Source organism: Carya illinoinensis, chromosome 10, assembly GCF_018687715.1.
Source record: "Carya illinoinensis cultivar Pawnee chromosome 10, C.illinoinensisPawnee_v1, whole genome shotgun sequence".
Taxonomy (NCBI): domain Eukaryota; kingdom Viridiplantae; phylum Streptophyta; class Magnoliopsida; order Fagales; family Juglandaceae; genus Carya; species Carya illinoinensis.
In genome coordinates, this window is record NC_056761.1 from 28,891,910 (window position 1) to 28,963,998 (window position 72,089).

Here is a 72,089-nt window from a genome sequence, read left to right on the forward strand (position 1 = left end):
AGTGTTGTAAAAATAATTTCTCAAAATATTTTAGTTGCAAACTTAGTCCTAGTAAATTATTTGAGTTTGATTCGAAATTGGAATAAAAAGTACTCAAGTCATGTATGTTTGATAGAGTAACCATGCAACTGCCCCCAACTGATAAATAGTTTGTCTTCTAATATAATTTTTTTCTTGTATTTAACAGTTACAACTATAATTTCATTCATGAATGAAATGAAGTCTATTTTTTATGAAAGAAAAAAGGCAAAAAAAATCCTTACATTGCTTATCTTTGTTTGAAAAAAAAATGGAAACAGTCCTTAGAACGGCACATACCTTTGATTTAATTTAGAAATATGAAAAAAAGAGTAATGTTATATGTATATAAAATATTATACTTATATAAAATATTATACATAATAAGTGACAATCCCGTTTTATCAATATTCTTTTAATAAAATTTTAAAATTTTCATTATTTTCAAAAACCGACACATGATCAGTATATATGTAAATAAAATTATAAATAGCATTTTAAAATTAAAAATCTTAAAGCCGTTAATTAAGGCCAAAACGCGGTTCTTCTGACTTTTCCACCCGTAACAAACTACCCATTCGTTTAAGGACCATGCTGGGGTGCACGACCCACCATCTCAAATACGTACGACGGTATAAATAATTTTTTTAAATATATTTAATTATTAAAAAATAAAATATAAAAATTTATTAATAGCAAGTCTCACTTCTTTAACTATTAATAAAAAATTAAAAATATTAAAATATATGAATGATTATATTTTATAGGCACGTTTAACAGTCACAATAACATTTTCTTTATTTGAAGATTTTTCTGTACACCATGTGGTTTCAGGTTTTGGACGTTCCGACAGGAGACTTGGATCTCGCCATTATGACATGCACGAATGTGTCCTTTGAACGTCCTTAAAATTACCGTACGTACGTGTTCTTTTAAACTTCATAATATTTTATTTTTGGTCATGTATTGATGTTAGATTTGCTGTAAATAATGCATTCAGATGTGTACCTCCTCATTTTCAAGTTTAATTTCTAAAGAAGTCATATTTTATGCATCATCTCTAAATAAAAGATTATTAGTTTGGAATTAATATTCTTCATTTTTATTACAAATTAAATAAAATGAAAAAAAATGATCGAGTTTTCAAATAAATATAATAATAAAGAATGTAAGAGTTTAATAGCTTGATGACATATGATCTGATTATTTAAATAGAAAACTTAAATTTGAAACCTCCACTCCATTATGAAAAACATATATATATATATATATATATATAATAACAGAGAAACCATAGAAGATGGAGATATGAATATTTTAAATTCAAATGATACATTTATTTGACTTTAATTCAACTCAGCTTGAGCAATCATAAAGTATCACAATTTTCATGCCAATATTCATAGTAATTAACACACAGTACAGAAACTCCTGCTTTATTATTCGAAGTGAAAAGCCTTCCCAAAAGAACCCAACCCCCATCACTTTGTATTCAATACCTCTAGTCTCTCTCCCCCTTATTAAATGTATTTTCCAACAGAAATCCACACACAAAATTTCCCAATATTTTATTTCTTTTGTTGGGAGTGCCTTGGACGCTGAAGTACCCTTGCATCAAACTTGCTGGCAAGTGGTACCCATCTCAAGACACTCACTAAAATCTCAAAAAAATAGTAATCATCATCACAAGGTGAAAATTAGAGTGATACGCGCCCTTTGCATAATAAGAATGGACATGGCGATAATTCCAGGTTTTACTTTCAACCCCAGCACTCAGGTGTTAGGGAATGGTCTCTCTTGGGGTCCCTGCAATAGTCATACACCAAATGGTGGCTTTGAACCCATCTCATGGCCCAGTTTTGTTGTCTGGTCAGTCTTCCGGAGAGGAATGGAGAGGCGGAGACCGGGCGGCACCAAGTGGGAGCGTAGGCGGAGCAACCGCTGGCCTTGAAATTGGTGTACTGTGCCATGAATGGCTGGTACCTATAGTCAGCTTTATATTTGCCATCTTCAGTGGCCCATGAGGAAGCATCCCATATAGAACCATAAACCCACATTGGCCTCAGTGGAAAGGTTGCAGCACTCTTCCTCGGGTACCTTCTGATGGGAACGTCATCCACAAGGAATCTAAAAAAGGGAATAACAACAAGACAATTAACCTAACAATACCTTTCAAAAAAAAAAAAAAACCTAACAATACCAAATAGAATGCTTTGATATTTCAAGATATGAGGATATTTGTGCAATATACAATAAACTATTCAGCAGCCAAATAACTTGTGTCCACCCATCTGATCTAGATACTATTTCTTACTTTCCCTGTCAAATCACTTGGCTTTTCCTTGATTTTAGAGAGAGATGGAAATATTTCATTTTCTTACCTCTTTTGCACAGTGGTTTATATAATAATTCACTCCTGAAAATACCAATAGACCCAACATTTTGCAGCTCAAATGTCGCCCATAAAAGTTTGAGAAGCACTTTAATTAATACCTATCAAGTAGTAATGTCGATATGATTTTCAGGGGTTTGCTTTATCTTTATTGTGGTTCCATTACTTAACCCAAACACTTAACTCTTCCTTAAAACTCAGTTCACAGAATGTAATTTAATCAAATAAATTAAATTTCTATCTACTTACATGAGCTCTTTAGGACTCCACAAAATAGCATAGTGATGAAAATTCTTGGTGGGATCAAACCATAAGTGAAACTTCATCTCTCTGCCAATAATCCTCCCATCCCCACTCCCTCTGATGTAAACATTGGTCTGCAAGGTGTAAGGTTTCCCAAATGTCGTCCCCAGGAACTCAATGTCCACTTCATCGTGGAAACCTGGATGAGCTTCATTGTTGGAGAGCTGCCATCGACCAATTCAACAAAAGATACTGTTAAAAATGGTATTTTTCTTCTGAAGTAGTAAAATTAATAGAGGTATTTTGGGTCCAAACTCTCACATAGAAAGCAGTTATGACACCTGCAGTGTAACCAGGTTGAAGCTTAATGGAGGCACCAAAGTACCCAGATCGAAATGCACGAACAGACTTGAACCCACTTCCTGCAATGGGAAACCAAGAAATAATGTGTAGAAAAATCAGGATTTCCTCGGAGGAATTTAAGAGCTAATTTAAATGTATGCAGTACAAAAAAGTGAACTGAGTGAGACCTGAAGTATGATCGAGCCAGATTGTCAATGCATTTTGGTCAAATCTTTGGTGCGTAGGACCCCAGAGGTTTCTATATCCATCATAAAAGGTCATGGACCTGAACTTAGAGCTTGGCCAGTAGCCAGGAGAAGGTGGCCACTGAGCATTGCTTGAAGTTAAAGGGACCATAAGGATTAGAAGTAGGAATGGAAAGAAATCCATAAAAATGGAAGAAGATGGATGATCAAGAGAGCTAGCTGTATGGAGAAAGAATAATGATTGCTTGTGTATAAATGCAGGCTGAGAGAGTGAGTCAGAGTGCTGAAGACAGGCATATATGAAAGAAGAGTGTGGCTGTACTGTTTAAGAAGATTAGTGGGTCCCCCAATAGAGTGTTTTTTTTTCCTCCTCTCCTCTCCATTGGAGGGATTAGGGGGCAAAAGACTCAAAACCAAACAAATAGCTGACAAATCTTAAGCCTAAAAGTGGTTTGAAAAGGTTGAAGGGACAGTAATAGACTAGCAATTGTTATGTATGAAGTTTTTGTAACTTTTTATTACCCAGTACGACTGCTTTCTTCCCCCACTATGATGAAAATCCTGATAGATTGGGTTGCATGGCTGGAAAGTGAAGAAAAGAAAGATGGATTGCAGGAAGGGTAGATGGTATCTCTTAAATGTGCTTTCCCAATGTGTGGCTTTGTGAATTCACAGGAAGTTGGACTCGTGCAGAGAGTTATTTATCCTAATTGAAAGCTACATGCATTTCTGTCTGGCCTTTAAAGCAAGCAAGCAACATCGTTGGATCGAATTTAATTTGTGTGTTTTTTACCACGCCTTTCCGTGTGTGTGATTTCCAGGCAATGAAGGGGGAAAATGTGGGTCAGATTCAGATCGAGTCAATCTTATGAATCAAAATGTTGCTACCGGTGTGTTTGAACCTGTGAAGTTCATCAATGGAGTAGGACACGGGCTATCCAAACGGGGCCCAAGTTTGATTTCATTTTAATAAAAGTAATTCTAGATTTTATTAAAAGTAATGAAATCTACTGTTAAAAAAATAACTTTTTACTTGGATCTTATATTTATTCACTTCTTGCAATAGACGTGCACGATACTCATACGCTCTAAGGCTATAGTATTGACTTAGACTATAGTATCTATGTCAATACTATTACATATGACAAGAAAAACTAATATTTTTATTAATCAATGCAACTCTTTTATCCTAGATAGAATCATTCTCATTACACCCGTGTTTGAGGGATGTATGCATACTTCTTCCCCTAACTTACCCATCATTGTATGTCACTGATTGTAGGATTAAGAAAAGTTGAAGAGACCTAAAGCTCCATTGTTTGAACTTTTAACATTGATTGCACATTGTCTGCATGCGGTTGTATCTTCACAAATATAAATCCTCTGCTTCTGATCTGACCTATTTGGGAAATGAGAAACATTAATGCTCCTCACTGAGAAATGCAACGATTTGAGTACAAAAATTTAAACATAGTTAATGAGTTTGGATGTTGGAGGGTTTAAACTTTAAACAAATTCTGGCTTTCCCTGACATGAATGCAAGACTAGTCACTCACTCACTCACTCACTCATCAGTTTAATGAATTATAAGGGTTTCCTTTTATGAGGATCTTTTGAACGTATCATTGAAAAGTTTGGTTTTCTTGGACCATGCTTCATGAGCGTAAAGCAATATCCCTCACGCAATCATCTACAGAGGATTGCATGTTCCCTAGATCCCAGCCACAGTGTAATAATTTGGATACAGCCCCCCAACTCTAAAACCTCTATAAATTAACCAACCGACCAGAAATAGAAGAAGAGAAAGATAGACAATTTACAGATGATAATTGTTGATTTCTCGAATCTGTTCTTTTGAAGTTATCTGCGGTGCATGGTTGCCATCCATTGTTAAGAGCTTCATTTTGTAGAACGGAAAGTGGCAAATACGTATGGACGTTGAAGAGTCGCAGCACTGTAACACTGTTGTGTCGGTCGGATAGTGAGAGGAGATGGCAGTGGGGTCCAGCTTGGCCGACAAAACATAGAAGCTCACTGGACGTTTCCGTGCATCAGTATCTCATTTTCATGGACTTTTGCTGCTCTCCTGTAAAGGTAAATCCCTATGTTTTTAAGCCAACGGAGGAATCCGACCATGGATCTCACCTTTGTCATACGTGATCGGTGGTGTCCTTTTCACTAACGTTATTCGTAGGTAACTCCTTATAACTCTTATCATTGTGGATAAACGCAGGAAAACGATAAATATATAATTTTTTAAATAGATTTTTACGATCATCTTTTAATTAGATGAGTTTTATAATATAGAATTGTAATGGAATCATTAATTTACAAAATATCTTCTATTTAGAAAAAAAAAAAAAGAAATCACAAAAAATTGTAAAATTTTTATTATTTATGTCATAACTCAAAAGAAAAATATTCTAAATACCAAAAAATTATACAAAAATAATTTCATAAACTGATGTAGTTTGTCAAATTATAAATTAAGTTATTTTTATTATAAAATAAATCTAACAACTCAAATAAAATTATTTCAATTCTTTCGATGAAATTCATTTGTAGATGTAAACCCACAACTCAATAATGAAAAAATAATAGTACACAACAACTAACTTTTTTGTTTTTATTAGGCATGGTTAGACATTAGTTTCGACTTTTGAGTGCAATATTACTCTTTATTCCGCACTTTGGCATTCTAAATCGCATCGATTGATTGATATAGTATGTTTTTAATTTTATACTGTTAGTAATGGATACTACAAGACCCATGTAGCTAGTGTCTATATGGGGGAGGAATTGACACATTAATTGATACGATTTGGAATTGACGAAACTCAACATTATGAACAATAATTTGTTTGGATTCACGAAAGATATCTACATTTATTTTTACGTGAAAACCTTCCAATCGGAATTAATTGTTGATAAACTCTTGGTAATGAGTGATTTTGTGATCTATTAGTATGAAAAAGCATTAAATGCATGTTTTCTAAGGGAGAAAGAAAAGGGCATCGAGATAAAAACATTGAAACCAATTTTGATGTTACAAGACAGAAGAAGAGGCAACGTCATAGGTTTAGGGTTTGGCTTGCATCCGGTGCGAAAATAACAGGGCATTTCCTGTTAAAGAATTAACGATTATTTGTTAGTAATCCAGTTATTTAATAACTTTTATCTCTTATATGTCCAACATATTTAATCATTTCTAAATATTTATTCATTAAATATTCATTAAACATATTTATTCATATTTATTCATTAGGAGGCAAGCCAGACCTAAATATAATAACTTGTAACAAATATATTTATATCTTTTACTTTTATAATATTTATATATTTTGATTTTATAATATTTATAATAAATAATATATTATATACCAGCACGTAATAAATAACCTAACAAATACAAGTGCATTCTCATTGATATCTTTAAACTTATTTTTAAGAAACTTTTGACAAAACATTTATATGAGTAATGTTAGGTATATTTTAGAGTGCATGTATAAATTTTACATATTTTTTTTTTAAAAAGTGAGTTTTAAAATTAAAAATATAAATTTTTAAATAAATCTCAAATGAGAGTAATATAATTTGTTTTTACACGTCCCAAAATTAAAATCGTAAATATTATTTTTAAAGTTAGAGGGGAATGAAATATGTTGGGCACTTCATATATGAAAATTATTAAGTGACAATATGGAAGATTTTGAATGGACCGAAATGAGCGCAAGTGTAGATGGAGAGAGAAGAAAATAAGAAAGAATTTGAATGGTAGGATTGCTTGTTAGTAGCCGATCATGGCCGTTAATTCTTTTAACAGGAGATTTCCTATTATTTTAGCACAGGAGGCAAGCCAAACCCATAGGTTTATACAAGAAGGTTTTTATTGTTTCAAGAGAAACTATTTAATTCACAACTATACAAGGCCAATATGGGACCCAGGAAGGGGGAAAACAAATATTTAAGATGTGACCCATTGAGAAATAAAATCATACATATGATGACGTGCATTTGATATTGTTGATAATAGTGCTACATGTACATGTCATAACATTGGATGCATTTCCTAATGTTATGTCTTAATATATCGAGTGTTTCACCACTTTGTGGAGTAGTAGATTAATAATGAAATTTGATGAAGTAACAAAAGTTCGGTCTCAATTACTGGAAAAATATCTACATCTTTCTCTTGCTTTACAAAGGCTCATGAAGAGCTTCTAGCAAAGGACATTGGACTTGATACAAATGAAGTCCATGTTGATAGTGCTGGCTTTAATAACCAAGTATGATCAAGCATATTCACATGGCAAGATCTCCCTCGGATTCCTACTAAAGGAAGACAGTAGTCAATCTTTGAACAAACAAATATAAAGGAAATTCATGTGGGAAAGGAGAAATTATAGCTATTGCAACAGAGGTCTTGTGAAAACCACTTGTCGGCCATCTTACATGTGATTGGATTGAAATATGATATTTACTTATAGTGTATATTTTCTTGGTGCAATGTTTTTAGACTCGCGCGGTTACTGTTTGTACGGTGCATGCTATGCCGATCGAGTTCCATGTCTCAAGATTATGTCTATTTTTCAACACCTGTGGAGCCATAAGTGCGACTATTATTCTTTTGTGATGATACCATATTTTTATTTTATAGTTTGTGGTTAATTTATGTGTGATGATGGTCTATTTTCCATGTCTGGTACATGTTCTGTCTTGAAAAAAAAGAAAAAGAAAAAAGAACAAACCAGAGTGTGAAAATGAGAAAAGCTGGGAGCTACAAGCAAGCATGTTATGACAGCTATAAAATTTCAATTGCATGATAAATGGTTACAATTTTTCATTATTTGAGTAAGTTCTATATATATATTTTCCCAGTGATTTTAAGCACTCAATTAAGCTACTAGGTCTGGTAATTAAATGTTGCTGAAAGGAAGACATACTCCAGCCAATACGATACAGGAAGATTAATTAAATGTTGGAAAAAAAAAATTAGATATTAATGTTGTAAAGGCTAACTGGGATGTTGCTTTAGATCCAAAGAAAAAGAGGACGGGGTTGGGAATTATCATAGGAGTTGCTGACAGGGAGATAGTGGCTTTTGTGTATCCTAATAGCTAGAAGGTATATTGATCAGCCAGCCTTTGCAGAGAGTTTTGCACTTGGGAGGGCCCTTGAAGTGTGTAATGATCAAGCATTCGGAAATGTGAGATTGGAAGGGGATCGATTAACTAGCAATCATCATGAATATGTACTATTTTTTTTCCGTTTTAGTTCAATATATTTTTCAATTGTGAAAAATTGTTCCATTATATATTTGTCATTTGTCAAATGATAGACTAATTATTTCGACTTTAGTACCTTCACTATAAGAAAAATTGATTTTTACGATTAAAATTTTGCAATCAAAATGACTATTTTCGATGTAAGCGAATACGTTTTTTTGTAGAAATAATCCTTTTGGTTGCAAAATTTTAGTCGTAAAAATTCATTTTTCTTATAATGATACAATCAAAATCTAAAAAAGATGGAGAAAAAGAAAAAAGTTATCTAGCATTATGTTTGATTAAGTGTTTTAAACTGTATATTCTCTCCCCTCTTATCACTCCCTTTCATATAAGGAGTAAAAACTGTCCATGTACAGTTGGAGTCCCGTTGAGATTATTAAAAGAGTAAAAACTTCTATCCTAAGTAATGGGGGATGTATATTGTATACCCCACTTACGTCCATTAGCCAGTATGAGGGATCATTGCTCCTCCATCTTGTCCTATTCTTCTCGTTATTGAGTGATATTGGTCGACTCGTGAGGAATGACAACCATTCTAAGGAGTGGAACTTTGTTGGACATTAGCTTCATCTCATTGTCTGAGAAAAAACTGCTCCATTTGAAATCGTTAAAGCCTAATCTACTAAAAAAGACCCTAAAAAGGCCTAAGCTACTAAAGAAAACCCTAAGGAACATTAGCCCCATCTCTCCTATATATTGCATACGCCCTCTTAGGCCATTTTGAAGAATATATATAAGTAGAAACACTTTTAGGCACTCATTCCATTCCAACCTCTCATCTCATTCTAATCTAATCCTAACTAGGCTCATCTCCCTCTTACTCTCGATCTCTTCTTTATCGAAACTCAACACCTAGCCCACCTCGAGAGCGAGGGGAATATGGCCACACCAATCAGGCTGGGATGAGGGTCTAGAAGGGCAGCTACCCACCCATTTAAGGTTTATATATAGTATGAAAAATTCTAAACATAAGCTCATACACTACATACCATCTATTTATTTAATTTATTTAATTTTTTTTTTTTTATCAAATGTTTGATATATGAATAATGAATAAAAAAATTGAATTAGTTAAAAAGAATAAATTTAAAAAAAATAAAAAAATTGAAGTGTGTGGTGTACCAAGTTTATGAGTAGCAATGCTCCTATAGTATACCTAATCATGAAGAGGAAAAGCAGGCCGCTAGTTTTGACATGATGTTTTAAATATGATTTTGTGATGTTTTATGTTTACCCTATACTACACCAAAAAGGCTAAGTTCTGGAAAATTTTAACATTGTAGTTTTTGGAGTACTTCAGAAAAAATTGATGGTTCCAAACTTTCAAACCAACATGAAAATTTTTATAATTGTCGCATATGTAAAAAGAAAGGACGAAGGTACCTTTTTAAAATGCTGATACAGCATCTGCAGATGTGGAATCCACCATGTCACCGATATGCCCCTGGGCTTCCGCACTTGGGTTTATATATAGAAGAACACAGGCACTTTTTTGAAAGATAAAAAAATTGAACTATTTGGATGTCAAAGAAATAAATAAGATTACAACAATTATTCCATCAAATCTTTTAATATTGGTCGTGGAGGGGATGTTACCTCCCCTATCGGGTTAGGCCAGACATATATTTACATCTCTCGTGCCAGGCCAAGTTTATCCTGAAGCCCCAATGTTTAATAGTGCAGTCGGCCCATGGACTGCTATAGGAGAAGAGGGCACACGGCCTTGGCAGAAAGCTGATTAACGTAAAAGGGTAGGACACCATCTACCCTCACACTGCTCTGCAGAAGCACGTCGTCCTATAGCCACGCCGTATTTAAGAATGGGATACAAAACATGGACGAAGATGACAGCAAAATCTCATGTCATTAACAGAAGGCATGGAAGGTGGCCAAACCGACCCACCTGCCACCAATGCATAGCTTGGGGAGGCCATTCTGCATTAAAGATGAAGGCATGGTATCATGTATGGGATACCAAGTCATACAAGCCAGGTACTAAATTAGAATTCGAGACTGATGCTTCATTGCTTACAAAACTCTCCAATAAACAAAAATCTAACTTCGGCACGGACGTGACCTATCAACTCCGAGCTCCTTATCTTCTCTGTGTCACTGGTGATTTGAGTTTGGTACCTTGCATGCGAAACACGTCGTTAATAGCTCGCATCTACTGTACAAAAAGAACAAACATTTATCTCTAATAGAGTTTTCACGTAATTTAAAAAAAAAAAAACAATAGCCTAATCTAACTTGTGGTTGCTACCTGAGAATTGCTCCTGCCTTTGAATCACTATATAACTAAAAAAGTAAATAAATAAATATTTTATAAATTTTTAATTAGTTAAAAAGGTGCGTGGAAGGAAGAGTCTCCCATTTCAGAAAGAGTTATCCTTACACAACATACATACTCAAAGAAGAAAAAATAAAAATAAGTGTGTGATATAAAGATAATGCATATAATTTTTCTCTCATAAAATCCCACCTCCTCTCTTTAAGGGGTGGCTTGAGGAGGGTGTCTCTTGCACCCATGCTCACCCAATTAGGATGGGTGGAGTTGCCTCTCAAAGATCTCTGTATTGGTTACAAGATTTCACAAACCTTGATGAAGTGCTTTTTCTTTTTCTTTTTTTGTTTATAATTATTATTAATAAGGAGGGTGAGGTCCATCTAGAGAACCAGATTATATGTCATCAAACTATTAGCTTAACTTAAGACGTAGTGTATTTTTTCTATTTTTATATGAACATGCTACATAACATGATTTATCTAGTTTGATGTATAATTTATATTATACTTAACGCTTGCAGTTGATCAAAAAAGATTTTACACTAAAAAATTACATATTTAGTTTGTGGGAACAAAAAATCTTAATTTTAAGAGTTTTGATACATATAAGTAGAGTTGCATACTAATCTGAATACCAATATTGATTCATTTATATTCAAAATTTAAATTAGTACAATTTTCAATAAAATCTACTTTTTAACTAATCATATTACATTAGTGTATATATTAGTACACAATTATACTTACAATTATATTTTTCTTAATTTTAATAAATCCTCCATAATTGAGCTCATGACTTAGAGCTTGCAGGAACCCCCATCGCTCCTTGTCTTGCATATATGGTATCAAAAGAACCAAGGCTTGTGAGCTGACGGTTTCCTAGCTATAATCTCTCTCAAAGCAACCATCTCCATAGGAAAATAGCATTTTATAGCCAAAACTCCTATAGAAGTGCATATATAGATCTAGTTCAAAAGGAATTATTTTTGTCTAATCTCATAAGTACCCTTTTAATTACTATTAGCCATAAATCTTACTGCTTCGATACAAAACTAATTAATATTTGGATCATCATTAACTTTCTTTGATACCAATCTAACCATGTCCACGTGTACAAAATCAAGGTGCTCGTAGAGCATTCACATTGATTTACCTAAATATAAATGTAAATTAAAATTTGACTAACAAGTCTTTAAAATGGTCTACATTGGAAGATGTAAAAGATAAATATTTTGCTTATTAGCTACAATAACTCTCTATATTTGTATAGTTACTATTCACCCTCCTTTATAATTTATATTAATTTCATTTTCTTATTTTATTGTTACATAATAGTTGCACACAAATTATTATATATATATATATATATAGGTGGTTGGATAACTTGGATTCATACAATTCACAATGGATTTAAATAGTAAAATATGAAAAAAAATAAATTAGATAAAAGAAACTATAAAAATACTAAATTAATAATATTTTATTTTTATTATAATTAATAAATGAATTCAATACAAGTAATGCTATTCATTATTTTATTATTATTTTATTATGTAACATTAAATTATTAAATATTATTTATTATATTTTATTTATAAATTTATAATTTAATATAACATTATAAGATGATGAAATAATGATAAATATATTTTTTTAAACAAAATAAAGGAAAGTCTAATATATTTGGCCATTCCAAAATTTTAATCTCGGTTACGCAAATGAAATGAGATAAAATGGAATATAAAAATTAAATAAAATCTTGTTAAAATCTTATTTTTTAATAATATTTTTATTTTAAAATTTGAAAATATTAAATTAATTATTAAATTTTGTATAAGAATTTAAAAAAATTATAATATTTATATGATATGAAATAAGATTGTTTGGACGGAAAGAAAGCAAATTCTCGGTTTCCCAGTAGAAAACAGAATATAAAGTACCTCTTCCCATTTGCAAAATTCTCGAATCTTCGAAAGGATCTGTTTTTCATCTTCTCTTCAAGTTCCACCCTAAACAGTTTATTCAGAGTCACCGCATTTTAGACTTGAGCACAGAAAGGTATGCCCTCCTTCCCATGCTTCTCTTTCGCGGCCCTTGAGACTCTTACACTTCTGATTTTATTTCCTGGGTTTTTAAGTTTCTTTAGATTATGTTTTGGATAATTTGACGCGGGTTTATATCATCAATGGAGATTTCAATTTTTTTTATTATTTAATTTTCAATTGCATTGGTAAGTTGTTGATGCTGCGAAGGTTAGTGGATTTCTTTCGTTTTTGCTTGTACTAATTTCCTTATAACTTGTAAGTTTGCTTATCGAAGCTATACTTGTTGCTACCTTCGTTTAATAGTGATAGTAAGGCACGTATATCTTTGCAGTAGCAGTCTAATGGTTGAATAATCTAATAATCGGCAGGAAGAATGCTATGATAAAATTGTTGAGCCTTTTTTCTCTTTTGAAGTTTGAGTGGGTTGCTGGAAGAATAGAAGTTATGGCTTTCCACTTTGTATACGGGTCTTGTAATTAGTGTTAGTGGTGGTGAAGTTTGTCTCCTTAATTTTCTAGTGACTGGAGAACGAGATGTATGGATAAAGAAAAAGTAGGTCAGCCAGGATTATTTTAAAGATCCAACCATTAATCCAAAAGCTTTAGGACTGTTGGATGGTAATTTGGTTAAACCTTTAACCTTCAAGATTATAACATTCCACCATGCTTCCGAATCTGTCGTCCACAGCAGTCCACTCTATCGAAACTGACTTGGTAGTAGCCATTTCCCTTTTCGCAGCTGCACTCATCTATCAGTATTCAATGACTTAACACTATGTCCATACAAAGTACCAAGACATTTTAATCTAGCATATAGGTCGCCCCCTCCGTGACTTGAACCCGTGATGTGGTCTATGCTCTAATACCAATTGTTAAAGATCCAACCATTGATCCAAAAGCCCTATGACTATTGAATATTAATTCGGTTAAACCTTTAACCTTCAGGATCATAACAGATCAACATGTATTTTCTACTTGGTGATAACTTGTAAGCAACCCTTCCGGTGATAATGAGAAATACAGTTCAAAAAAATATTTAGAGTAAACAAAAGAAGGAAATGGAAAATGTAAGGTCATAAGCTTGGGATTGATTCGAGGCAATACAACCTCTAGAGATTCAAAGTTCTACAAGATAATTTTTCCTGATCTGTTTTTCCCCGTTTCCAGTTCTTATACTTGGAACAAAACAATTCCCTCCAAGATAATAACAGATATGGTGTACTTGGAACAAGAGGAATGTTTGTTGGAAGATGGTGCCTCTATGTTTAATGTGATGTACTTGGACCAAGAGGAATGGTTGCTCATTGGGAGGGTTTAGGGACTTTTTCTTTCATACATTGTTGCTTTGGACTTCAGCTATTGTATTGAATGGGACGATTTTTAATGACTTTCATGCTGTTTTTCACAGTGCTTAGCTTGTAATTAGGTTCATCTCCTATTTACTTCCTGTGTACTTGGGCCTTGTCTAATTACGTGGTTTAATAAATTCTTTTTACTTATCCAAAAAAGAAAATAACAGATGGAACTAACAGGAATCATAATAACCAAAAGGAGAAATAATTGGAAATCATGTCAGGCGACTGCCCAATACTTTTGGAGTCTGGCGTAACAAACTGCTACTTCTAGAATTCACTTCAAAACAGCCGTGTCTCGAGCCACCCATAAGCGCCGTTTATTCCTTCTATCGTGCTTCTGAAATGCTGCGTTGCGTACTAAGAATTATAATGCCCTGCACCAAACGACACCGTCTTGCACCAAGTTCATAATAATCAACTTCCCTTAAACAACCTTGCCCACAAGGTGTGGGTAAAGTTCTCTCATCTTCCAGAGAGTTTCCCAAGTGTTGATGTCCGAGGATGTCCCTGCCCATTTGATCAAATCTTCTGTTACCGGTCGATTCCCATGGCACATGAGACGTCTGTCAACAATGAGTTCTGGTTCAGGCTGTATTTTCCCATTTTTGTCCACTGGTGGCAGCGTAGGGATTGGCTGGATTTGGCTTCCAAGTTTTTTCTTGAGATTAGACATGGAACACTGGATGAATCCTGGCTGTGGAGGGTAAATCAAGGGGTTGGGCAACAAATCTGAGCTTCTAAAGGACCTGGCTGTGAAAGGTCCATAAAAGTGCGGGGAGAGTTTCAGTTGCAGCAGAGGGGCCATTGAGTTCTTCCTATAAGGTTGCAATCGTAAGTACACCTAGTTCCCCATGGTAAAGTGGCGCTCAAGTCTCCTCTTATTAGTGTAAGTCTTCATCCTCTCCTGAGCTACTTGAAAATTCTCTTTCAGTATTCCTTTGATCTGTTCCCTGGTCCTTAGGAATTGGTCTATGGCTTCATTAGGAGAGGTGGCCGATACATAACTTAGTAACTTTGGGGACGGATATCCATATAAGGCCTCAAAAGGTGAGATTTTGGTTGCTGTATGGAAGGAGCTATTATATGACCATTCTGCCATTATGAGCCACTGACTCCATTCTTTTTGTTTTCTTTCAGTATAGCAATGCAAATACCCCTCTAAGCACCTATCTAGAGCTTCGGTTTGACCATCTGACTGTGGGTGGTAAGCCAAGCTGAAGTTCAAGCTGGATCCTTGCGGAGAATAGGGACTGCCAGAAAGTTAGGGGTGTAACCGGTCCGGTTTGGTCCGGTTTTGGACAAAATCTAGGACCGAACCGGTAGGTACCGGTTTTGTATTTTTCAAAACCGATTACGCACCTATTTTTCTTATAAACCGGTATTCCGGTTTTTACCGGTTTTCGGTCCGGTTTGGTCCGGTTTTAATAAAATATAAATTTGTAAAATAATAGACCAAGCAATCACACATTTTATAAAATAATAGACCAAGCAATTTATAATATGCACACTTTATAAAAAATGATCAAAACCATTTTATACAAACACAATCAAGCGGCCAGTTAAGAGGAAGAAGAAGCATCAGTTAAGTTTCTGATATAAATCCATTTTTCATAAATAAGTATGCTCCAGAAGTTACAAACTAACAAAAATTGCTGCAGAATCACGGGAAAGAAAACCTACTTCATGGGCGTCTCTAGTTATAGAATTTCAATAAGAGGATTATAGAACGCCCAAAGATTGCAATTTATCCCAGGAAATTCATAATAACCAAATGAAGCACCAAATTGCATAGAACAAAATTTGCAAAAGCACGCTTCGGAAAGGTGCAGGATGGGGCAAAGACCAAAGAGGGATGGGATGAAAGAGAAACATCCTAAAAATTACCATGGGTCCGTGAGAGGGGCTGCGTGAGGGGAGGTTCACGGCGTCGACGAGGGCTGTGCATGGAAGACCCACCGAGATGCACCAGGGCAGTGAGGCACGACAGTGACTGTGAGGAAGAAACCGAAGTCTGAAGAGTGAAGATTCAAGAAGAAGAATGGAAGAAGAAGAATGATGGGAACCAAGACAGGCCTACTCTTAAAGATCCTTTGCAAGTTCCAGATGGGCCAATTACAAGATCGAGAGCCAAGAAGATCAAGGAAGCAATGCAAGGATTAGTACAAACCACTTGGGAAGAAGCTAGCAAGAGCCCAACACTCAAGATGGGCTTGAAAGAAGAAAAACCAGTTTTGATCCACTTGATCCAAGCTGTGGAAGACTTGACTTAGAAATATGGCCTTTAGATATTAAGGCTTTCAATTTGTTTAAAGGATTTTTATTATTAGTTTTGAATAAGTGAGCTTGAGGATGCTTAACCCACATATGTCTTACTTATTTGAACTAGGGTTTAGAAGTACTGTAGCATGACACTGTTCACGCTACAGTACACGCGGCTACTGTTCACAAAGGGCATTTTTGAGAGAAAGGGTCTCAAATTTTAGTCTAGGGTTTTATCATGTTTTGGGGAGGGTATTTAAAGGATGTAATCAGCCATTTCAAGGCAGACATTATTTTATTTCGAATTTTAATTGTGAGTTTTCTCCTCTTGTTCTTAATTGAACTGTTGAACTTATCAAAGGTAAATCACAACCTTTGTGGCGTTCCTCCTCGTAATTTGGGTTCTTGAGACGGGATTTCAACGGGTCTAGATTTTGATATAATCTAGGTTCTTGAAACGAGTTCTCAACGGGTCTAAATTCTCCATCCATAGACTTGAGTTTGGCGTTCTTGGGTTTGTTTTTCCAATATTGTTGTTGGGTCTCAAAGCGAGTCGATTGGGGTTCACATCATTTGGTATTCAGAGCCAGGTTTCCAATCAGGTATGATTCTATCTTTTATTTATTGCATCGTAAATTCTAGGGCTTTAATGTTCTAAGGTTCCCAAAAAAAAAAAAAAAGGTGCAGAAATTCGTTTTTCCTTAGGCTGCCAAAATTTCCACCATCTAGGGTTTGAAATTTGTAGGGTTTCATTGATTCCTTTCTATTTCCTTATCAATTTTTATATGTTTGAATTCAATTGTTTGATTATCCCAATTGAATATTTCTGTTTGTGGATGAATTGTTGAGAAAAGAAAAGAAAAGAAAAAAAAGGAAAAGAAAAAAAAAATTCGTCCAAAAAAAAAAAAAAAAGAGGTGTAGAAAAATCTCCAAAATTTTTTTTCTTGAGCCTTTCATCATAGGGGTTGTGCATCCTTCATTATAGTTGGTATCTTGTGTTACAGTCACTCTTCCATTCGTATAATTTCTGTGATTCTCGTGTCGTTTCTTTCCTTCCGTGTTTCTCTTGTTCTTGTTTCTTGGATCTAATTGCTAGTTGGGATCAAACAAGGTTGCTTTGTCTTGATTGAGTTCAATTAGTTCTGAAAGAACTTGAGTGGGAAAACTCGAGGTAAAAGGCAAGAGAGTGTGAGATTATTATCGAAAAAAAAAAGCCAATTCAGAGTGAAACACGAGTGGAGTGCCATCATTTGAGTGTAAACACGTAAGGGAGCGTGTGAGGTCCTTTTCTTCTGCTAACATTTTCTTTTTGCTGCACATTACAATGTCTCACCGCAGTGGCTCATCACCCAAGGGGATAGCAGATAACTCATTTGTGTTGCAAGCCATGCAACAACAGTTTGAGCGGATGAACATGCTATTGGGACAAATGGAGGATATGATGAATCAACAACAAGCAGAGATTAGAAATTTGCAAGGTGGGAGAAATCGGAGGCGACGTGAGCCTAGGGTTGAAAATGCATATGAAAATGAAGGAGATGATGAGGATGAGGAAGACCTAACATCTGAAATTGGGTTGGGTAGACATAGAGGAGTTAGGCGTGAAAGAGGATTTGAGGGGAACCTAGGGGGTCGAGATGGTGTCGATAGAGACTTGGGGAGCATCAAAATGACAATACCATCTTTCCAAGGTAGAACTGACCCAGAGGTTTATCTAGAGTGGGAGAAAAAAATAGATTTGGTATTTGATTGTCATAATTACTCTGAGGAGAAGAAAGTAAAGTTGGCAGTAATTGAATTCACTGATTATGCTATTATTTGGTGGGATGAATTAGTGACCACTAGGAGGAGGAATCATGAGAGGCCTATAGAGACATGGGGAGAGTTGAAAGCTCTCATGAGGCGGAGATTTGTACCTAGTCACTACTATAGGGACCTTTATCAAAAGCTCCAAAATCTTACACAGGGGTCTAGGAGTGTGGAGGATTACCATAAGGAGATGGAGGTGGCTATGATTCGGGCAAATGTAGAGGAGGACCGGGAGGCCACCATGGCTAGATTTTTGAGTGGTTTGAATAGAGATATAGCCAATGTGGTTGAATTGCAACATTATGTGGAGATAGAGGACATGGTGCACATGGCTATGAAGGTGGAGAGGCAATTAAAGAGAAAAGGGACAGCAAGGTACACTTCGGTTCCTAACACTACTTGGAAAACAAAGTGGGATAGGAATGATCCTACTGAAGCAAAGAGAAAGATCGAACCACCTAAGGGCAAAGATGAGGGACCTAGCAGCAAAGCCAAGGTAGAATCTCAACCTTCAAGGAATAGAGATATTAAATGTTTTAAGTGTTTGGATTCAGGACACATTGCTTCTCAATGTCCAAATAGGCGAGTGATGATTATGCGTGACAATGGGGAGGTGATGACTGAGAGTGAGGATGATCGTGATGGAGTGCCCGAGTTGGTTGATGCTAGTGATGACGAAGGAGTGATATATGCTGTGAGTGAGTCTCTTGTTGCTAGGCGTGCTCTCAACACACACATTAAGGTGGATGATGCCGAGCAACAGAGAGAGAACATTTTCCATACTAGATGTCATGTCAACAGCAAAGTATGTAGTATGATTATTGATGGAGGGAGTTGTACTAATGTGGCTAGCACTACTTTGGTTGAGAAATTGAATTTACCAACCTTAAAACACTCTAGACCATACAAATTGCAGTGGTTGAATGATTGTGGGGAAGTTAGGGTGGATAGACAAGTGTTAGTTCCTTTTTCAATTGGAAGGTATCAGGATGAGGTGCTTTGTGATGTTGTGCCTATGCATGCTGGCCATATTTTGTTGGGGAGGCTGTGGCAATATGATAGGAGGGTGACACATGATGGGTTCAAAAACATGTACAGCTTTGTAAAGGAAGGCAAAACAATCAAGCTTGCTCCTTTAATTCCAAGCTAGGTCTATGAAGACCAATTGAAACTGAAAAGTGAGGTTGCTCAGAAAAGAAAGAGTGAAAATGAGAGTGATAAAAAAAGAAAGAGTGAAAATGAGAGTGATCAAAAAAGAATAAGTGAAAAAGAGATTAAGCAGAAAAGAAAGAGTGATAGTGAAAATGAGCACAACAAAAAGAGTGAAAAAGAAAGTAGAGATGTGGCTGAGAGTAGAGAAAAAAGAGTAGAGCCACGAGAGAAAAAAGAAAGAAAGTCTGCAGAGAGAAAAGGAAAGACAAAAGTGAGTTTCTATGCCAGAGAGAGTGAGGTTAAGAGGGCTTTCTTCGCAGATAGCCCTATGATTTTTCTTGTCTATAAAGAGTCTTATCTTACTCTTGATGACACTCACCAGTCTCTTCCTAGTTTGGCTATTTCCTTGTTGCAAGAGTTTGATGATGTATTCCCAGAGGAGATGCCTAATGAGTTGCCACCCATTAGAGGCATTGAGCATCAGATTGATTTTGTACCTGGAGCTGCTATTCCAAACCGACCAGCCTATAGGAGTAATCCAGAGGAGACAAAGGAGCTTCAGAGGCAAGTTGAGGACTTGATGAGCAAGGGCTACGTGAGGGAGAGCATGAGCCCATGTGCAGTACCAGTGCTATTAGTGCCAAAGAAGGATGGGACGTGGAGAATGTGTGTTGATTGCAGGGCGGTCAACAATATTACGGTAAAGTATCGGTATCCCATTCCTAGATTAGATGATATGCTTGATGAATTGCATGGCTCTTGTATTTTTAGTAAAATTGATCTTAAAAGAGGGTACCATCAAATTAGAATGAAAGAGGGTGATGAATGGAAAACTGCTTTTAAGACTAAGTATGGCCTTTATGAATGGTTGGTTATGCCATTTGGACTTACAAATGCGCCCAGTACTTTCATGAGATTGATGAACCATGTCCTACGTGCATTCATTGGCAAGTTTGTGGTTGTGTATTTTGATGATATCCTAGTGTACAGCAAGGACTTAAATGAGCATATTGAGCATTTGAGATATGTGTTTGATGTGTTGAGATATAAAAAGTTGTATGCTAATTTCAAGAAATGTACCTTTTGCATGGAAAGAGTTGTTTTTCTTGGATATGTTGTTAGTACAAAGGGTATTAAAGTGGATGAAGAGAAAGTCAAGGCCATCAAGGAGTGACCAACGCCAAAGAGTATCACTGAGGTAAGAAGCTTTCATGGTTTAGCTAGCTTTTATCGGCGTTTTGTTAAAGATTTTAGCACCATTGCTGCATCACTCACTGAAGTCATTAAAAAGAATGTTGGGTTTCATTGGGGTGCTACTCAAGAGAATACTTTTGCCACCATTAAAGAAAGGTTGTGCTCTGCACCTGTGCTAGCATTACCTGATTTTAACAAAGCTTTTGAGATTGAATGTGATGCCTCAGGTATAGGGATTGGAGCTGTTTTGATGCAGGATAGGCGGCCCATAGCTTTCTTCAGTGAAAAGTTAAGTGGGGCCTCACTCAAGTACCCTACTTATGACAAAGAGCTTTATGCTCTTATTCGTGCATTGGAGACTTGGCAACACTACCTATGGCCTAGGGAATTTGTGATCCACACCGATCATGAATCATTAAAGCATCTCAAGGGTCAAGGTAAGTTGAATAAAAGACATGCTCGTTGGATGGAATACATTGAGATATTTCCATATGTCATCTGTTACAAGCAAGGTAAGGAGAACATTGTTACTGATGCTTTATCTCGAAGGAGTAGCTTGGATGGACAAAAGAAGGCGGAGTTGGTGAAGTCACTCCATGAGAGGGTACGGCTTCAAATTGCGCAAAAGAATGAAAGAGTTGCTTCCCAAGCCAATAAAGGGCGAAGGCGTGTCATCTTTGAACCTGGAGATTGGGTTTGGGTTCACATGTGCAAAGAAAGATTCCCAGCTCATCAGAGGACTAAGTTGCATCCTCGAGGAGATGGACTTTTCCAAATCCTTGAGAAAATTAATGACAATGCCTATAAAGTGGATCTCCCAGGTGAGTATAATGTGTCTGCTACCTTCAATGTTTCTGATCTTTCTCCTTTTGACGTAGGTGAAGATTCGAGGTCGAATCCTTTTGAGGAGAGGGGGAATGATGGGAACCAAGGCAGGCCTACTCTTAAAGATCCTTTGCAAGTTCCAGATGGGCCAATTACAAGATCGAGAGCCAAGAAGATCAAGGAAGCAATGCAAGGATTAGTACAAACCACTTGGGAAGAAGCTAGCAAGAGCCCAACACTCAAGATGGGCTTGAAAGAAGAAAAACCAGCTTTGATCCACTTGATCCAAGCTGTGGAAGACTTGACTTAGAAATATGGCCTTTAGATATTAAGGCTTTCAATTTGTTTAAAGGATTTTTATTATTAGTTTTGAATAAGTGGGCTTGAGGATGCTTAACCCACATATGTCTTACTTATTTGAACTAGGGTTTAGAAGTACTGTAGCATGACACTGTTCACGCTACAGTACACGCGGCTACTGTTCACAAAGGGCATTTTTGAGAGAAAGGGTCTCAAATTTTAGTCTAGGGTTTTATCATGTTTTGGGGAGGGTATTTAAAGGATGTAATCAGCCATTTCAAGGCAGACATTATTTTATTTCGAATTTTAATTGTGAGTGAGTTTTCTCCTCTTGTTTTTAATTGAACTCTTGAACTTATCAAAGGTAAATCACAACCTTTGTGGCGTTCCTCCTCGTAATTTGGGTTCTTGAGACGGGATTTCAACGGGTCTAGATTTTGATATAATCTAGGTTCTTGAAACGAGTTCTCAACAGGTCTAAATTCTCCATCCATAGACTTGAGTTTGGCGTTCTTGGGTTTGTTTTTCCAATATTGTTGTTGGGTCTCAAAGCGAGTCGATTGGGGTTCACATCAAAAAAGAAGAGACTAGAGAGAGGAGATTGGGAGTCGGCGCAGGGCAGCAGGTATGAGGAGAGAAGGAAAAAAAAAATGTTCTGTAAACCTAATTTTCACAAAACGCACCGTATAGTTAATATCTCTTCTCGGGCTGGGCTGTAGTGGCAGTGAATGGGCTAGGCCCAAAACAGAGAAAAAACACACTTAAATGGCCAAAATAAGCCCAGTAAAAAAATAGAGGGTCCAATAAAATAAAAATGGTACAATAAAATAAATACAAAACAATTAAAAACATTATAACAATTATATTATTAAATATAAAACAATAACTAAGACTATTATAGTATTAGTGTTACTACTACATATAAGTCTATATATAGACTATATAGTTATACATTAAAGAATATAATTATTAATGACTATTAGTATTAGTATATATATAGGTATAATAAACTATTAGTATTAATATTTAATACTATAAGTCTATATTAGACTATTAGTATTAGTATATATATTACTATATTAGTATTAGTTATAGTTATATAATATATTAGACAATATAATAGTATTAATGGTAAACTATTAGTATAGCTATATATTAGTATTAGTTATGGACCTTATGGTGAATTGGTGATTTAGTATAACTATATCAGTATGAGTATAACTTAGTCTATATTAGACTATTAGTATCATTATAAATATTAGTATTCATTATAGTGATTATAACTACCATATAATGATATTAATATTTGTTAATTGTTATAGTGAGTTTGTTTTATTATAACTATATTTTTTTTTTTATAGGTAAAAGAAGTTTTATTGATCCACGTAAATAGGCAAAACCCGAGTACATAAGAGATATACGAAGAAGAGCCTAATTACTAAACTACGTGCTATTGATTGTAGCATACAAATCGTTTAGGCTCGTTCCATTCCATATTATAGAAGAGGCCCACAACAACAAAGTGTGAAAGAAAAAGTCTCTAAAACTTTCTGGGGAGCGTTCCTTATCCTCAACTATATTACTGATAGACTATATTGATAGTATTAGTATATTAATTTAGTATTAGTGTTATTATATCATTATTTTATATATGATTATAAAATTATACATAGACTTAAAGTATAATACTAATAGTAATATAGTTTTAGATTATTAGTATTTAGTATTAGGTCATACAATTTAAATTGTGTTAATATAATAGACTATATATATAATAGACTACATGGTTATACATAATAAATTAAAGAATATAACAATGCAATATAGTATTAATACTATAAGTCTATAAGTCCATATTAAACTATTAGTATGATTATAAATATTAGTGATTATTATAACTATATTATTAATAGACTATAGTGATTATTTTATATGTGATTATTTAGTGTAGTGATTTAGTTACTAAAATTAGTATAGTAGTTTAAACTTTAGTATTAGTTTATTATAGTTTATACATAGACTGAAAGTCTGAAAGTATAATATTAATAGTAAATTAGTAATATAATATTAGACTATTAGTATTTAGTATTAAGTCATAATATTTGACTATTTATTATTAGTGATTATTTCAAAATTTAGTAATAATATTTGACTATTTGAGTAATTTTTTTTTCTTAGTTCTTACTAGTTACTTCTTATAATAAAATGTTATTAATAATATATATTTATAATATTATATATTAAAAGCATATGATGAATTAAATTTTTATGTTCAAGATTAAACATTTATTTTATAAATTATAAGTCCATTATCTTATATATAATTATAATTTATATTATTTTATATAAAAAGTCTATATAATATAAAACATATTATATATAATATTAATATATATATATATAAACAGTACCGGGCCGGTCCACCATTAAGTGAAACCGGAACCGGCCGGTTTCCTAGTTATAAAAACCGGTTCCGGACCGGACCGGTCCAAAACCGGCACAACCGGTCCGGTCCGGTTTGGTCCGGTCCGGTTTTCCGGTTTTCCGGTTTTTTTTTACACCCCTACAGAAAGTATTGAGGAAGGTTGGATCCCTGTCCGAAACAATAGTTTTAGGTAGACCTTGGAGTTCAAAAACTCCATCTGTGAAAATTTGAGCAACCTTCTGTCCTGTGTAGGGGTGTGAGAGGGAAACAAAAAAACCATAGTTAGTATAATGGTCCACAACCACCAGAATCACTATTAGCCCATGAGAAGGGGGAAGTCCTACAAAGTCTAGGGATATATCCATCCAGGCTTGGGAAGGAACAGGCAAGGGTTGCAATAAACCTGCGGGTGGTAGAGTTTCAGTTTTATTCACTTGGCACTGATCGCACTCTTTGACTAATTTTTATATCCCTTTCCATGCCCATCTAGAAGAAATCTTTTTTAGCTCTCTGTTACGTTTTTAAATACCTTGCATGTAGCTTGAGGGGCTCCATGGATATACTGCAATAATTGTTCCTTAAAAGAGGAATCTGTCACTATCAAAAGTTTGCCCTTTTTTAGGACAAGGTTGTTGAATAGGGAGTACCCTTTTGGCACTTCTAAGAATTCTGGAGTTTGGACAGTAGCTGCTGGGTCTCACTAGAAGTAGTTTAGTCATGTTTTAATTCTTCAATCCATTCAGGAGTAGGGAAGGTAATCATAGAAAGAGTCCCTGCATTCACTTCTTCCCTCCTAGACAAGGCATCGGCCACCTTGTTTTCCTTGCCTTTCTTATAGGCTGTAGTAAAATTGTATCCCATTAGTTTAGTTGTCCAAATCTGTTGAGATACTGTACCTATCATTTTCTCTAGTAAAAACTTTAGTGCCTACTTATCAGTCTTCAAAATAAAAGTTTGCCCTAACAAATAGGGATTCCATCTCTGAACAGCTGTCACCAGAGCCAAGAGCTCTTTTTCACAAGTAGAAAGTAGGAGTTCCTTCCCTTTTAGAGCCTTACTGAGATAAGCTATGGGTTGACCATTCTGCATTAGGACTGCTCCCACACCTGTCCCACTTGCATCGCACTCTATGGTGAATGGTAGAGAGAAGTCAGGTAGCTTAAGAACTGGAGGATTGCTGACTGCCCTCTTAAGAGCTTGAAAAGCTTTTGTTGCTGTCTCATTCCACTGGAAAGAGTTTTTTATTTTTTTTTAAAAAAAATAAAGCAGTGAAGGGAGGTGCTATCAACCCATAGTTGCGTAAGAATTTCCTGTAGTAACCCATAAGGCCTAGGAAACCCCTCAAAGCCTTGATGTTAGAAGGAACTAGCCATTATAGCATGGACCTGTTTTTGTTCTGTCGACTTTGCCCCCTTCAGCCGATATCACATGGCCCAAATAGTCTCTCTCCCTTAGTCCAAACCTGCACTTGGTCATTTTAGCATAGAAGCTATTGTTCTGTAACACTTGTAATACCTGCTGGAGATGAGATAAATGTTCTTCCCACCCGCGGCTGTACACAAGTATTTCATAAATAAATAAAAAACAAGGACAAATTTTCTTAGGAATTGCCTAAACATGTCATTCATTAGTCCTTAAAAGGAGGAAGAGGCATTCGTTAGGCCAAAGGGCATTACTAGGAACTCATAATGCCTCTCATGGGTGTAGAAAGCTGTTTTGGCTATATCTTCAGGCACAATCCGAATCTGATGGTACTCGGACCTTAGGTCCAACTTAGAAAGCACCTCAGCCCCCTGAAACTCATCAAGAAGCTCATCAATCAGGGGAATGAGGAATTTGTCCTTAATTGTTTCTTTGTTAAGGGCCTTGTAGTCAACACAAAGGCGTCAACTCCCATATGCCTTTCTAACTAACAACGCTGGGGCTGAAAAGGGGGCTAGAGCTGGGTCTAATAACCCCAGAATTTAATAACTCGTTCACTGTTTTTTCAATCTCGGTTTTATGGTAGCAGGGATACCTGTATGGTCTTGTGGAAATAGGAGAAGTTCTTTCTTCTAACACAATTTTGTGGTCCTGAGCTCTTAGGGGTGGCAAATCCGTAGGTTCTTCAAAGACCCCTTGAAATCTACTCAACAAGAGCTGAAGGTCTTTCTGAGGTATCTCTATAAAATCCTCCTTCTGGACCACCTCCACTTGGAGGAATATACCCCTTCCCTTGCCTACTGATGTCATCATAAACTTATCAGCCCCTTCTAAGGTCAGTTCCTTGTAACTCAAGCCATTCAACCCAACTTGCTTACCCCATGCATAAACTTTATAAGCAGTTTATTGAAGTCCCAAACTATGGGGCCCAAGGTTTTAAGCCACTATACTCCTAACACTATATTACACCCACCAAGTGATAGGATAAAAAATGAAGTAGTGAATTGGTTACCTTGGATGTGCAGAGTGACTTCCTTACAACAGCCCCCACTTATGATGATCTGTCCATTGGCTATCTTGACATTCAGCTTGCTGGAGGGATTCACTAGAAGCCGATATTTATACACTATGGAAGGGTCCAAAAAATTGTGGATGTTGCTGGAGTCCACCAGAATCACCACAGGTTCGCCCCTTATCTGCCCTATCAATCTCATGGTATTTGGTTTAGGAGTGCCCAGCATTGCATGAATTGAAATTTTGGGACCTTCATGATCCTGGGTGATGTGAGTGTCTTCAGGTTCAGTAGACGCATAATAGATTTCTTCGCCTTTTTCTTCTAACTTCTCCTCCAATCCTTGCAGCAAGAAGACCTTCAGATATTTACAGACATGGACAGGTTTCCACTTCCCATCACAGTGGTAACACAGCCCTTTTTATCCCTTTTTTCATCATTTGTGGGGATGTGACCTTCCTCGGTGGCACAAATGTTTTCTGTCCTCTGGTAGAACCTTCCCCCTGGTTCACAAGAGAGGGCTGCTGCCTACTCACCGTTGACATTCCTCTATCCTTCGTCAGCTTGAAAGTCCTTCTGGTGTTCAACAAATACTCTTCCTGGATCTTAGCAAGACTGAAAGCCTCATTTAGACTGACGGGGTTGAGCATGTGAATTGCAAGGTGGATTTCATCCTTCAATCTGCTGAGAAAACAGCTCAACTTGTGATGCTCAGAAAGACCCCGCAATCTGTTAAGAGATTTGAAGTGAGCCTTATAAATCACCAATGTGGATGTCGATTTCAGACGCGTGAGTGCCTCCATGGGGTCTTTGTATGCTGTTGGGCCAAAGCGAACTTGGAGGGCTCTGATGAAAGCATCCCAGTTGTTGAACAACCGACTCTCCACTGCATCTTGATACCACACAAGGGCCTCGCCATCCATGTGGTATGAAACCATGAATAGACACCGTGGAGAAGTTTGGTGGTACTCAAAGTACTGGTTTACCTTGAAGATCCATCCCATGGTGTTCTCACCATCAAAATGAGGAAAATCCAGGCAGACTCCTCTGGTGGCTATTCTCCTGGGGTCATGAATCTCCCACTCCTGATCTCTATTTGCAATCTGCGTTTGATTCCCCACCAGCATACACATCATACAAGCAAGCTGGTTCAATCTCTCCCCGATTTATTGTATGTTTTCCTCATGAGAATCCACTTGCCTTTGCAAGTTCTCCTGCTGTTGTTTGGATCGAGTAGCCTCTGCCTTTGGGACTGATTGGCTCTAGATACCAATTGTCAGCAACCCTTCCGGTGATAATGAGAAAGACAGTTCAAAAATGTTTCAGAGTAAGCAAAAGAAGGAAATGGAAAATCTACTGTCATAAGCTTGGGATTGATTCGAGGCAATCCAACCTTCAAAGATTCGAAGTTCTACAAGATAATTTTTTCAGATCTGTTTTATCCCATTTCCAGTACTTATACTCAGGAACAAGACAATTCCTTCCAAGAAAATACCAGATAGAACTAACAGGAAGCATGATAACCAAAAGGCAAAATAATGGGAAATCATGTCAGGTGTCTGCCCAATACTTTTGGAGTCTGGCGTAACAAACTGCTGCTTCTAGAATTCACTTCAAAACGACCGTGTCTCGAGCCACCCATATGCCCCGTTTATTCTTTCTGTCTTGCTTCCAAAACGTAGCATTGCATACTAAGAATTATAACACCCTGCACCAAATGACACCGTCTTGCAGCAGGTTCATAACATAACTTGTTGCCTTGACCAGGAAAGAGCCAAACTTTCAAAGGTTAGAAGTGTATATAAAAGGCATAATTTGGATAATCGGCTACTAGCTGAGTGTTCAAGAGGTTATCATTGAATCTGAGTCTTTACTGGCCGTTAATTGGCTCGACAACAAATGCTTGCCCCCTCGGAAATATCTTGACCTTTGGGAGACATCCTTCAGCTCAAAGATTCTTTCTGTTTCACACTGTTCATGTCTATAGAGAGGGCAATGCTTTTGCTGATAGCTTAGCATCTTATGGTGCTTTGGGTGATACTGAATGTTTTTCTACCGTCTAGCAACTCCCCAAACACATTACAGGCATATACATTTTGGACAAAACAGGCATCCCATGTTTTCGAAGTTAGTCTTCTGCCTTCATCTTAATTGATAAAAAAAACACAGATTTTTATAGGCTTGGTTTTGTTTATAATTAGTAGAGTTCTCTTCCTTATTTTTATAGGTTTTCAAGCTTGGCCCTTACTTGTAAACGGCATTCCTCCGCCATAAGTGAGGGTTGATCAATAAGATTGGGCTTCTGTTCTCTTATGTAAAAGGCACTTTTGTGTTATACTTATGTCTTTCAAAACATACTTTGCAGGACACTTTTGTGACCAAAGCTGATATACTAGGCTAATCATCAAAAATTAAGGATCAACATTTTTTGTGGATGTGTTTCCTTTAAGAAAGTTTATGCAACTTTCTCTTTTGGATAAGGGAGTTGGGTGTGACAGAATCATGGTTCAGAGTAACATTAGTGGTCACAACAGTTTTCCGAACTGATAGTTAGGGACTGGTGAGTACCCTGACAAGGAGTGCTAATGCAGTAGTTGAGTAAAGGCCCAAGAGGATGAATGGACTGGTGCTGAGACAGACATTTTTTCTTTCTTTCTTTGTTTTTTTTTTTTTTTTTTTTTTGGGTTTTTTTTTTTGTTTTTTTTTTCGGGGGGGGGGGGGGGGGGGTGGCGTTGTAATGAAACCTAAGCAATTTAATAACGCTCTGATTTTGTGAAGAAAATTTTCTAGGTTTCTAATATCCATCATGTTGCATTAAAAAGCAACTCAAGTTTTGAAACTTATGGGTTTTTATCTTGACACGATTAAAATTTTCACATGAAAGCTCTCTCCACAAGAATGGTACTAATGTAGGATGACCGGGGCGGTCATCAAACCCCTGTTTAGGTTTGCCTACAATAAGTATGGGTGAGCTTAAGATTCAAGAAAATTTGCTGCCATTAGGGTTTAAAGGATGATTGAAAGCTTATTGATTGAATGATTACAAGCATTTTAATATTGATGGCTTGATAGAAACAAGAATTAGAACCGCAGAATTTCTGGGAAGTGCTTGCAGCAAATCTGGGCAGCAGCTATTGGAGGGGCGTTTTTGTTGTTAGGGTCACGCTTCAATCTTGGGAAGGTTTTATGATCTCTACTAGGGTAACAAAAAAGTAGGGTTTGGGTTTTTCGTAAAGTAGAAGAGATGAGTTTTTAAGGCTGTTTGGGGTGTTGTGAATTGTACCGCAAGAGGCACCATCTTAACATCTATGATATTTGTTTTCTTGATTGTGACATCTAGAAGCTGCAAATTAGTTGATAAGCTATTGCTAGTTACAAGAATGAGCAAGCATGAATCAGTTTTATATATCATCATTTGGATTTATTCTGTTTTGTGATTATTAAATTTCTCACTTCACCACATGAGATGCTTCTTTTCCTGCCTTGTCAATGTCCGATACAATTGATTTCTTTCCTTTAAGCTGATGAATTGTTTTTCACAAGGACATTCCCTCTCCATCTTTACAGTGAGCAGTGGTTTTGGAGAAAACTTTTTCTTAAAGAATTGAGTCAGGAGACCATGGAAGGCCATGGTAACAATTTGAGTCCCAATGGAATTCAACCTTCGGGAGGATCAAATAATTTTAGTGCAGAGAAACCTGGTGAGAAAGAGGGTTTTGTTAACCACGGTACGTCTATTCCATGGATTCTTGTCTTTTTTATAAATGCAATATAACATGCTTTCAATGACAGCATTCTAGGATTTGGTTTGTCTTTACTGAGTATGAACTTTGTAAAATGGCTTTATCAGCACTTTTGTTTGAGGTGAGAATAGAAGTGGGTGGTACATTATGGTAAACGGGGTGTAATATGAGATGAAGGTGCTTGCTAGATGAGAATTTTCCCCAGCATTTTTTAGAAGCATTTAATCTTGATGACTTATAGAACTTACTGTTTCCACGAAGTTTTCTGATGCCTAAACGTTCTTCCTCTTGTTATGAAGTTTTGAATTAAATGCCTTTTCCTTTGAGGAGATGACCTTACTGTGCAGCCAAGACAGCATGGCATGAGAGAAGAAGAGAATGGGTTGGTGACCACTCAAAAAAATCACAAAGGGCACCTAGAAAACCAACTATGGGGTAGATGCTTCTTTCAAATTTATTTCAAAATTTCACTAGATTTTGATGGTTAAAAGTTAAAACACTTAATGGTGACCCATTCTGCAGTTCAATGTCGATATATTTTTGCTCATTGTCTTGGAGATTTATGTAAATCAGTTTTTTCTGTCTTTAAGGATATGCAGATCAGGAAATGTGGAGCATGCCTATACATTTGCTCATGTATACTTGAATTAAGCCATAATCTAACCCTGAATTATCATTTTTTTTTTTTCTTTCCATGGTGGAGGGTTGGACATTCATTATACTCTCAAGCTGTGGCAGGAACTTACTAGTTCCATCAATCTTGACCAGAACTTATGAGTTTTGACTGCAACTTTGAGAGGAAGATGGAGTCATATAGAACATTCAAAAGCTTGGAAGAAAGATTTTTATTTTCTTTTAAAAAGGAAATTGTTTTATTACTTTTTAACTATTATAGCATTCATAAATACCTTTCAAATTAATTATACGTTGTTGACTAAGCCACCTGGTGTTTATGGAAAAAGAAAAAAGGGTTGCCACAAAAATACTTGATCCATATAACATGAGGAAATTTTTAGTAAACAAAATTAGAGAGGATAAACTAAGAAAACAATGCTAATGAGATCTTAGTACTATTAAAAATCAAATGGGAAGAAAGAGGGAAATAGGAGAGAGAGATTTCGGTGAAACATATTAAGTTTGTTAATATCGTAAGTACAGTTAAAAGCATTTTTTTCTTAATTGCCTGAAGTGGAGATTTGCTTCTTCCTTTTATTAAGGGGGGGATATAGAAGAAACAACAGCATAATATCCTGTGTGGTGGTGGTGTATTTAGATACTTTTTGGGAGGTTTTAGTTCGATAACTAGATATTGGGTACTAATGTTTTGCAGCTTGGTCACTGCTGACATGGATAGGCTTTTATCGTCTCAACCTTATCAGCAGCTGATGCCCTTACCTGTAAGTTTCGTGAATGCTGTCTTAATTCTTCCTTGCCTTTTTCACTTTTGGGACAATGGCGACATGAACATTATTATTTGATGGATTCTTCAGGTGCTGGTAGCCCTTTTAGTTGAAATATGGATTGAAGAAGGCCTGTATGACTAGCTAAATGGAATTGTCTAGCGATGGGAAGAATTTGAGGTTGCTGTTTTTGTACGGATTGATGACGAAGCAACCCCATAGGTTATACAAATTTTTACTTCTGACATTGATTTACTGATGCTATACTTGGTTGTCTTGCTCTAGGTTACCTGAGTGAAAGTCATTGCCCAGAAATTTTGGGATTAAGAGTTTAGGAACATGTAGACAATTGCTAATCTGGGGGTGGTTCTTGTGGATTATCCACAGATAAACATTTGTGTATTTTACCTATAATAAATTTTATGGCAGGGTTGCTTCTGATTTTTGTTAAATTTGAAATTCTCTCCATGTGCTGCTGTAATTGTTTCATTCTCGCAAGGATACGTTTAGTACGATGAAAGGAAAATAGTAAAGCAATATAGAGTATGCATTACCAGTAATCAACGTTATTGTAAAAGTGGAAGTATCTAATACACTAGGGTCCCACTAGTTTTATAAAACATTATAAAAGCTATTTTAAAGTTTCAGAAACTATCAAGAAAACACCTCCCCAGTATCTTCGATAACTGATGCATGAATACTGATCTAGATATCGTCCAAAGGAAGAATCAGCATTGAAAATTCTAAGACGGTAAGTAATTGTCCTTTCGATAAATAATAATATAAAATGAAATTGTTTTATAATTCATATCCTTGTGATTCTTTAATGTGCGTTTTCTACAAGCTGTTATTTTTATTGACATTTATAGGTTGCATTCGATCAAATTGCATCATGGTCAATATCCTTGTGATTCTTTAATTTCTTTGATGTTCATTTTTGATGCAGGGGGATCCGAGACAGATCATGCTGAGCTATCAAATTGTACCTTGATGGCGCTAAGATACCATGAGTTGGCAAATCAGCACAAAGGCGGGAACTGATTGTGATATGTTCCTCATTGGGGCCGTTTTGAGTGAATTTCAGTCTTTTGGCCATAACTATGGCTATGGGTGTCGGAATTGCACATAAGATCCCAATTCGGAAAGCTCTTTTCGGCGCGCACGCTGCCCACATTGAGCATGGCTCCATGTGCCTTTTTTTCGACCTCAAATTCTGTTGTTTTTCCCTCCGAATCACTAGTTTTAGTTATTTTTTACTATTTATAGTAATATTTCACTTGTCAGTTAGGAAGGTATTTTAAATTTGATTTGGGCCGGATTTTTTGCAGATTGCTTATTTTATTTCGAATTTCAATTTAGAGTGATTTTCGAGATTTTGCTATTTTTGGCAAAATTCGGATAAACATGATATTTGGCTATAACAGTCCGGCTTATGGACTGATTTTGGAGGATTGCTTGATTTTATAATATTCCATTAAACCCTAGAAACTTTTCTTTCTAGTTTTGGGCCATTTTTCTCTTGTGAATCATCTGTTGGAACTAGCCTGTAGGATAATCGCTATTCTGTCTGGCTTTAATTTTCTACTAGCTATTATTTTTATTGACATTTATAGGTTGCATTTGATCAAGGTATGACTGCTCTTAATGTAGTCTTGCCTCTCAAAGGATGCAGGATGGCAAAGTGAAACAAACTCCCACCTCTTGTGATACCTTCATATGATGTGTAAAGGTAGGTAGTGTATGAGATTTTACGTTGTTTAGAAAAGAGAAGTTCTTGCTCTTTATAATATTCGAATGGAGCTCCAATTGAGTCATTGATTAGTTATTTTAGAGTATAGGTCATGTGGTTTAGACCTTCCATTAGAGCGTTATAAAATATTTCAGAGTCTATTCCAACCAGAAATGTGGAACTTAAAACGTACTACCTAGGAAGATGGTCCGACAAAAATGCCGAGAATTTAAGTCGGAGATTGTAATACGGGGTATGATGTATAAGGGTAGGTGGTGTATAAGATTTTAAATTGCTATCGAAAGAGAAGTTCTTGCTCTTTATAATGTTCTAATGGGACTATAACTGTATCATTGACTAATCCTTTTAGAGATTATGTCATTGTGGTTTAAGTCTTCCATTGGTGTATTACACTCCTCCCCCACACCAACACAAAAACTCCACCTTTTGAATATTGAGTATGAGATTGTAATATTTTTGCATCTTTATTTCAAATTAGGCAATCCATAGATAAGGTTTAAGCTCTTTTTGGATGCAAAGAGTATTTCAGAATATTTGAGAAAATCTATTAATAGTTGTGACTTAAGATGTTTGAATGAATTTTGTGTAATGTTTGGGTTTGGGTCCCATTGAGGTGTTTGGATGTATAAAGTTAAGATACGTTTAATTTTTTATGAGAAGTTGAAAATAAGTGGGTCCTATTAATGATTGGTTTGTTATTGTAGTTATGGAATAATTATTTTATTTATAATTTGTACTAATAAAACACAAAATATTGTGAGGAAATTCCCCCAATGCATTAAAAAATAAATTTTCCAAGTTTTTTGTCCCTAAATTTATTTAATTCTGGTTTTCCAAAAATATTAAATATTATCAATTATGAAGATTCTCATTTTCATATCAATTCTTATTCTTGTTATCAGTCTTGTCCCAATGAGACTCTCTGCCATGCCCTAGTGATTAGTCGTCCTTGAACAGTGATGAAACAAAGATGAAATCACCAAGATTAGTTGAGATGAAATAAGTTGTGTTTGGGATGTGGGTATTCTCAACCATACAAAAATATCTGAGATGATCTCAAATATTTTATACATTCAAACACAATCTTATTGTCAAAAGTAGGGGTGTAACTGGTCTAGTTTGGTATGATTTTGAACAAAATTTAGAATTGAATTAGTATGCACCGGTTTTGTATTTTTCAAAACTAATTACATACCGGTTACCCTCCTAAACCGATATTCCGATTTTACCGGTTTCTAATCCGGTTTGGTCCGATTTTTCAGTTTTAATATACTATATTATATATATATATATTATATAATATAATATATATTATAATTTTATTATAGACTATAGTGATATATTATAATATATAATATAGTAATATACTAAAATATATAGTGATATGGTATTAGTATAACTATTAATATAATAAATTATAGTGATATAAGATTTTAGAATTTAATATTATATTAATTAGTAATTTATCATATAATATAAAACTATTTTATATATAATTATGTATTATATATAAAAATTATATACAATATAAAAAATTAAAAAATATATATAAACCGGTCTGGTTCGGTGCAGTTCAGTTTTAAAAAAAGAAAAACTGGAACCGAATCAATTTTGACTAGTTTTAAGAAAAATAAAACTGGTACCGGACTGAACCAAATTTGGACTGGACCGAACCGTTGGTCCGGTCAGGTCTAGTTTACCTGTTCACTTATTTTTTTTTTATACCCCTAGTCAAAAGATACAAAATTTGTTAGACTTACTTTTTCTATTCATGCAAAGTGCCTTCCTTACCTAAAACTAGTTCTCATGGCTCATACAAATTTTACTAGTAGAAGTGGGATGGTAAGAGATATCTTTCTTAGAAGATAAGAGAGCAGTCAGAAATTTGTATGAAATAAAGAAACTTGCATAATTATTTCTCTAAAAATACTCACTTTTCGGTATTTATGTTCAAACTTGGGATTTAGTTATTTTGTTCTTTGATCCTCCGAATGTTCATGCATTGTCTAAATACAAGTCTTTTCAATGGATTTAGGTCTTCTACCATTGTTAGAAAGACTTAACCAGATGGTGTGTATCTCATATCTTTCTCTCTCCTTATTGTCAAATACATTATCCCATTTAGTGGTAATATACTTAAAAGAAAAATTTTGATTCACAAAGAGATTTAATAAAAGTAAGTTCACAAGCTAAAATCCCTTGTTATTGTATGTCAAATTATAAAACTCTTTAAATTGTAAAATAGAATTATATTAATTTTTGAATTTTACTTTTGTTAGATCTCTTTGTAAACCTAGCGCTTCTCTTTCTCATATTTCAGATGGCTTTCATTTTCTTTGTGTTATCTATGTATGTGAAAAGGTAGAAGTTCTCCATAACCAGATTCAATGAAAGAAACGGACAGCTCATGAAAAAATAGTTGAAAGTAGTTTATTCATAAAAATTGAAAACAAAGAGTTAGTCGTTTTTATCATCTCACCATATTATTATACATTCATCAAAGATTTTGTTTAAATCATTTGAGAAAATTTAGGGTTAGCGAGTACGTTTTCGTCAGAAATAGTCATTTTAGTCGCAAAAATTCATTGAACTTGTAGTGTCATCCTAATTTATGATCAAATTATTTATCTCGTTGTGCTACTTCCTAAATCTACTTTGTTACATATATGAAGTACTAAATGTTACTAACATTTTTAGAAAAAATTATGGTAATATTCTACTTAATTAATATATAATAGTGGATAATAATTTAATAAATATTTTGTTTCATACAAAAATCATGAATACTAATCTCATATAATTAATTAAATGCTAATAACATATTTTCACTTTCAATTTATAATTTAGTAAAGTATTTAAACTTTATACAAATGTGTTAAAATAAGTTGTGAAATCTCAATTCGTAAAATAGGTTTAATTTTCTTATAATTAACATAATTATTCAATTTTTTTAAAAGAAATCTAATAAATACTAATATCATTGAAATATTCTTATCATTATATATATATATATATATATATTATTTTCTAATTATAACTATAATAGAATAATTTTTTCAAAATGTCTCAAATTAAACAAGAAAATTTTCGTTTCAATAATTAAACTTGATTATACTTAAAATTTAATATTTGGCAATATAAAGTAAACCCTTAAATATTTTTGTAAAAATAAAGTTTCTGAGCTAACATGTATTGAAAGTTGGGCTTGAGCCCAACTAAAAATATTATTATAATTTTGTGAAAGATATAAAACCAATCCTGATATAAAACTTAAGCCACACATAAGATTTTGTCTAAATTCACATCCATTGAACATAAACTCAACTCTAATCATGAGTCCAACAAAAATCAAGCCCAGCCCTAACAATAAAATCACCCCTCAATTCACTTACTGCCATGATTTAAATAATAGGGGTAGTGATGTAATTATACTTAAAACAATTCTCCGAGATGCTTCACCACAACAACATGGCAAAAATTAAATGGCATGTTTGTAATACTAATAAGTCTGTAGGTAGAGAAACAAAGACTAAGGAAGGAATTCTATTTATGAAAAACAAACCCAAATGGATGGTGTATTCAATGGTCCTCTTTTAATTGATTTTTAAGGCTTAGATTCCAATTGAGACTAAGATAAAAATACACATTTGCTTCCTAAGGTAAATATGTATATATATATAATAACTTTTAGAGAAAAATTACAGATAGAATAAAAGGTTTTTTTGGATTTACTCTAGGAAGAAATTAGTTATTTTACTTAGGAAAATGTTTAGTATTTAAGAGATATCATAGTGAGATTTCAAGTGTGTACACACAACCTCACTTCTAACCTCTACTTTTACATTCATAATTGTAACGAGTTCATCTCTGGCCAACTAGTTTGCAAATTTTCAAAAAAATTTTTTAATGAAAAGTTCTACCTTTCACCAATAGAAACAAATATTTCTATTGGTCCCAATTCATCTCTCCCCTCCAAAAGGTTAGGAGAACATATTTAAGGCAAGGAAATTATGGGGACAATCCCCTTTAGCCTCCTTTATACCAACAAAAACATTTACAGGGACAGTCTCATTTATACCTAAAAGGCAATAAAGTTTCCACAAACAACATTGTCAAGATATACTAGGCAATGAGTTTTGACAATAACTCTTGTTGATGCAAGTCCGGAGAATTTCTTACTTGTCATTTGCATGTTGGTAGAGGCAAGGTCGTCAGACTCATTCCAAAAGCTGCTGCTGTTTACTGCATGCAATTAGCCAATACTGCTTTGCCCAAATAATTCCTTGAAATCAAAGCATGAGATAATAAGGTGCTATACGTGATGAAGATTAGTAAGGAAGAAACAAAAGTGCACATATTTACTATGAAAGATGTAGGTTTGATTTATGGATATGGCCAAACAGGGCAGAGAAAAGCCTCCTGAGAGTGACTTACATGAAGTCGATTGGCGATGTTCGAAGCTCCAGCAGAGTCTTCTAGAGTTGAATGTTCGAAGCTCGTGGTTGCCAAGTCTTTGCTCTCTGCGAAATTATCACCAACAAGCCCTAATTTCGTCATTGATTAGGGGGTTGATTTGTGGGAAATGGGAGAAATTAACAGAGGACAAGGAGAAATGTAGGAGATTTGGTCTGAGAAGAGCATCAATTGTACTGCGAAAATTGTAGGAACTAACATGTATTTCCTTGCGCACATTGGAAGGGAGGGTCATGCCTTCTAGGAAATTGAAAGGGCAGACGATGGCCATGGGAGATGCCAAACTCATGGACGCCGACTCTCTGGTCGATGCAAAATTACTTCCTTGATCAAAGCCCCTAATTTGCACAAACCCACTGGTTTAACTTTTGGCCATGTAGTAGATCTCCTGTTGATTTGCACCAAAAATCCAAAATTTCGTGAGATTGGGAGGGAAGACTCTATTCTCCCTATAGAAATGAGACATTATGATCAAAGATAAGAGAGATTTTTTCTTAGGTTGACTTCGTCCCAAAAAACTCTTTTCTTTATGGTCAATGAATATTGGAAGGTAATTTTCTTGCAGCAACTAACTTTCGTCGTAAAAGGATGATTTTTCCACTAAAACACAATCGTGGCTAGGCATGTCGCTGCAACAACTCATTTAATTTTCCATAGACAACCTTGGTTTGATAACAACAGTATTTCTCACTATGCTTTGTTGTGGGAAAATAATTCGTGGCAAAAGGCCCATTTTGTTGTAGTGAGCAAAGAAGGGCAAACCTATTAGGCCGAGAAGGTGGAGGAGAAGGGAGGGAGAGTGAGAGAGATGGACGCTGTTAGCCTAAGAGACACGATGAAAAAGAGAAGCTAAGAGATCTCAGTGTGGGCTTACTGGAGTGGCAAGAGGTGATAGACGGTGACTGGTCGGTGGTATCTATGGTTGTCCAATCACTTCCATGTGGTGGTTGACATTGTCGAGAAGCAGAGCATGTACAGAGCAATTTTGCTACTCTCGGTAGCGAGAGAGGGAGAGAAGGCGGTAAATCTGGGGTGATGAGAAGCATTCAACGACACTTTCTATGGTTGTTCCGGCGAGGTAGCTGTGTATTATGGTGTGAAGAGTGGGGCATCAGTGTGAAAGTGGCTACTCTTGGCTTCAGTTGCACCTAGTCATGGTTGAGGGAGGTGGTGTGCATCAGCACTCGGTATGCACTTGAGAGGGGTATTGTTGTGAACTTGAGTGGAGGAACCCTGAAGACGGGCTTGAAAGGTGGTACTAGGTGCTGCAGTGGTGAGGCTCTTGTGGAAGGAAACCTGAGATGCCATTCATGATTGGGGCTGTCATGTGTGTGTATACTTATGTATTTATATACATATATTGTCATAACCCTGGTGTGCATGGTTTCTACTTTCTACGTGGGTTGGGAATCGTATCATGGGTTTCGACCTCTTGCATGTGCTCAACTAAAGTCCGAAGCTTGTCAATAATTTCATGGGCTAAGTCCCTTGATAATCTTAATAGGCCGATCTTAGCTTTCATAATGAGTCCAACTCGTTCGGTAATATTTTTGGGCTTTAAATAATTTCTTAGGCTCAATACCAATTAAATAAGAGCTGCTTGTCCATAAATATTAATTAGGCTTCCACCTATTCATCAAGCCCCAAAAATTTCTAGAATCCATCTAAATAAATTTTGGGCCCAAAGCCTATTTAAAATTATCCAATAAATTGCAATTGGGCTCTTCAATATGTCCATTAAATATAATTTAGGCCCAATAAAATTATTCATATTCAATCCTTAGTAATTTTGGATCGGATTGTTACAGGCTTAGTTCATTACCCTAATGCTAACCGATATCAAACTAACTCCTAAATTCACTAACTTAAGACCAACATCCTTCGAGTGCAATTCCAAAATTTTCTGTTTAGCCTCAATAAAATAAATGAAAGTCTAATAATATATTCAAACTTGAGCTAGGTATTCCTAAAATAAGTACCCTACATAAAATTATGCTAATAGCTAAATAAATAATTATCATCAAATAATAACTTAACATGACATAAAATAACAACAATTGTAATGTCTTAATGGAAGACCTAAGCCACGTGACCTATACTTCAAAAAGATTAGTCAAAAATATAATTGGAACTCTACTAGAATATTATAAAGAGCAAAAACTTTTTATTTCTAAAGATTGTGGGATTCCATACACCACCTACCCTCATCATTTATCCATTTATAATGCCTAAATGGAAAGCCCAACGCATATGACCTATACTCCAAAAGAACTAGTTAATGATACAATTAGAGTCCCATTGAGATATTATAAAGAGCAAAAACTTCTCATTCTCAAATAATATGGAATCTCATACACCTCACATACCCTTATTATTTATGAAAATGGAGTATTACAACAATAACAACAATAAATCAGAATACTATGTGGTATGAGTGTTTAGAATGAGGACACTCAATCACAAGTTGCCACGTATGAACCTTAATTTAAAGAAATTAAATCATAACTCTTTAAAATAAATATAAAATAATTTTAAAATTATAAAAATATATTTTATTATAAAAATAATAAATGATAAAAATAACATGAAAGAGGAGAGAGGAAGCCATTAGTTGCGGCTACCATCACAGCCATAACCAATGGCCATGTATTGGAAAACCTTAGGGTGGCTAGAAAGGACAATATTAGGGGATCAAGAATGGTGTTCCATTCATTGTTCCAACCAGTATATAAGTATTTTTATTTTTTTGTTTTTCTTTCAACATTTTTTAAATATCTTTAAAAAAATAAAAGAAATATCAATTTACAACTAGTCACTTTCTTAAATATTAAATAAATAAAAAATAACACAATCAATTGCCTCTATCCATAAAGTTTGTCGGTCTAAATAACATTTTGTGACTAGAAAGAGAAATTTTTTATGCAATCTTGTATTACGAGACTCCTTGCACACCCTTGACTTGGAAAGGTGGAAGTGAAACGGTTTCATTTCCGTGAAAAAATAGTGCGTATTAAATTGAAATTGTGCCCTGCGTATTAAACTAAAATCGACAAACTTCAGTCTGCCTTCCTCCTCAGCTAGAAACTGTTGTCCCATTCCTTCCTCCTCAGCTGAAGACTGTCGTCCCCTTCCTCAATTGAAGACCACTGTCCCCTTCCCCAACTCAAGTTCGCTGTCCCCTTCCTTAGCCCTAAATGGCTTTTTCTCTCAGGTTTGCATATTATATTCAACTACACAATTTTCTTGTTCAGGATATATCTTTCTTATGGTCATCTTCGCTACCATTATGTCCCTTCTTAATTTTTGTTATTTATGTTATATTTGAGTTTCTGGTTGGTTGGTTGGAAAATGGGGGTGGGGGGAGTGAAAGAACATGGATTGGATTGTGGGTTTTTGTTTTTGCCCAGCAAATGTTTGCTTTTAGGCTCACCTAGATTGGATGGTGGGATTTTATTTTCTTGGGCCTCACATTTAGCATAGTTTCTCAAGTTCATGGAAGCACATGATGCAAGAAAGTAGAGAATAGATAGGATATAATTGAAACACAAGTCAAGCTTTGCAGAAAGTCGGAGAATAAATATTTTTTTGAAGTTTGGGTTACGCACACCTCTATATTACTTAGATTTCTTTATTTTTTCATATGAAGCAAGCCTTCTTTTCCACGAAAAGAGCTCTGCTAGGGTTTTTTCTCTTTTGTGTCATAAGGTTACCTTCACGTAAGGCTACATGGCAACCACAGTTGCTAACGTTGGGTGACATTCCCTTGCAGAACTCATTGCAGTCGTGCCCCAACCTCTCCCGAAGGTGTCTATCCCATCTTGCATGTCTAAGAGCACTGATGGTGTGTTATACTTTCAGTTTTCGAAAGAGGAAATCTCACAATCGGCTGATCCTTTCAAATATTCCATTGTTCTAAAGTTTCTTAGAAACCATCCCTCATTGGATGCCGTTAGAGCTTTCATACGTTGCCGATGAGGTCTGGAAGGCACCCCAGTGGTTTCTGCTATGCAGCATCCTCACAACGTCTTTGTTTGATTATCGTCTAAGGAAGATTTTCTAAAAGCTTTATCTCGTGAAGCTAGTGACATCGATGGAGTCTTCTACTGTGCTTTCCATTAGACACTAGATTTTAATGAAGATGAGGAACCCTCCATGGTTTTGGTTTGGATAGTGCTACTAGATTTGCCTCCTAACTTCTATTATGAGTCTTTTTCATGTATTTTCACTGCACCTATAGGTAAGTTCATCAGAAGAGATAATCCTACTTTGTGTGTGACTCACACTGATGGAGCTCGGCAATGCGTGGAGATGGATGTGGCTGTACAACCGATTTCATTTTTCTAGATTGGGGTCCCTAGGTTGCCTTCAAGCCACAAAAAAGATATAATATATGAAACACTTACTGCTTTCTGTTGTAGATGCAAAGTGCATGGACATCATTCCCGTACATGTCGTGCTGGGAAGGCTGTGAGTGGGGAGAAGTCCTGGGTTTGGCAAAAATGTAATCCTACTGGTGTGGATTTGAAGGCTAATGCCCCTGAGAATGAGGTCGTCCAGAATGTTGTGACTCAAAATGAGTCTGAGAAGGAAATAAAGGTAGGGGGTCCATCGAATATTTAGCAAGATATGAGTTTGGTTGTGGTTTCTGACGTTGTTGGTCAGATGATTTCTGGAATGGTTATTGATGCTCTTCTGGTGGTGCAACCTTCATCGTTTGAGTTGCAGATGGGTGCCCTTCTGAGGGTGCAACCTAGTGACTCTCTGTTGGTGTAGATGCAGGGTGAGGTTTTTGAGGTTAATGGCTAGTCCAGTATGGCTATTGGTTCTCTTACGTTGGTGTTGTCCCATTCTAATGAGTTGCAAATTGGTGTTCTTCCGCTGGTGCAGTCTAATGTCCCTCATTTGGTGCGGATGATTATGGATCCTTTACAGAATGCTCTTGCACATCAACTACCTGGGATAGTAACCAAAGCAGAGGAAGTGAGTCCTAAAGCAGGGGCTTTTTTGTATGCTGCAGAGGCACAAGTGCAGGAGAGTCCTAAAGCCAAGGATGAATTTCTTATGGTAGGGATATTGGTTTCAGATCCTAAACCTGAATTTGATTTGGATGTTTTGCCTTAAGAGAAAGATTATCATATGGAGTCGGAGGGGGATCTTGCTACCAAAAAAACATATAAGAAAAAACAGTTTGAGAAAGTCAAGAGTTCTACTCGGGTTCAAACCCGAACTACCAAATTTTCTTTATGCTTGGTTCCATCTTTGTATGGAATATTAGAGGGATTTGAAACTCTAAAAGTTGGTTAAAGAAGTTGATTAGGTCTATGAAACCTATCATTGTTGTTTTAATTGAATCTTTTACTAGTTTGATCAAGCTAAAAGTTTGATCAGATGTTTGAATTTTGAGAATGGCACATCAAATGAAGCTGTTGGTGGGAAGTTTGGTTATTCTAGAATAATGTCGTGGTGGTTCAAATCACTAGCATGAGTTCTTAATTTATTTCAGCTCGTGTCGAGGCCAAAAATCAGGTTTTTTGTGCCATTTCATTTATGCAAAATGTAATATGAGTGGTAGGTAGGAGTTATGGTCTGACTGAGCAGTATTGGAGGAGAGCCTTGTTTATTTGCAGGTGATTTCAACATTATTCGATCTGACTTTGAAAGGTGAGGAGGTTGTCCTAGGTCTCGAGTTGCTATGGATGAATTTAATAGCTGGTTTGATTAGGGCGGTTTGATTGAAATGAAAACTTAGGGTAGCAAATATTCTTGGTGCAATGGCCAACGGGGGTTATCCAGGATCTGGGTGAAACTTGATCGGGTGCTTCTAGATGCTACTTACTATCTAGATTCTCTCATGCTATTTGTTCTTATCTACCAAGATCTACATTGGATCATTGCTCGATGTACATTGAATTAATTGAAGATCCTTTCTCTTGTGGTCCTTCTTTCTTTCACTTTCAACAAATGTGAGTCGATCATCCAGATTTGTTTGACTGTATGCAGTGGGCTTGGCTGGTCCCTATGGCTGGTAGGGGCTTATGGAAGCTTGCTAGTAAGTTAAAACAGGTTTGGGTCACTCTCTTTGAATGAAATAATGGGGTTTTTGGTTAGACTACCTCTCAAATTGCCCATCTTGAGGAGCAAGTGGAAAGGCTTGAAAGCCGGCTCCAACATGAATGGAGAGCCGACGATGACAGGGAGTTAACCTTGACATCTCAGGAATTGTCTTCGTGGAGACGTCGGGAGGATATTTAGTTGGGTCAGATGGCAAAGTTAAAATAGAAGGTGGAAGGTGATAAGAACTCAAAATTTTTTCATGCTTGTTTGGCAAATAAGAGGCGGAAGCGCATAGTTGGCATGAGAGTTGCGGATGGGGTCATGTTTGAGTTGCTAGAAACCATCCATTAGGTAGTGGTAGAGTATTTCTCTGGTTTTCTTCAAGTGGACTCTCCTCGTGCAATGCTGGATCTTTCTTATCTTATCTCGCCTATTATTTCATATCAAGATAATGGATGTATTGATTGCATTTCGTCTATGGATGAAATCTATGCAGCTCTGTCATCCAATCCTTCTAATATTTCTCCACGTCCCAATGGTTTTGGAGTATGTTTTTTTAAGAGCTGTTGGGAGATTGTTAAAGTGGATATCTTTGAAGCTATTTTAGATTTCTTCCTCTCTAAGCAGTTGCCACGCTTTTACTTGACCTCTTTCATTGTCTTAATTCTAAAGGTTGAAGTGCCTACTGGGTTTGATAAGTTCGGTATTCTATAAAATTTGTTTTAAAATTCTTGTTAATAGATTGACGACTCTTCTCCCTAGTATGATCTCTCTTGAGCAAGGTGCTTTCATTTCGAGATGTAGCATTTTTGAAAATATTTATCTTACGCAGGAAATGGTTTATTCTATTAACAAGAAAACTCATGGTGGAAATATTATTCTCAAAGTGGACATGGCAAATGTGTATGATTGGGTTGATTGGTCTTTCTTGTTGGAGGTCCTCCGAACATTCGAATTTTCTCCTTAGGTTTGTGATTTAATTGGGCTTGTATCTCATCTCCATGGTATTTTGTTATGATGAATGAATTTTCAGGGAGGTTGTGGTTTGCGCTAGGGGCATCCTCTATCTCCCTACCTGTTCATTATTCTACAAGAAGTCCTTTCTAGACTTCTTAAGAATAGTGTTGTGGAAAAAAGATTTGGTCAATTTTCTCAAGCCAAAGGTACGATTCAAATTTTGCATCTTATGTATGCTGATGATGTGGTGATATTTACTAATGGTAGCACGAGAGCTATTTAGGAACTCCTATCTATCTTTCATAAATATGAGGCTTGGTCTGGCCAGAGTATTAATAGAGAGAAGACTGCTATTTTTTTTTTCTCAAAAAATTTCTTCAGCTCCTATGAGAGCTATTAAGCGTATGATTGGGTTTTCTGAAGGTTCTTTTCCTTTCAAATATCTAGGGGTGCTTATTATTTCAGAGAGGCTCAAGCAAGTTCACTTGGAGGAGATGATTATAAAAGTCCGTAATAAAATTAATGGTTGGAAGATGAAGCTTCTTTCTTCAGGAGGTTGTCTTATTCTACTGAGGCATGTGCTTTCTAGCATGTCTCTACATTTATTTGCTGTTTTATAGGTTCCTCAATCTATTATCAACGAGTTACATCGTTTAATGAGCACTTTCTTTTGGGGAGATGCTAGTGGGAGAGGTAAGAAAAAATAGGTAGCTTGGAAGAGCATGTGTATTCCAATGGAAGAAGGTGGCTTGGGTTTGTGTCACCTAAATGGTATGCAGAAGGCCTTGCATATGAGGTTTGCTTGGAATTTAATCCAAGGTAATTCGTTGTGGGCTCTGTTTTTCAAAGATAAATATGTGAGTTCTTAACCTTGGCTTCTTATTAAAGTGAAAAAAGGCACGAGATTTTGGAAAATGATTGCTAGGTTCTCAAAAATTCTAAGTGGCGACTTAGGAAAGGCAACCTCTTCTTTTGGTATGATAAGTGGCTGGATCGGGGTCCTTTATTTTCTAATCTTCTGGTGATGGGTAGTCCTTTACTTAAAGTTATGGATTGCCAATTGTCAAATTCGTGGGATGTGGACTTTTTGGTTAGATTGGTGGGGCAAGAACATGTGAATGATATTATGAAATCTTTAGCAGCTTCCAAGAGAGGATCGGATGTATTGGTATGGATGAAACAATATAGTGGTTGTTTCTCTATAAATTAGCATGGGATTGTATCCGTATTGGTGGCTTTACTATGAATTGGCATTCTTGGATGTGGCATAAATTGCTCCCTTTTAAGGTTTTGGTTTCTATGTGGAAGGCTTGGCATACTACTTTCAGTGTGGATGATCGTCTCTGTAACAGCCCGCCAGAAATTCAATTGTGAAATTTCTATTAATTTTAGGAATCTCGTGAAAACCCCATAAGTTTTCACGAATCCATTAATCGTATAGGTTTTTGTCTAACTACATAGTTAGTGTTATTATTTACTATGGTATCATAAGTGTGTTTTTGATTATTGGAGATAGTTAGAAATGTCAAAATGTATTATGGTTTGTGCCATTAGACTCGGAGGGTTATTTAAAGTCTTATGGCGCAATAACATTTTTTCATATTTTTGGACAAAACGTCTGTTCAAAACTGTAGATATTATTGGATAAAAAGAAATATCTTCAGGTAATTTTCATGAATATTATTGGGTAAAAATATTTTGAGTTGATTTTTATAAATATTATTAGATAAAAATATCTTAAGTTGATTTTTTGTGGATACTATTGGATAGAATATTATGAGATAATCTTTTATAGATATTTTGGGTAGGAGAAAACTACACTCAACTCTCAACTCCAGCCTCATCTCTTCCATATCTCATCCATAAGTATCTCCAGCCACCTCTCCCCACGAAATTATCTTCATTTACACTTTCCATTGAAAGAATATCAAACACTCTCTCTCGGACAGATTTTAGGAGGTCTTTTGCATACCCATTTCAAAGCTTTTGTAAGTGTTTTATCATAAATTCTCCTTCATATAAGTTGTTCCTTTTTTAGTCTAGTTTACATGGATATCTTATTTGACCCATTTGAAGATCATTTGGTCAGTAAAATATTGTGTAAACTATAGAAAGGTCATTCTGGGAGATAAACTAGAGAATATGTTATAGTTTGGAGTTTTTGACCAAGCTAATGGATAGATATTAGTCCGAAATTTTTATGGAGTATTGTTAACATGTATATGTGACTATTGGTTGAGGATTTTTGCATGATTAAAGGTTTTGATGAAAGATTTTCTTAGATTTAGAAACTTAGAAACTGGAAGAAGAAAAACAGTTTCTGTTTTGAGAAAGTTTAACTCTTTGGTGGTCTAAACCTATTCTAATGACTTTAATAATTTTATTGGAGGATCCTAAGTATCTTATAATCATGTTATATTATTATTTTGAAAATATTTGATGTTAGTTTTAGTTTCAAAGATATGAAATTTTATGCAAAGAGATATTCAAATAAGCCAAAGTGTGGATATTCTTGGCTAAATTTATGTTTTGGTTAATTTCTAACCATGTGATCTTGAATTAGAAGCTTATATATGTTTTAGGACATCTTTTTAAACCATGTGATGGTTTGGTTTGAAGATCATATATTTATAAGTCATAGATCAAGAGATTTATCAAAACTAGTTGAGGAAAAAGTTTCTTTTTTTGGACTAAGTGTAAAACCAAAAACTCCAAATGTTATTTTGTGATTTTGGTGACTTTGGTTTGATGATTTAAAGCATGGTTGATGTTAGGATGATATTATGAATATGTTAGAAGTAAGATTTGATTTTTGAAATTCTTGGAGATGTTTTGATTTAAGGTCAAAACTTGTGATTCAAGTGCTTTGATCCTTTTACAAAAAAGTTTGGTGTTGATTATTAGTTTTTTCTAAATGGATGTTTTAAGTATGGTTTTGAACTTAGGATTGGAAGATGTTTGTTGCAAAATTTTGGTTTAAGCATGAGTTTTGAAGTTGAAAGGAATTGCAACAAAAATCAAGGGAAATTGCCTATGGATGTTTCAGCCATAGTGTGTTCTTCATAGTTGTGTTTTGTTTTGAATTTTTCTGAGTTGATATTTAAATTTAGGACAAAATTTACATGAGGAATGTAAATTTTGGAAACTTTTGGAGTTAGTATGCAAAATCCTTAAGTTATGGGTAAAACGGTCATTTTTCCACATGTAGAGAGTAAAATGAAAATTTTACTCTTTAAGTTAGTATTTTCCATATTTCAAATTATTAGTGATTTAGTTCTAACTTTTAGAATCACTAATTACAGTTCCTCGTGGTCGCATTTGAAGTTTTAGAAGAAACGCGGAGATCGAAGTAAGTTAGCTTTTAACTTACTAGCAGTCTACTGTGTATGTGTGCTAAGTAAAGGAACTACAGTGTATGTATGTGTGTTATCATATATGTCATGCCATGCCAAATTATCACGTAATTGTCTATTATACAGAATTTATTCTGTCATCAATTTTTATCTGTTACATAATATATTCTGTCATTTATTACTGTACATTACAAGTATGTCATGTTAAATATGTTGTCTATTATATGTTATGCCATATTACGAAATGTTTCTATCTCAAATTGGTCATGTATTTCAGGTTATGTTCAAATCACGTTATGTTACGTCAGGGCTCTAGTCCTTTCGTATTCCAGTCACGTTTCATCTTGAGTACATTCAGTTTGTGTAGAATACATGGGGCCACAACAACTGTGGAGTATGTATTTACACGTAAAATGCATGGGGCCACAACAACTGTGGAGTATGTATTTAACTGCATTGTGATGTGTAGAATACATGGGATCACAACAACTGTGGAGTATGTATTTACATGTAGACTACATGGGGCCACAACAACTGTGGAGTATGTATTTTTCATGTTAAGTCAAGTTTGTGTAGAATACATGGGGCCACAACAACTGTGGAGTATGTATTTACACGTAGAATACATGAGGCCACAACAACTGTGGAGTATGTATTTTTCATGTTAAGTCAAGTTTCAGATCAAGTTCATGTCAAGTCAAGTTCAGTTCATGTTTCAATTTAAGTTATGTCAATTATGCTATGTTGTACGCCAAGTTATGCTTTAATTACTTATGAATTTGATTATGCATTTATGCTTTTACTGTCATGCATGCATCATTAACTTGTGTGGAAGTTTTTTTGTTAACTTACTGAGATTTGTAATCAAATCTCACTTTGGTAGTCCCAACTACCATTCCCCCCGAATGGTAGATCTTGTTATAGGACTTGAAGGAGAATCAGGAGCTGATCAACTAGACACAGTTGACTAAGCGACGGTGCGACGTCAATGTTAATATAGTAGTTAACGTAAATTACTACTTGTATAATAGAGTTGCATCTTTAGTATTTTTTGGATCATAACCATTTTGGACTAGTGTTGTGATCTATTCAATGGGTCTTTATGTATGAAGTATGTTTTAAGCATTTGGGATATTTTCAATTTGGTGCATAGTATTGCTAAAAAAAAAATATCCGCTGCAAATATTGCATAATGTTAGATGCATGTTAGGAATATTGCATCTTATATGTCATGAACGGGGGCAGGTAATCTTGTGTTGCATGTCTGGACGCTTCAAATGTCCGTCCGATCCCAAACGGAATTTGGGGGCGTCACAGTCTCTATTGTGTAGGTGTGCCAATTGTTTCTAAGTATGATTGTTGTGATGTAAGTAATTATGAGGATCAAAATCATGTTTTTTTAGGAGATTTTGCTACTCAGGTGTGGCATTGTTCTTGCGCTATCTTTGAGTTAACACTTCGTGAAAGAGACGGTGTCCCTTTGGTTTTGTCGTGCATCTTCCTCTTCTCAGGTTGGTATTATTGTGGGCCTCCTTCCTCGTCTTGAGCCTTTTAGTTTGGTTTGGTAGTCGATTGTTCATTGGTTTCGCTCAATATGCCAGGACATTCACAAAGTTTCAAAATGATCTAGGCATGATTTCAGATTTTACAATCTTTGCTTATCAGCTCGAGTTTGGTGGCCAGGCACAAACCCTCTCAAGGTCGTTTTAAGTTAAATACCGGTGGTAGTAGCTTTGAGAATCCTAAGCCATCCAAGGCGGGTGGTATTATCAGAGATGACCATGATAATTTAATTCATGTTTTTGCCTCTCCTCTTGGCATTGGTTCGAATAATAAAGCTTGAGTATTGGTTACGTGGAAGTTGAACTAGACTTGCAAGTGGTGGTTTCGTGATGAAAGCAACGAAGATGTGGGGTTTGGTATCTTTAGGATTTTCTGGAGGAGATTCTTGGTCTTTTGGATTCGATGGTCTATTCTATTTGTCATGTCTTCAAAGAGGGTAATAAAGCTACTGATTGGCTTGCAAAGTATGGTGCGCTTGGTCATCACATGAAGCGGCAACGCCGGCAAGTGATTAGGGAAGTGCCGAGGCTCCTGAGAGGTTTAATTAGCTTCGACAAGTTGGGTCTTCCTTCGTTACACTGCCACTAATTTTTATTGCTTTTCTTCCTCTTTTTCTTTTGTTGCGAATGGTTTTGTGCTTGGTTCTGTTTTGTTTTCTTTTTCTTTTGTGGGCTAACCTTGTTTTTGTAGGTTGTTTGTGTCTCTTTGGTTGATTTGTTTGTTTTTTCTTTTGGTTTATTTTGGATTATGTTATACTGGGGTTTTAGTGCTCTTTGTTTTTTTTTTTTTAATTTTATTTTATGCATGTGTTTGGGTTTTTCTGTAACCCCCAAGTGTCCGGTTTGTAATTACGATTTTCCTCTGTCACAAGTAAGGGCAATCAATAAAAAGAGATTTATTTATTTATTTATTTATTTTAATTGATGTTTCGTTCTTTTTATGCTTTCTCACCGATCTCAGTCCTAGCTCCAAAATATTTTCTTTATGGATCAGTAGAGTTGTCTACGCTACTTGTTTTGCTTCTTACTATGAGCATCTTCCTTTTAATTCCAAATCAATATTCTAATACCTTGATGACCCTGTTGCTTGACACCTACTTCTTTTCTTTTACTGATGAATTTGCATGGTTTAGCATATAATTGATATTGTGATGAGGAAAAATTTAAAGGCACCATGACCAGTTAAGCTACATTAGAGTTGCAATATGTCATTAACCATAGTATAGAGAAGTAGTTTGGTAAAGTGATTTTATGGCAAGCATGAATTCCCTTCTTTGCAATTGTGCCTCTATACGGTTTTACTATTTTTTGGATGATGTTTATATTAAAAAACTTACATAAAAAGTTCGGAAGTTGTAATTTGAGCTATTTATAAAACTTATTGTGCTGAGGTTCTTGGTTGTTTACTATATCTCCTTTCTATTTCAGCGGTCTACGAAGTGGTTATTTTGGAATTGCAAATATGATCTTGGTGAGTCTACTCTTACTTCTTTCTCAAAGAATGTTTACATCCACTGTTTTGTTTTTGTTGCCTTTTGATTGATGCTATCCATTTCTATTGTAACTTGTAACAGTTGGCTGGTGAGAGATGGCCCTTTTTTTTATTGTCAGTGAAAGCTAACCATTTTAACTTTTGCAATTCTTTTTATGATCATCTAAGGTCTCTCTTGGCATTTTTCCTTCTACTTTAGACATGATTAAGATATATCTTTTGGTTCAGTTATTTATACTGATCTTTTACTATTACTTGTTTCAAGGGTGCTTGTGTTTAATAAATTGCAATATCTTCATCGCAATGAAAGTCCAATTGCCAGGGAAAGAGAACTCCAACAAAGAGAGGAAGAACTTGAAAGGAGAGAGGTTGAAGTCCAAATGAGAGAGAATGAACTCTAGCATGCAAGGGAAGAGATCCATAAAAGAGAGGACATCCAAAAGAGAGTGTTGGGGACTTTCAATTCTAATTTCATGTTGTTTGTTATGATCAACATCAATGGAAGATTAAGTTTGTGTTTGGGACTTTTTGTATGTTGTTAAGTTTGTTAGTGTTTCAGTGTAGCTAGACTGGCGACTTGTAAATATTCTACATTAATATGCAATCTTGTCAAAGTTGTAATATGTAGTTTATGTTTCCAAATGTACTAGACTTATGATCCCTTCAATATAATGTATTTTTCAGCAAATTTTCTGCTGTAATAGTAAGCGGAAATTTGTGGCCGTTACTCTTCTTTACATACTAGTACATTAATAAAGTGTAAAACTGAAGTAGGGCTGTACACCGATGGGTTCGGCGTCGGTTTCGGCGCCGAACCGAGACACCACCGAACTCTCCAATGTCCCTCTTAAACCGGCCGAAACCGAGGGTGTGGGGAGAGAAAACTGATCATATCGGTCTCGATAAACGTCGGCGCGGTGGTCGGTTTACCGTCGGCGTCTTCTGTGAATGAGGAGGAGCTGTGGAAGAAGAATGAAGACCGGTGCCGTCGTCTGCCATGGATGATGAACGAGTTGCAGAGAGGAAGAACAGGTGCGGAGAAGAAGAAGAGGGGTTGGGGGGGTATGAACTCATTTTGAAACGGCGTCGTTTGGCTTAAAAGCCAAACGGCGCCGTTCTATTATATTTTTTTTAAAACCTACATGATCTAAACGACGCCGTTTCACTTACTTAAGTGAAACGGCGTCGTTTTATATTCATATATTTGAAAAAAAAAATAAACAGATCGGATCGGTCGGTTCAGCGGTTTCCCAGGGGGCCAAACCGGCGCCGAACCGCCGATATCGGTTTCTCTTCATTTTCTCTCGCCCGCCGACCGGTTCTTTGCCGGTTCCGGCCGGTTCCGTACTCTAGCAGTCAGTCTGATCGGTTCACGGCCGGTTTGGTTGGTTCCTGTACAGCCCTAAACTGAAGTATATATCTAACACTTCTAGCGACCTGATAACCAGACTAACGTTTAGAATGCAACAGACAAGCTCGGGTTGTTTTAAAAATAAATAAATGGGGGGGGGGTGCATTAAAAAGCACCAAACAAGTACATTTCTTGTATAGTCATACAACTGATCCATTTGTCTGAAAATAAATCGGGTACCAAATACAAACAACAACCACAAATTCATTAGGGACTACAAAAATGCCAAATACTAACATTGACCACAAATAGCGACCACAAACTACCAACAGCAACTACGATACAAAGTTAAAAAATGCCATTAGTGACCACAAACAACCAAGCTCCAAAGCCAATCATAACCATGCTACCAACTTCCAATAAATCACAAATCAAAACAAAATCATCAATTGTGAAGAAAGGTATGATGTTGAAGATCCACTGTAACCGGATAATATAAAATATGCTTAAAAATCACAAATAAAAATTATCATACTTAAGTAGACAAAATTATATATATGAAATATATAATATAGCATGGGCTAGCAACATAACATGAACATGAACTTGAAACATAACATGGACTTGAATCATAGCATGAACGTGAATATATATAACATAAACATGAACTTGAACTTAACATAAACTTGAGTATAAATAGACATAAACGTGAATTTGAGATATAATGTAAACATGAACATAACATAACATGAATGTGAACTTGAACATAACATGTACGTGAATATAACATGACATGAACATGAACTTGAAACATAATGTGAACATGAACATAACATAACATGAACGTGAATATGAACTTGAACATAACATGATACGAACATGAATTTGAAACTTAATATGAACGTGAACATAACATGTACGTGAACATAACATAACATAATATGAACTTGATCTGAAACTTATTCTTATCCCATGGGGTTAACCATGATTGTTTATTTTTAACTTCTTGACATGAATTTGGAATCTTGTTCAATAGATTTATTAATAACGTGACCATATGGGTGCTACACGGGTCCTCTTGAGCCGTGTGTTCCTGCCAATTACTGCATCACAACATAGGTATCTACACCAGTTTTGAGTGCGTTAATACATACTCTATAGTTGTTGTGGCCCTACGTATTCTAAGTGTCACAATTGTTGTGTCTCATGTAATGTATACTCCACAGTTGTTATGGCCTTATACTTCATGCTCCACAGTTGTTGTGACCCGATGAATTGTTTGTGCCACACTTGCTGTGAATAAAGGTAAAATAATATATGGCACCATCGGCGTTAGTGCTTGGCGCGCTCCAGCGACCAGCTAATTAGGCTCCATTCGCAACCCGTTGACTATACTTCGTCAACTCAAGGAATTTTACACCTATTTAATGAAGGAGTGATAGTGTTAAAATACTTACAAAGGGTTGATAATCTCCATGTAAAAAATTCCAGAAATCTGCCCGAGAGAACTCTTTTGGGTTTCTCTCTAAGAACAGGGTGAAGAAGTGACGAAAGGGAAGTAAGTGTATCTTACACGACTCAAGACTTCTGGAGGGGGAAGATATGAACTTGAATGAACCTTGATTTGAGGTGGATATGTGACATAAAGTGGAGAATAGTGAGGACTAAGGGACTGTCTGCAGAAGCTGTGAGGTATGGAGGTTGATAAGGTGGATTCTCCTTCACATCAAGATACTATTGGGTGTAGCCAAGGGCAGTGGATGGTCTACCATGTGGGGGAGAAAATGTTTTCAAGAAACTTTGCCAAGATGGCCAAATTCATGGGCCTTGGTGGGCCTCAATCAAGTGGGCTTCAATTTAGGGTTTAAAGGGGGTTTGGTTAGATTTTGAGATGCTATCAAGGTCAAATCCAATTTTTCTTGACCCAATCAAATTACCAAGATTTAAAAGGTTGGATAATGATATCATAACAAGAATTTGAGAAATTAATAACATATGGAAGTGATTTAATCAATTGATTAAACACAATGCTAGAAATTGGATCAAAAAGGGTTTGAAGGCCAACTTTAGGTTTGGGAAAACTGTTTGGGGTTTCAGTTTTAACCAAGCTTTTGGGGTTTCAATTGGATTCCAACTATTTAGGATTTTACTAGGATTGAAAACCTCTTTGATCTGGCTCAATTTGGTTGATCAGATGAAAAAAAGTCTTGCTTAGGCATGATCTCATAACTTAATTTCTTTCACAAATCCATCTAATGGTTTCTCTTTGTACCAAGTATCTAATACTATTCACTATATGTGGCTAAGATCTTGCCAAGTATCTAAATAAAACTTCTCTAACCTAATTTGGACATTCCTCACTGTGATTCTGAAAACACTGCACTTAGCACACTTATCGAGGTTACTATTCACTCAACAAAAATGCATAATAAACTTAGTACTGAAAAATTCTAAATATTCATATTAACCTACAGTAAAAACAGTTTACCAAAACTCAATCCCGAAGTGCCCCAAAAAATAAATTCATAGTTTCGAACAACCGTTTCTTCCGAAATTATGAAAATGAGTTATTGCGCCCTAAAATCCTAAATATTCAACTGAGTCTAGTGGTGTAAACCATAACGTATTCTGACACTTCTAACTATCTCAAATAATTAAAATCGCAATTCTGTCACCATAGTGAATGATAATATTGACTATGTTGACAGACTAAAACTTGCGTGATTGGTTGATTCGTGAAAACTTATGGAATTTTCACGAGATTCCTAAAGTCTATATAAATTTCACCATTCAATTTCTAACGGGTTGTTACAATGTCCAGCATGTTGTTTTGCTAAGCCACAAAATTTGAGTTTCTCATTTGTTAGGGAAAAAAATTTCAACTTATTTGAGAGGCCATCTAGATTTTTCTTAAGGGGCAAAATAAATGCAAACCTTGTTAAGGGCTTAGTAAAGGATAAAAGTTCTCCTGTTAAGGGTGGTGGCGTTTTAAAGAATTAATGGGAACCCTATTTTAGTCGAGATGTTAATGCGTTGTGCTCATTCTTTATTTAGTTTGGGAATGGGTTTGATAATTTCAAGAAAAGTTTTGCTTTTGGTTTAGCAAACGAGCTAAGTATTCTTTAATGAGATTCTATAAAAGTCATATAGGATCAGAGCACACATCTCAATTTCGTACCTGAGGTGACTTTTGATAGTTTCTTGTGTACACTTTCTCGGTGCTATTTTTTATCGATAAATTACACCTTGCCAATTGCATTGACCTTCTCAATGCTATTTTGGAAGGCTCCTTGCCACCTATCCAAAAAAATCTAACTATAGGCTTTAAGATATCTGAAAGGTCTAACAATTGTGTTTGTTTAAGTGTTAAAAAGTATTCTGGGATCTATTATAGGCTCCTTGCCACCAATCCACTCTGGGATACTTGGAAGATGGGACTTTCTTGTTCATGTTTGATAGGAATCTTCATAAAACCAGGGTTACTTGTACGCACAAAAAACAAACCAGAAAGCAGTTCATAAGTTGCTTTTGCTTTGCATTTTATGTATACTAGTTTGAACTGCAACTATGAGCTACCAGAGATGGAAAAGTGATGTTGCCATGAATTAATAATTTTCCTTTAATCCTTTAATCCTTTCATCAAGAAAAAGAATTAAGAATGTCATCACCAGTGTCTTCAGCATTTCTTGTTAATAGCATATTGAGTCCTGTCTCAATGTGCAGCTGTGGGAAAGAAGTTGTACATAAAATATCAAATACTCCAAGAAATCCTGGACGAGCATTCTTTGGGTGCCCATTGTACAACAAAGAGATAAATGCAATTAGTTGTACTTGTGTGTTTCTTAAAAATTTTGACATCAAACATACTTAATTATTTATGTGCCACACAGGGGTTACCACGCTGCAAATATTTCAAGTGGGCAGATGGTAGTGAATACAAAGAGCAAGCCCTTGTAAAGAGAGAAGCAGAAATATTAAGGAAAGAGAAAAAACTTAAAAAGAGAGAAGAAGAGATTGGAAAGAGGGAGTTGGCACACCACAATGATGAAACTCAGTTTCGAAAGAGAGAAGAAGAGATTGACAAGGAGTTGGTACTTCACAACGATGAAGCCCAGCTTCGTTGGCAAGAAGCCGACATGCGGCATGCATGCATACTACTTCGTGGGCAATGTCTAATGTCTATAGTTATTTATTTGTATTAGATACACTCGAAGTGATGAACACTTTGTATTTGTATTTGATAGGAACTGAGCGTTTGTAAGTCTAGACTTTAATGAATGTACTTGAGACTTTATTTGTAAAAATTCTAAACTTTTTTTGTTCTTTAATGTTCCATTGCTTATCAACAAAGTAGGTATTAACAAAGTTGGTATTCTCATATAGTATTTTGTGGAAACTTTATATTTATTGAGACTTTCAATGCAAAACTTGTATTTTAAAATTCATTGTCTAACAGTTTTGAGCCGACATGAGTTTTTTTAGCAAGAAAATTTGCTCTATAGACAGCCACTATTAACAGGTTTCGAAGGCAGCTCCATATGCATCAGCATATGTGTTGCAAAATCTGCCTTAAGGAAAATTCTGTGTCATTCACAGTGCAGAAAAAATCTGCTGCATTCAAAATCTGCAAGTTCACTTGAAAAGCTGCTACATTAACTAAAAAATCTGCTGCATTAACTCAAAAGAAATCTGCAAGTTCACTTAAAAAAAAAAAAACTGCACATGCATTACAAAAAATTCTGCTCACATTACAAAAAATCTGCATTCAAATCTACTGCAAGTTCACTAAGAAAAAAAATCTGCACATGCATTACAAAAAATTCTGCTCTCACGTTACAAAAAATCTGCATTCAAATCTACTGCAAGTTCACTACGAAAAAATAAATCTACACATGCATTACAAAAAATTCTCCTCTCATGTTACAAAAAATCTGCATTCAAATATACTGCAAGTTCACTAAGGAAAAAAAAAAAATCTGCACATGCATTACAAAAAATCCTCATTCAAATCAACTACAAGTTCATTCAAAATTTTGCTTCATTCTACACATGCATTACAAAAACTATGAACTTCGTCATCACTTCAAAATCTCAAAAGCACCTCCTAAATACAACATTCTCATACTATGGACTGCTATGCTCACTCAAAGATATGAGCATAACACCACCCAAAAAAAAAAAAAGCATTTCATCTAGCATAGGTGCTTTTTATTGTCTCCAGCTGCCTTTCATCCCTCGTCTCTGGCTGTGTTCCATCTACCATCTCTAGCTGTGTTTCATCCATCTCGAGTTGCATCTGTATATGTAATAGCAGACAAAGTAAGACCCACATAAAAAATATACAAATATAATAAATGAATTAAAGTTGGATTTGGTACACTTTCTTGTATCCCTGTCACTTGAGTTTGTACAGTTTCTGGTGTCCCCATCCCTTCTTGTTGTACACTTTCTTGATCCAATATAGTTACGGGAGTTTGTGCATTTTCTTGCAAACTCATTCTTGATGGGCCAAGTTGATTTTCTTGCAAACTCATTCTTGATGAGCATGAAAAAGCGTTAACAATTAAAGTTCACAAATATACAGTATATTATCAAATACTCAAATCTACTTTTTCATGCTCTCACCAAATTTCTTTTTCCTTTATCTCATTTCTTTCTCACAGCCTTAGTTTTTTTTTCTCATTTGTTCCTCCATCGTTGACATTCTTCTCTTACATGGGGGTCTTCTCTTGCCTCTGACAATATGGGGACTTAGCACCTTTTTCAAACTTCCTTTCGTGGCTACATTCATAGTACTTACTCCAACATTGAAATCTTGTATGTTGTGGGGCTTCGAGGTGCAGTATACGTCATTCATCGCATACAACTTCGATACCATATCCTCAGTATGCCTATCTTGAGAGCAAGCATTTGTTATTACCTCATAATAAATCTTCAATAGACGTTTATACCTAACAGTTTCTGGCCTTTGATCAGCAACATCATGATTGCTCGGAATAATACTATAACTACGTTTTATGTCCTTTCTCCATCGGTCTAATATGTACTTTTCAGGCAACTCACGGACTTTCCTAGCTGAAAAGATGACAAGAATATGTCTACAAATTATCCCCCACATCTGAAACAACCGGCAAATACAGTTCGCCTCACACTCAGCCTCATTAAACAAAACAGTATAAGTAACCTCCTTAATGAAATCTTCAGCCTTAATTTCATCATCGACCGAGTAAGTTGCAATTACTCCATCCATTTTCTCAAAATGACAATGACAATAAATCATTCCCATTATCTCTTGTTAAACCTCTCTGTATTTTTCATTTGTGTACACATCTTGAAACTTCTTCTCAAGAGCCAAGTGTGATATGCAATGAATGGTGAAGTTGAAAGAATGAAAGTCTGCTTGATTTTTGTTCTCAATTTTTTTCTTCAATGCATTGTCGAACTGATCAACAAACTCTTTAAGGTTTGTCATGTCATGCATATAGCCGTCGAAGAAAGCGTTCATGCCCTCACTGCTCTGAATTGTACTCATCCCTGCCCAAAATGTGTTCTTTAAATATATAGGCACCCGAAACTCTCTCTGCATATAAGCTTTGCAGCCATGCATTTTCATGCAAGTTGAATGTATTCTTGATGATGTTCCAAAAATTCTCAAACTCCTCAATAGTAAGGGAGTCATAGACACAAGATAGTAACTTACTTTTCAGGCCAGATTGGTATGGACTATGGGAAACAAGTTTCACAGGGACCTTTTTCAATATGTGCCATAAGCAATATCTATGTCACGTGTTGGGAAAAAGAATGGCAATCACATTTTTCATTGTGAGATCTTGATCTGTAATGATAGTATTTGGTGATTTTCCATCCATGCAATCAAGCCAACTTTTAAATAACCATACAAATGATTCAGTATCCTCACTTGAAATAAGGCCTGCACCAAAAAGATTGATTGTCCATGGTTGTTTACACCTATGAAAGGTGCAAATGGCAGGCCATACCTATTTGTCAGGTATGTGGTATCGAATGTTATCACATATCCAAAATAGTTGTAAATCCCTCTAATACGGGCATCCACCCAAAACACATTTCTCATCCTATCATCCTCATCCACCTCTATGATATTGAAAAAGCCATCATTCTTGTATTGCATCCTTCTAAAATATTCCAACAATGCTTGAGCACCACCTTTACCAAGATGCAGGTATCGTGCCTTATCAATATAGTTACGATAATCTTTTTCTCTAAATGGTTCACTCTCAAACCCATCCGCCTCAGTCACAAGAGTTTGGAAACTCTTATTCATCTGTATGCCAACCTGATCATTTGTATCCAACACCCTCCTAACTGACTCATTAACTTCTCTGTTGCATTTGAAGAATCTTGCTTTTCTTGGATTGAGTATATGATTGTGTGTGTTAAAAACTGATGTGACACCCAACTTCCCATTCTTGAACATCACATTCATCATTGCCTTGCAGTCTATCTTGCTTGTTGACCAAGGCCTTGAAACATTTGACGTTCTATTTCGTGCCTTGCCACCACGAGCACATCCCACAGTAACATATTTGATAGTTCCATTTTTCTCTCTTTTACTCCTTTGTGTCATAACCGGAAAACCTTCTTGTTTTCCATAATGTTTATAATAAGCCATTAACACATTCTCCAATTCAAAGCACATCCTTGGCTTTGGCTCCTTAGTGATATCACCCCCATCAGTTTGATCGACATGAAGTGACCCAGAACTGCCAACCTCTTTGGTCTCAATAGTACTACCCAAAGAGGCAGTAGACTGCTCTTCACAGTCTATCGAGTCTAATGTGGTCTCACTAATCTCTTCAATAGAGCTACTTTATTGCACTTTATTTTCTTACAAATTAGGAGAAACAATTATTATATGACAATCTATATTTTGGATAATGTAAAAGACAACGCATGTAAAAAATCTAACACATCACCTCACTACTACATAGATATGGGTTGGCATTTGTCGGAGGAACAAATGTTGGTAAAGTCGAACAAGAGCTAGTAGCTACAGTAGCACTGCTTTGTATACTAGAACTAGTAGCTACACTAGAGCTAACATTGGTTGCAGAACTAGACATGGGAGCGATCGTAAAGCTAACATTTGTTTCTGCAGTTTTGCAAATAAAAATTTAATAGACATACTTAGAAACAAAATTATATAGTCCATAAAATTAAAGCACAATAACAAGATAGTAAATATTCCAAGAAATAATAATCTGGTTGCTCCATGGATATGAGTAGGTAGTTGGAGGAGGTCCCATCATTGGTATGGTGGAACTATACAAGGTAGCAGAACTACTCAGGGTAGCAATACTTGACGTAGCAGCGCAAGTAGAGTTCCATGAAAGTAACTTGGCATGTAGTTTGAAACGCCTGAATAAAGTGGTCTTGATATGTCCTAACATGTAGCAACATAATATTAATCAACCCAAGTGGCCAATGACTACACATAAAATAAAAACACACCAATTGTTGAAAGAGGTGTACAATACCAGGGTTGATGGATTAGTAATAGGAGGTGTTATGCGGGATGTGTCTTCTTTCTCTTTTTCTATCTATACAATTCCAAATATAACTACCTTAACAATGAAAGCAAGTGGTTCATTCTTAAGAATGAAAGCAAGATGCATGCACACACGAGTAAAGATGCATGCATGAATTTTAGATTTCAAAAAGAGTTCAATAAAGGTTAGATTTCAAAAAGAGGATAGAATTAAGGATGGAGTAGTCATTGCCATCATGAAAAAGCAGCTATGGTTCCAATCTTGCTATCGAAAAAGGGAAAGGCAAAGTGGGCATGCATGCATATAACCAACTCAAAGAATAAAACTCAGAACGGTACTTAAGGACATTGCAACTTCTGTCTTAAAGCAAGCATCTCCAAATTGAAGGAATTTGAACTAAATAAAGTTGCAAACACATGCAAGAAGCATCTAGCAGTATTTTTCTTACATCGTTAATGCCTAGTATCTTCTCTTATCTTTTCCAACATCTAGAGTTGATGTTTTTTCTTGCGGAGTCTTCTTCAAATTCTTGTTCGGACTTGACCTTAAGTGGGAGATATAGATGCATAATGATAAATTGAGACCTACAATACTATTTATTTTTCATTTAATGTTATCCCAAATAGACATACAGAAGAATTTAGTTGCATGTGCACTTTATGTGTTTAGTTGTCTCTCTTTCACTTGAAACACTCAAATCTAGACAATAACTTGAGGCGATTTTTTTCTTATGCTAAGCATATATACTTAACCAATTCCTTCGACTTTATTGGTTACTTCCTAAAGAATAATAAGAATAATTATATTTGAAAGCTTTTACATTAAATATCCATATTCTTCACATGATTTAATTTGAAAGATAAATTTTAAATTTTAAATCTTACAAATGAAATCATACCATATGAATGGTGTGTATTGTAAAAGCCTTCAAATAGCACTACTCATTCAATAAATCAAATATACTTGAGAAAGACCGAGATCTAACTAGCTAGCTAGCTACGATTGAGAAAAAAGTAAGAAAAAAAAAACAAATAATACCGACTAGAATAAGAAAAAAACCGACTAAGCAAGATCAAGATCAGATCATTTTAATTCCTACAAAATACCGATTGAGAATTCCACATGGATGTAAAAATCTATGACATGGATGTACTATACTACTTATATTAGACTTCTTGATGATTTATCAAACCCTACTGAGTAACTTAGGATGGTGTGGTATCGAAGCCTTATAATAAATTTATTATTGTGGTTGATGACAAAACATAGAGCTTTGGATTTAGATAAGAGTAGTTGAAGACAGTTTCTAACATGCACCATTGAAAAAATGTGATATTTACCTTCTAGAGGATGAGATCTATGAGAGAGAAAGAGCAATGGAGGTCTGCGACTTTCCCCTTCCGGCTTGAATCTGTGATTTTCCCCCCTTTTGGCTGAATCTGCGATTTTCCGTTGAGTTTCGGAGTTCAACTTACGAAAACTTTTTCCTTCCCGCTAGAGTTTTGCCTTTTGTTTGATTTCTGCCTTTTTTTCTTAAATATAAATGACGTGGCCAAATGTCATGTCAAAATCGTTCGTAGAGAGGTCCTTAGCAGAACTCCAAATGAAAAATAGTATCGTATGCGGGGACTGCCTTTACGAACTATACCTAGCACATCTCAACTAGAAATAGTCACCACATGGGTATCTAGTTTAAGGGCCCAGGGTGGCACCCACGTGTCCATTGAATCCAAATCTAAGTCAGTTATGACATAGGAGGTGTATAGTGAAATTTATCATTTTTTTTCTTTTTTATAAGTAATGTTACGTATAGTTATAGAGTTCGCAAGCACCTTATAGTCATTTTAAAAAAGAATATGATTTACTATTAAAAGATTAATTAATTTTTTTTTATGTGAATTAATAAGGCCACAGCACCTTCAGGAAATCAGCAACATTCCAGAACATTGGAGAATGTCTCAACTGATTCTTATTGTAACAAATTGAGTAAATAGACCTGCTAGGTGTCATAATATTAGAGGACATTTTACCCATTCTGTTATACGACCTGTCTATAAATATATGCTCCTGTACAGAGCACCGAATGTAAGAGAGAAATATTCAATAACACATCTCACGATCCAGTACAGCATTTTCACAAATACTTGCTCTACTTTTCATCTCTGTTTTCAGCATGGTATCACGAGCCTAACGGACTCACGTCCTTCATACAGATATTTTTTTTTTCTCTCTTTTCTTCTACTTTATTCGAATGGATTCATCAAAATCATCCAACACTCCTTCTTTTCTTAACTCTGCTAATCATTTTGTCAAAATACAACTTAACATTGACAATTTTCTTTTATGGAAAACGCAAATAGTGCCGTATTTGAAAGGGCATCAAGTCTACGGACATGTTGATGGCTCCTTTCCCATGCCGCCAGCTACCATTGATGAACTTCCTAACTCTGCTCATCTTCAATGGCTCCATCAAGATCAGTTGGTGATGTCGGCCATTAACTCTTCTCTATCCGACTCTGTCCTAGCTCAGGTTATCGATTGCTCTACTGCAGCTGAGGTCTGGAAAACAATTACTGACCTTTTTGCAGCTAAATCATCTGCCCATCTTACTTAAACTAAATTTCAACTCGCCACTATCAAAAAAGGGGCTGACTCATTCACTGAATATTACAACAAAATCAAAGCTCTTGCTGCAACACTCAATGCTGCGGGTCATCCTTTATCTGACTCTGAAATTTCCATTGTTATTTTGGCTGGGCTTGGCTCCGATTATGAGTCTTTGGTCACCTCTCTCACAACACGTCCAGATTCCCTTTCTCCAAATCAAGTTTACAGTTATCTTTTAAACTATGAGTCTTGGCTTTCCCATCAAACCCATTCTATTTTATCCGGCACCTCCATAACTGCCAACAACACCATTAAAACATCAAACTCGGGTCACTCCTCTTCTTCTCGTGGCCATAGAAATATTCCTAGAGGCCGTGGCCGTGGTCGATATAATGGTCGTGGTATTCTTTCGGCACCTCGACCTCCCTCTCCCTTCTATAATAAATCAGTTTGTCAAGTGTGTCAAAAAGGAGGTCATACTGCCGTTACCTGTTATCATTGCTTTGACCAGTGTTATCAATCACCTCCACCTCAGTCCCTCACGGCTAATTATACGGCCCTTTCCCCAGCTTCATCTCACATTAACACTTGGTTTCCAGATTCGGCTGCCTCCCATCATTTTACATCTGATTTGCAGAATTTAAACTTGGACTCGTCGACTTATCAGGGCCCCGACACAGTGAGCATTGGTGATGGCTCAAGTCTTCCTATTCTCAGCACCGGCTCGGCACAGTTTTCGTCTAACACTGGCAAATTTCTTTTACATAACCTTTTACATGTTCCTTCTATTTCCCGTAACCTTCTCTCTGTGCGTCAATTCTGTCAAGATAACAATGCTTACTTTGAATTTCACTCTTCTTTTTTTTATGTGAAGGATTCATGCACCCAGGCAGTTCTTCTTCAGGGACATGTTGAGAATGGTTTGTATGTGCTTCGGCCTGATGCAGAGCCCACTAATCCTTCAACTTCCATTCTTCCTCAAGCTTTTGTTGGTCTTCGTACGACAGCTCAGCTTTGGCACTCCAGGTTGGGTCATCCCTGTCCTCGCACAACATCTCTCATTCTTCGTCAACATTCTCTGCCTCTCAGTACGTCAACCACACTCCAGCCTTGCTCTGCATGTACCTCCGCCAAAGCTCATGCACTGCCACATCCTCCCTCACCTAGCCGATCCATCTATCCTTTTTAGTTGTTGTTTTTAGATGTATGGGGTCCTGCGTCTACCTTGTCCACAAAAGGATCCCGATATTTTCTATCTATCGTTGATGATCATTCCAAGTTCATTTGGTGTTTTCCAATGCAATTGAAATCAAATGTTACTATTCTTGTTACTGCTTTTATTCAATTTGTGTCCAAACATTTTCCATACAAAATTGTTTCGGTTCAAACAGATGGGGGAGGTGAATTTCGCCCCCTTCAATCCATTTTTCACAATTATGGAATTTCCCATCGAATCACTTGTCCATACTCTCATCAACAAAATGGGAGTGTAGAACGTCGTCATCGTCATATAATGGAGACGGGCCTTGCCTTACTCTCTCATGCATCCGTCCCTCATAAATATTGGAGTGAAGCCTTTCTCACTGCCACTTATTTAATAAATCGCATGCCCACTCCCCTTCTACAAAATCAATCTCCCTTTCAAATTTTAATGGGTCAAGTTCCAGATTATTCTTTCTTAAAAGTTTTCGGATGTGCCTGTTGGCCAAATTTAAGACCTTTTAACACTCATAAAATGGACTACAGATCTAAAGAATGTGTGTTCATGGGCTACAGCCCAGATCACAAAGGCTATCTCTGTCTTCACCTCAATTCGGGCCGGACTTATATTTCAAGAGATGTTCTTTTTAATGAGACTATTTTCCCTTTCACCACACAGCCCAAACCGAATACATCTTTTACTCCCATCCCGTCCAATCATTCTACTGATTTTCTCCCTCTTTTAATCCGACCCTCTTCTACTAATTCTTCTCTCAGCCCAACATGTACAGCACATCCAGCCCATCCCATTTCCCCTCTCACGTGTTCAGACTGTGATTCAACTCAATCAACGTCTAGGGCAACAATTTCCACTCCCGTAACAGAGTCATCTTCTCTTCAGCCCGCCGCCTCACCAGTTTACACACCAGCAACTGAAACCTCCATTCAGTCAGCTGCACCTTCATCAACTCTACCACAAAATGAGTCTATCCCTTCCAGAAATCATCCCATGGTTACACGAAAACAGACCCACACCCTTCGGCCAAAGCTGCGCACGGATGGGACCATTCCATGGCCACCACCGAAGCCGACAGCTTCACTCACTGAATCTTCTTCATCTTCTTCTTTCTCCTCGGTTCCAGAAGAACCCAAGTCCTACACCGAAGCCTCGAAACACAAAGAGTGGCGTTCGGCTATGGCCACTGAAATCGATGCCTTGATTCGAAACCGAACATGGCTTCTCGTCCCCCCTTCTCCTTCGTATAATCTGCTTGGCTCAAAATGGATTTTGAAAACCAAACGCCATGCCAACGGGAACATTGAACGGCGTAAAGCCAGGCTTGTGGCTCAAGGTTTTCATCAACAACAGGGTCTAGATTACTCTGAAACGTTCAGTCCGGTTGTAAAACCCACTACCATTCGACTTCTTCTCTCAGTTGTCGTATCCTCACATTGGGCTCTTCATCAACTAGACATACAAAACGCATTCTTGCATGGAGATCTAGAAGAAGCTGTTTACATGAAACAGCCACCTGGTTTTGTGAATCCGGATTTTCCTCTACATGTCTGTAAGTTAACTAAGTCCATCTATGGTTTGAAACAGGCTCCTAGAGCCTGGTTTGCTAAACTTAGTGATAGACTTCTCACTCTTGGTTTTACATGTTCTAGTGCAGATCCATCTCTTTTTATTTTTCGCACCAAATCTGACTGCATTTATCTATTGATCTATGTTGATGATATACTGGTCACTGGATCAAGTTCTCTTCTTATTTCTCAGTTTATTTCTAGCTTAAAATCCTACTTTCCAGTCAAGGATCTTGGTTCATTACATTATTTCTTGGGTATTGAAGTGCATAGAACATCCGAGTGCCTGTTTCTATCTCAGACCAAATATATTTCGGATTTACTTAAAAAAACGAATATGCACAACTGTAAACCAGTGTCCACGCCCATGTCTACTTCCGAAAAACTCACCAACTTTGATGGTTGTTCATATGAGGACCCACAGTGGTATCGTAGTGTCGTTGGCAGTCTTCAATATCTTGCCTTCACTCGTCCTGATATTTCTTTTGCTGTTAATCGTGTGTGTCAATTTATGCATAATCCTCGTCTCCCACATTGGTCAGCTGTTAAACGTATTCTTCGTTATCTTAATAATACACGTCAGCTTGGCTTATCTTTTTCCTCCTCCTCTCCTACCAAATTAACTGCCTTTTCTGATGCTGATTGGGCCAGGTGTCCTGATGATCGACGGTCAACTGGAGGTTTCTGTCTTTATTTTGGGAATCATTTAATTTCCTGGGGATCTAAAAAGCAACCTACTATTGCTCGTTCTTCAACTGAAGCCGAGTATAAATCTGTTGCTAATACTACTTGTGAGATTCTTTGGCTGCAGTCTCTCTTAAAAGAACTTGGAGTTGGTCTTTCCGAACCTCCCACTCTATGGTGTGACAACATCGGTGCCACATACCTGTCCATGAACCCGGTTATGCATTCCAGGACAAAACATGTTGATTTAGACTATCATTTTGTTCGTGAAAGGGTTGCTGCAAAATCACTTCATGTTGCATTCATTTCTAGCAAAGACCAAATTGCTGATATTCTCACCAAACCGTTATCCACTGCTCGTTTTATACTTCTTCGATCAAGTCTCACACTTGCACAAGTGCCGCTTGAATCGAGGGGGGATAATAAGGCCACAGCACCTTCAGGAAATCAGCAACATTCCAGAACATTGGAGAATGTCTCAACTGATTCTTATTGTAACAAATTGAGTAAATAGACCTGCTAGGTGTCATAATATTAGAGGACATTTTACCCATTCTGTTATACGACCTGTCTATAAATATATGCTCCTGTACAGAGCACCGAATGTAAGAGAGAAATATTCAATAACACATCTCACGATCCAGTACAGCATTTTCACAAATACTTGCTCTGCTTTTCATCTCTGTTTTCAGCATGAATATCGTATTTATTTATCTTTTTAAAGTGATTTCATAGTGTTTGTACATTCACGACTGTAACGATTATTTTTTTTTTCTAGTGAATTCTTTATAACTAGTGAAATGGGTTGTTCCTGAATCATAAACAGGCCGGGTTAAGTCGGATCAATCTATGAAATAGGTTTGTTGGATTTGGTTTAGAGTAATTCACCCGTTTAATTATTCGAATCCGAATGACCTGACACAATCCAATTGACAAAGCCTTAAAAGTTTCTTAGAATTTTCAAAATGAAGAAAGTTTCCATTCCACCGTATTTATTCACTTTACAAGTTACATGCCATGTACGTCTCTATAATGGGGAGTGGGGAATGTGAATATAAAACTTTTCGTTTTTTGGAAATCAAAGTGTTGGGCTGGGGAGTGGGGAGCCATGTGAATATAAAACGGTTTTTTTTTTTTTTTTTTTTTTTTTTTTTTTTTTTTAAATAATGCTGATCTGTCTTTTCTCATTTTGACCTTTTATGTATTTAATTTTTAAAAAATTTTCTTTTGCTTACTAATTAACGAAGTAATTATTAATATATTTGTATTTTTTTAATTATTTTTTAAAAATGTTTAAACATATTTAAAAAAAAATGTTTGAAAAACAAAGAACAAAAAAAAAAGGAAAAGTATAATTTGTACTAGGGGTGCATAAAGTAGGCAAATTGAGGGGCATGGTAGCACCACCATTTTTTTTAATTTATTTTAAATAAACCGACTAGGGATATCGTGATCTGGAAATGTTACCACCTATCTAGGCTGATACCTCCAAGATTTCTAGGTTCCAGACTTGATTGAAAAAAAAAAATATAGTCCGAATGCACTACCATACTATATAGTAAAATCTGACAGTATACTTAATTTTTTGAGTGGAGCGTCTAAAATATCCCTTCTATAAATATTAAACTAATATAATTATTATGGATATAATCGGTCTAAGTCGATCGGTCTTGAAGGAGAGTTTTGGACTAGATTGAGTTTTTCGGTTTACCAAAAGTCCATACCGGACTGATAAGGACTTTGGACTAGACCAGACCGCTTTGGTTTGGTCCAATCAGTCTTACTGAAGTATTTAGTCCCACTTATTTTTTTTTTCAGGTTTTTGACAAAAAAAATTGATATCAAATGAAAAATATTAAGTGAATAACTTATAAGTTGTCTAATTAAGTATAACTAATTAAGTATTATCAATAGTTAATACCTATGTTAAAATTCTTAATATTAATGTTATATATAATCTAAGCATAAATAAATTATTTAGTTAGAAGAAAAACATATAATTAATTAATTTCAATATATATGATTACTTTAAAAATTATTTAAAAATTTATATAATAAATTCGGTTGTTCTCCAATATCCAAAATCAAAATTTTCCAGATCGAGACTGACAAATTCTTTAATTAATCCGGACCAAAACTTTTACATCCTTTTTATAGCAATTTCATTCGAACAGTCAATTCCAAAATCAAGTTTTAGCTGATATGACATGAATTTATACTTGTTTATTTTATAAATTTTTAATTCTCATATTGAATTATTTATATATTATTTATATAATAAAAAAATATTAATTTATTTTTTTAATTTTAAAATTATTTAAAATTATTATATTTTACTATTCTATCAATTATCTATTAAATAATATTATAGCTTTAAAAAACTGCAATAACTAAATCATGGTAGGAAATAAGGAAGAAAATATTTTTTTATTCATTTTGGTCATGCTACAGTAACTATTAAATTTGATCCACAACACTAATTTACTATCGCAAAAAACCATCTCATTTTGCATTTATATTATCCAATACAATACATTTTAACACTCTATTAGTCAAACACTCGATTGAATTTTTTCGTTTATTTTTAGAGATAAGATGAGACAAGATGAGATGAATTGAGATTAAAATTAAAAATTAAATAAAATATTATTAGAATATATTATTTTAATATTATTTTTGTATTGAGATTTGAAAAAATTGAATTATTTATTTTATTTTGTATAAAAATTTTAAAAAATTATAATAATTAAATAAAATGAGATAAGATTAGATGTTTTGTGAAAGTGAACGACATTATTTTTAGAATAGTAATTAATTAAAAGAGAATCAAGTCACCGTAACCGTTAATTGAAGATAAAAAGTGAGAGTTTTGGAAGTAAATCGAAGGTTTTATAATTTAAGGTGGAATTTGTAAAGGTAAGATTTCCTAAATGGAAATGGAAATGACAGGATAAATCCCTGATTAATAATGTTAGTGAAGGATGAGAAAGATCCTTAGTCCAATTTGGAAAACATTTGAATTATTCTTTAGAGTTGAATTATATTCGGTGAAAGAAGAAGAAAAATATTCTAAAATAAAATTATGGGAAATGGAATCATTCCCGAATGTCAATATTGCCGTAGTAATCCTCCCGATCCAACTTCCGTTTCATATTTTCAACAGCTTGGCCGCATGCGAAGCTTCTGTGTAAATTAAAGAGAGAGCAGACGAAAAGAAACTACTTTCAGTTTCAGAGATAAAGAACCTGTGGCATCTAAACAACACGTAATGCAAAGTCCAAACACTCCAAACCTTCTGGCTTAGAAAATTGTTTTTTGATTCAGAGAAAACGGCCAAGAGCCGATTATAAATATCTTGTCATAGGCTTTTTTTTATTGTCAGCTTTCTCTTCCAATCTTAACATCAAAGACTGCCCTGAGCCTGAGGTGACTGAAAGTGAGTTTCATTTCATAGCTTTTCGTAAACGAAAAATTTCTTCGATTTTTCAAGACCCATTTGTTTGATTTTCTGAGAAGCAGCATTAAATTTTCAATTTATAACACCCCATTTTCTTTATTCATGTTTCATGGTTCTGCACATTTTTTTTTTTTGTGTGTTAGAGCACATGGAGATCGATAAGGCAATCAGAGAGAGCGATGACCGGCGGCTCAAGACCAAGTACGAAAACGCCATATATGTTATTCAGAGAGCTCTGGCTCTATACTCGTAAGTTCTTATTTTCCACCCTTACTTTTTGGGTTTTATTTGAAATTTTACGAATTACATTTTGTTTTTGTCATGCAGAGTAATATTTATCATGAATTTTAGATGTCATGGGATTTTGGGTTCTTAGGAAACTGGGAAATGAAAATTAATGTTGACATTTTGAGTCTTTTCCTGCATGCTGTTTGATTTAATGAAGAACGGACTCGGGTTTGTATTAGAGTCAGTTGAGTGGAGATTTAGTTTCCCCTGGCCTGGAATAAGGAACTCGATGATTGTAAAAGTTTTTTTTTTTTTTTTTCCTTCTCTTTTTCATCGTTATATTAGAGATGAAACAGGTGATTGCTGAAATTATCATATGAAATTAATTCTGTAATGTGAATGCATCTGTTTCTCCAAAAGTTTATAAAAGCCAGTTCGTTTGCTGTTACTGTCCTTCATTTAATTGGATTGGGTAGACTCAATATTTTGTCTTAAATTCTTACTTTTGGAAGATTTAGCATGCTTTCAATTGTCAAGGTTGTAGTGGTTCTTCTTATGTTTCTTGGTTGTATTTAGTAATGTTCATGGCGTGTGGTGGTTTGATCCCATGATATTGTTGAAGAAGAAATTTAGATAAGCTGATTTAATGATGGTTTGGTTTTGATCAACAAAATAACTAGTGTATGTTATATGTTATTTTTTTTTTAAAAAATAAATCAATAGGGTTTGTGTGAAGCATTAGTGAAGGGGTTTCAGTTTAATGAGTGAAGGACTTATTTGAAATTTAACAGAATTGTGGAATTTTAACAGATAGGCTTACTTGATCTAACTAGTGGTTGATTGGCACATTCCTTTTTGACTGTTGTATGGATCTTGTTATCAATTATATCTTTGCAGATGTCCAGATATTTTTGCTGCATATTGCTACTTTTTGCGAGATAACGACCCTACAAAAGATTCCCATTATTTTGGGCAGCTTTGGGGGGATGGGGAAGGTGGCACTAAATGTTACTACGTTGTTGCTACTTGTCATTTCCTTATGAGGCTCTTAGATGTCTGTGGCATGTGTTGCTAGTGTTTTTGGTTTTAATGAG

At 35.6% G+C, this 72,089-nt stretch overlaps 4 protein-coding genes across 25 annotated transcripts in view; 2 read left to right on the top strand and 2 right to left on the bottom strand.

Moving 5' to 3' along the window:
• Nucleotides 1-1,298: 1,298 nt before the first annotated feature.
• LOC122278745 (probable xyloglucan endotransglucosylase/hydrolase protein 32) lies at nt 1,299-3,734 on the bottom strand. Its single transcript, XM_043088936.1, has 4 exons — nt 3,184-3,734; nt 2,975-3,075; nt 2,660-2,877; nt 1,299-2,145 (listed from the first exon to the last, which is right to left on the bottom strand). Exons 1-4 carry the CDS (start codon nt 3,383-3,385, stop codon nt 1,779-1,781), a joined length of 888 nt encoding a protein of 295 aa, XP_042944870.1. The 5' UTR covers nt 3,386-3,734; the 3' UTR covers nt 1,299-1,778.
• An 8,920-nt stretch (nt 3,735-12,654) lies between these two features.
• LOC122279339 lies at nt 12,655-33,337 on the top strand. Of its 17 annotated transcripts, XR_006229575.1 has the most exons (8): nt 12,655-12,833; nt 26,224-26,395; nt 26,586-26,743; nt 26,922-28,360; nt 30,140-30,300; nt 30,663-30,750; nt 31,646-31,712; nt 31,806-32,167. XR_006229575.1 is itself a non-coding variant. In XM_043089930.1 (6 exons), exons 3-6 carry the CDS (start codon nt 30,192-30,194, stop codon nt 31,857-31,859), a joined length of 318 nt encoding a protein of 105 aa, XP_042945864.1. In that variant the 5' UTR covers nt 12,655-12,833; nt 26,586-26,743; nt 30,140-30,191; the 3' UTR covers nt 31,860-32,167. The 17 variants fall into 17 exon arrangements, 7 of the variants coding, with proteins under 7 accessions (XP_042945864.1, XP_042945866.1, XP_042945863.1 ...); XR_006229572.1 differs by lacking the exon at nt 26,224-26,395; XR_006229573.1 differs by lacking the exon at nt 26,224-26,395 and having other exon boundaries at nt 26,922-27,899.
• A 24,558-nt stretch (nt 33,338-57,895) lies between these two features.
• Nucleotides 57,896-58,957, bottom strand: LOC122278608 (protein FAR1-RELATED SEQUENCE 5-like). Its single transcript, XM_043088788.1, has 2 exons — nt 58,508-58,957; nt 57,896-58,003 (listed from the first exon to the last, which is right to left on the bottom strand). The coding sequence occupies exons 1-2, from the start codon at nt 58,955-58,957 to the stop codon at nt 57,896-57,898; spliced, it is 558 nt and encodes a 185-aa protein (XP_042944722.1).
• An 11,426-nt stretch (nt 58,958-70,383) lies between these two features.
• Nucleotides 70,384-72,089, top strand: part of LOC122279442 (FAD synthase) — a 10,839-nt gene continuing 9,133 nt past the window's right edge. For 3 of the 6 annotated variants that reach the window (XR_006229610.1, XR_006229609.1, XM_043090119.1), the window contains exons 1-2: nt 70,385-70,746; nt 70,911-71,016. Coding sequence is in view for 2 of the 6 variants with exons in the window: in XM_043090119.1 (XP_042946053.1) it covers nt 70,916-71,016 (101 nt within the window). In the remaining 4 variants the exon portion in view is untranslated. Of the gene's footprint in view, nt 70,747-70,910; nt 71,017-72,089 lie in introns of all 6 variants that reach the window. The other 3 variants (XR_006229611.1, XR_006229612.1, XM_043090120.1) reach the window with 2 other exon arrangements.

What these genes read in the sequence shown, in the direction of transcription:
- LOC122278745 (XM_043088936.1), bottom strand. Translation starts at nt 3,385, where the DNA reads ATGGATTTCTTTCCATTCCTACTTCTAATCCTTATGGTCCCTTTAACT. An exon ending in GTGTCATAACTGCTTTCTAT is followed by an intron (nt 2,878 to 2,974) that starts GTGAGAGTTTGG and finishes GGTCGATGGCAG; the next exon opens with CTCTCCAACAATGAAGCTCA. An exon ending in TGGAGTCCTAAAGAGCTCAT is followed by an intron (nt 2,146 to 2,659) that starts GTAAGTAGATAG and finishes TCCCTTTTTTAG; the next exon opens with ATTCCTTGTGGATGACGTTC.
- LOC122279339 (XM_043089930.1), top strand. Translation starts at nt 30,192, where the DNA reads ATGGAAGGCCATGGTAACAATTTGAGTCCCAATGGAATTCAACCTTCG. An exon ending in AGAGGGTTTTGTTAACCACG is followed by an intron (nt 30,301 to 30,662) that starts GTACGTCTATTC and finishes CTTACTGTGCAG; the next exon opens with CCAAGACAGCATGGCATGAG. An exon ending in CCTAGAAAACCAACTATGGG is followed by an intron (nt 30,751 to 31,645) that starts GTAGATGCTTCT and finishes AATGTTTTGCAG; the next exon opens with CTTGGTCACTGCTGACATGG.
- LOC122278608 (XM_043088788.1), bottom strand. Translation starts at nt 58,957, where the DNA reads ATGGATGGAGTAATTGCAACTTACTCGGTCGATGATGAAATTAAGGCT. An exon ending in TACAAGATTTCAATGTTGGA is followed by an intron (nt 58,004 to 58,507) that starts GTAAGTACTATG and finishes TTACATATACAG; the next exon opens with ATGCAACTCGAGATGGATGA.